The sequence below is a fragment of the Trachurus trachurus genome (assembly GCF_905171665.1).
Source record: "Trachurus trachurus genome assembly, chromosome: 5".
In the NCBI taxonomy this organism is placed as follows: Eukaryota; Metazoa; Chordata; class Actinopteri; order Carangiformes; family Carangidae; genus Trachurus; species Trachurus trachurus.
This window is the reverse complement of record NC_139896.1, coordinates 31,911,240-31,983,328: the sequence shown is the minus strand read 5'-3', so window position 1 is coordinate 31,983,328 and position 72,089 is coordinate 31,911,240. Positions and strand designations below refer to the sequence as shown.

Below are 72,089 nucleotides of genomic sequence, written 5' to 3'. Positions count from 1 at the left end.
AAACCTTGACAGACTAAGCTACAGTATGAGTGGGCAATCACTGAGAGGTTAGCAAACTCAATCAATTCAATCACAGGCCCTTTGTACCCACTGTTTCTTCATTTATTTGTCTTGTCCTTATTGTTTCTGCTCCACTTTCCTTTCACAGGCTGCAGTCAAACATATTAATTATGCAAGCGTTATGACTGCCAAGAAATCACCAAAGTACATCAATTAGTTCTGATGTCTGCACAGCATGAAAACGGCATTATTTCTCTGATCGAATCCCAGACTGGCAGAGTGTTGTCATAATATGTAGACTTGGACTCTACTGTCCCACTGACCTCTGCATGTCTGGATAATAACTGTCTGCTGTCTTGGTTGTGGAGTTTTATTGCAACACTTTTTTTTCATTTTTTTTTCACTTTTCAATGGGAAAAGAATGTCTAGGAATAGACAGTCTAGTCTTCTTAAAATTATGTTGCATTTATCTGCAACAAATATGTTTTGTAGAAAAATATTTCTATTGGAGAACAGTCTAAGTACAGAGTTCAGACAATAAATGTATTTTTGAAAGTTTAATGCTGGTACTCAGCTTCTAACCTTGGCTTATCCAGTGTTTCATATACATCCCTTGTTATGAAAACAAATTTTCAACATAGTGCACATTTTCCTGCTGCCCTCCACAGAGAGACCTCTATACGTCTGGGCTTGTGGTATCCTTTGGTCATCGGGGTGGAACTATGCAGTGCCCAGGTTGGTAAAAGTCTGGATTGTGAAGTGTTCACCTCATACAGACACTGAGAGCTTTTCAAGCAGCAGAGAACAGGCCTGTGTCAATACTGGGCAAGACAAGGTCCTGATTTATCCGGGGGTCTGACGCACTAGAATTAGCAGAATTACCACTTTCCAGGCCTATCTGAAATGCCCACTTTTCCAAGAATGACTTACAGTGAAACCAAAGAGGAGGTAGTTACTGCACAACATTTCCCTGCGTGTGATGTGTGAAGAGGAAGGTTCCAACTCAGAGCTCAGGTGTAATAAATAGTAAGGGTCTATGTTTCTCACGGGGCTCCCTTTATGATACCTGCAGCATTAATCAGTCCAGAGTATGTGAAGTAATGTTTTTTTGTTTTTTTTTACTTTTCCAGTGCAGCAGAGAGTAGTAGCGTTAAAAGGCTTCCAAACCAAATGGGGAAGCAGAGATCCTTGCCTGAGCAGTATACTGTAATGAGTTACTCTATGTGCTGTCACCGAGGTGCACGCACAATGTTACATTCATCCACCAATATCTCCACACATTTAGAGAAATGATAAAATCCCCTTGTAATTCCAGCCTTTGTTTTCTCTTATTTACTTTTTTCAATCCAAGAGTCTTTTCTTGTCAGTTTAAATACCAGCCTGCCAAAGAATAACTCCAGGTTGGCTGTAGTTTAAAGCACAGGACAATTTCTGAAAATTCCATTCATTGGTAAATCATTTAGTTTACCCCTCAAACTATTGTCTTGATTTGGGACCAGTGTTTTCATGGCATGGACACGATCAAGTTTCCTGGCAGCCGGCATGCATTCATCAACTCTCACAGTCTGCGACCAGCACAGTAGCAAGTGGTCCCTTTTTCAACATTGTAGATTAAGTTATTTATGATACAGTAATGCTTTCCGATGACCTGGCCTCTTTGTGCCTCTTTGTTCTCTTTCATCCTATTTGTTTGTTGTCCTTCCCATGTTCCCCCCCGTCCACATGGGACTAAGAACTTTGTGGATGAAACCATGATTAACAGAGCCTCATTTTCTTGGGTCTCCCCCTTCATCCTTTTATGATTCCACTCTTTGTGAACTGCACTGTTTCATCAGTCATTGCGTTATTGCGTAATATTACTTTGAGAGGTGGAGTCTGCAAGTTACATACTGTACAACGTGATGCAAAGGAATGACTGAGATGGTATGACTCCCTAAATATGATAAAGGGGAATGGGGGGGAGAATCAAGATACAGGGTTAGGGTGAGGGTGATATATATAAATATATATATATATATATATATATATATATATATATATATATATATATATATATATATATATATGGTAAAAATGCACAGGGCAGCTACCACAAGGAATGATAATATCTAGTGACATCTACCTGAGCTGTTGTAAAAGTAAAAGAAAAAGAGTCAGTGTGTGGAGATACCACATGGAGACAAGTGTGCAATTAAAATGAACATTACTGACAGTGGTTGTAATCAGCAGGCGGACATGAAGATGAAGCACACAAACTATTAAAGGGGAGGAAAAAACAACTCCTCTGACACACTCTCACGGCAGTCCGTGAAATGGTCACATGTACAATATCTCTGAGCGATGAGGCAAGTAAAGAATGAAAGCTTTCACTTACTTCAATATTGGATGAAGTGGCATGTTATTGAAGACTTCTCCCTTCCTGTCTAGGACAGTTACTTTGAATTAAATTAGATTTAACCAACAGATAAATATGCCACACTTGTTTTCATCCAAGATCATAAATCACTGTCATGTTGCGTGTTGTGCCTTTTGTACTCTGAGAGAGTGACAAATGAAATCGGCTGTAATCACGTCTGTTTGTATCTGTGTTTGTTGTTGCGTGGTCAGTGATTAGAAGCTTTCACAAAGTCCTATATGTTTTATTTAGAGAAAACTTTCACCCATCCCAGTTCAACACCTACAGCAGCTTGGATCATGTCCAGAATTTAATCAAGCATCTTCAGAGAGCTATAACCCACATGGCCCAGGCTGCAGCAGACGCTCAGACAAAACAAAACACCCTTGTTTCTCTTTGGACCATAAACAAAAGACACGGAGCTTGAGAGAGGAAACAAATTCTCCTTTATCTGTTGCCTCTCTGCATAAACTGAGCATGGTCTCCGTGTTGACTTTGGATGAACAGCAGAAAAAAGTTCTTACCCAGGAAGCCAGACATTTCCCATAATCCAGAAAGGGGGGCACGTCCTACAGGGAGAAAATCTAATCATGATTCTCTCCTACCCAATATTACAATATCAGTCAGTCCACAAGTCCCCGGTTCATATTTCGTGTAATGCAAATAGCAGAATGTCGTCTGTCTGTCCACTGTGCTGTGTTTATTTTTGGTGCAGTTGCCACGCTGGCAGCAATGGCTCTGCGGATGTTGGTCCACCACTTCTGTAAAGACATTCATGGTCCCCAGAGGACGACATCTGCTGACTGTGGTGGTCCACTGATCCTCACTCAAGACTCATTTGGGATTTTTTTTTGTGAAATGTCTAAATTTAGTAGTTCTATAGGGGATGTAGATGTTTAGAGGTGATCTAGTTTTTGAATGAATGAAGCCTGAAATAATTTTCAGCAGTCACCTATAGTTAGGGTTATTTTAGGGACATTTGGGGAAAAAATAGGGTGGATTAGGGTTGGAAAAAGAATATGTTGTTAACATTTAACTGATACATTCAGTATCAGCATCAACATCAACATATGTTGATAACTTAAAACACCAACACATCTCCTCATTGTGATCCAATCTTCATGATGTTAAGCACAAAATGTATTTCAAATAAGACAATTTCTGAAGGACAGGGTTGTCTGTTCAAGTCAGCACATTGAGAATCATCTTCTTATCAATGCTAATGTTAGAATCTGCAGTAAACTTGGATATTTATGGTGCCATGTTGGGTTAACCGTATCGTCAATGATGTGAGAAAATATAGAGGCTTCATAACCAACTGACCAACACAAGTTATTGCACCAACATATTCAGGATAGTTTGAAAGTGTCCCTTCACAGATCTCATCAAGGAAACCAAAACTGAGAGTGTAGAACAAAGTCAGCAAATCAAGAAGCTTTTTCTGCTTTCACTTCAGGGTGTATCAGCAAATCTCTCACTCTGGGAAAACTCATAGAGCAGCTCGATAAAATCCAGTGGACTCAAAGTAAACTCAGTCCAGTATAAATTTCTCTTGCCTTCTTTTGAGGGGCTTGGGAGAATAAAGCACAATAAACAGAAGCCCCCCCTCGAAAGGTCCACAACAAAAGCAAATAGCCCCAGCCTGGCTATGGCTTTATTAGCGGTCAGCTGGTTCCCATTAGAAAGGCTTTGTGAATTGCTATCTCCTCTCAAGAATCCCAAACAAACTGACCCTCGGCTCTGTTTGTCTCCCTCTAACCTCTCTCCACATCCGTCGTGCTTCTCCAAGCAATATCCCTGGATACCGCTGGCCCCCCCACAAACAGGGGTCAGGCTTGGTGACCCCTCTGACCACCGATGTGGTTACAAAGCCACTAAGGTGTATGTGGTGTTGAATGAGTTGTTAGACTTTTGTTTTTTATGTGTTTGTTTTTGGCATGAAAGCAATAGTTCCAATAGTTCAGATTCCTGCCTTGGACAATTTAACTTCACAATTTCTCTTCTATATTTTTATGATCATGAATCCCATGAAAAGGCCAAAAGAAACACTGAACTAATCTCTACTAGTCTGGAATTGATCTGATTTCTTTTTAATTTCTCCCTTTTTATTGGAAACCACATACCATGGCACTTTGTGACATGTTTTTCATTATGTTGAACATTGGCACAGTCTTTGGTTTTATAAATTAAAAGTTTTTTTTTTTAAAGATGAATGTCTTCTTTAATCTACACCTCTTAAAGCAGATATCAGCTTCACAGCCGTTTCGGCTAATGCTGCGTTCAAGGCAGGCTTTTGAAACCGTAAGTTACAGCTTCAAGTCACAACTACGACTTGGTAGCGTTCCAGGTAACCCGTAGCTCGTGTTTTTACCATCCTGTTGTCTGTGAAAGTTCCCTATAACGGCCACTCGTAACTTCCGACCCGTGAACTCGTACCAGATCGAACTGGTATGACTTCACAGGAAGGAAAAACACAAAGTACGAGTTTCTTTGAACGCACCATGAGTTAGCAGCCCCCGCCCTTGTCAGGCATCAATTGGTCCTCGTGCTACGTCACCACATTCACGCGCATCCCTTGGCTGCACACACAGCCCTTCATGCCGTTCTCTCTCCTCATTGGATAACACTTGTATCCCACAAGGAAAATTTTCTCCTCGGGTTACAGCAGAGCAGAGTGACGGAGAGACTCGTGTTTAGGCTGAAATACTTCATGTAAGTGATTGCTGACGGAAAATAGGACTATTTAGGACTTATATTAACAAAAACATTCCACTGATATCTGCTTTAAGAGAAATGTATAACTGAACTATAAAATGATGGGATGGTCAGTCACCATCTGCCTGTCTGTTGTATTTTCTACCTTGTGATGTGTGACTGTATGTAATGTAAACAAACAAACAGGAAAACTACAAAAGAAGAAGCTGTCTGAAGGTGTTTTGGATGGATTTGTATTTATGTTAAATCTCATCATTGTGACTACAGAGGGGCAAAGGTTGTGTAAAAATCATATGGGAGTTCTTTATAAAGAATGTGCTGAAGTTGACATATGGAAGATGGAATCAGAAACTCTTTTCCTTTTCTTCATCAAATGAAGTTGGTCAGGCCTGGAGGACTGAGCATCCTTTGTTGAGCCCTGGCTCTTGGGTCTTACTCATGCTCTCAGACGGCCCCATCTGGATCAAAGCTCCACCAGCCCTGCCCTGCACTTCTCACTTCCTGTGATCAAAAAAAGTAGGCTGAGAAAGATTGGTGAAAGGAAGGCCATAGATATAAATCTATTTATTAAATAACGGACAAATGAAGAGAACAACAGTAAGAGAGGGATAATTACAGTTTCAGTGCGATCTGGGGGGGTGTTGTGAGTGGACTCGAAGATCTGACCAAATTAACACCAAGACCAACCAACAAAGCTACCATTCATGTTCCTCTCCCAGTAATCGAAACGTTTCCTCTCTGACGCTGAAAAACAGAGCAAGGGGCAAATATGCAAAGACAACAGCCTGGGAGAGGTCCCTGCCGTGATGATCAGGATCTGCTTGCTGTGAGCCACATTCAGATCTCCACATGGGTGAAAGGAACCGAGCTTCTGCCCCACAGAGTGCAGGACCCGGACAAAATGAAAGGCCCTATCTTATTCCACAGTGGGCAGAGGGATGAAGCCTTGGAGGCCAGGGGGACCTGTTGTGGATCCTCGGCTTTTTCAGACTAGTCCTCATGACGCTGCTGTGTATAACTGAGCATCAGATTTGCTTCACCTTCCTCTAAATTGATTGTATCTCAAATCTGCTGTTTGAGTGTTGCCTTCTTTTCTCTATTCACCGATAGTGAACAATGTCTTGATTTGGTTTCTATTATCCTAACCCTAACCCCACTATATTCTTCAACTGAAGTTACCAAGTTAGCTCCAGCCTGGTTTGACTTTCTCGTCATTTTCCGATACCGAGTCACTGGGCCATCCAGTCTGCCCTGAAAAGTGTCATACAGTAGCTCAGAGGGTGTATTATAATCTCTTCCATCGTAAAACTGTGGCTAAAGGCCTTGGCAATACTCGTGAGTGAGGGCTGACAGGTCTAATGCTAATGTTGGTTATACAGCAATAGTAAAAGTGACAAATAGCTTTCTAAAACACAAAGACTAATGGAAAGATTTTGGTCAGTGTTATGCCCTGCACACTTCTATGTATTTTAACAAAGCATAGGCCCTCAATATATTATTATGCAAGTTTACATAAAGCCAGTTCAACTAGGAGCCAGCTTTGCATCTGAAAAAAAACTAAAGATGTAAATGAAGGGATGATCAAAAGGGCGAAACAGCTTTGGGTGGCCCCTGAGCTTCTGATTGCCCCGTATAGTGTTTTGGAAAAACTTTATTTTGTTTGGGGATCTCAGTCTTCAGAGAGCGCTAGTCTGAGTCGGGACATCCTGTTTCCTGAGGCGAAGATGTTTCTCTCTTTCCTTTTCTGTCCTGGGGCGCTGCCTACCGCGCTGAAGAAACTTGAAGGCCGTGACTGTTGATGTTTCTATGAAAAAGTGCGCGTGTTATTGTTGGATGTGAGATCAAAGTGCCCGAGACGCAGCGGCTAATTAGGTCAATGTATCTCAGAGTTGCCCTCAGCGTGTGAAATCCAGGAGTTAGTTGATGAGATAATTGATTTAAACTTTTCCCCCCCATGTGATACTGGCCATCACAACAGTTAAAAGATGTCCATCTGAAAGCAAATGACCCAAAAATGTACAGATACAGATTAGTATCACTTTACATTATACACAGCGAATGTTTGCCTTTTTTAGTGTCCTGTAGTTTTTCTTCTTTTTCCTTTTCTAAAGAAGCAATAATTCCAGTTTTTACCAAATTGGTCTTAATCTAAACATTTAGAAAGTGTTCCTCTGGCTGCCAAAACATCTTGCTGAGATTTGTGAAAACTACGACCAAGAAAAGAAACACACACAAGTTTTCACCAGATTTATCCATATATTTAAACCTCTTTAGTTTTAAGCAAATAACAAATGAGTGTTCCTGAAATGTTAGTGGGAAAAAAATGTGTGCCCTTAGGGCCCTCTCTGCCTTTTCCTTCTCGTGGACTCCTTTTTAGTGATAACCTGCCTGAGCTATCATGGTGAGTGTAATGATATCAAAACAAGGGTTGAGAAAAAGACAACTGAACCAGAGCAGGACAACATATGGCAGAAAGAGTCAATAAAAGAAAACAGAATTTTGATTTGATCCAGATTCCCAAACTAAACGACAAACTCATTCCTCTGCTCCGTCTGCAGCAAAAAAAAAGATGTGACCAGCTGCAGCCCCAGTGCTGTGTGCTGTAGTCTATTACAGCTCTGGACTGCGCTGCTGAACCTCCTCTGAAACAGTGGGTGCTGTGTGTCCTGCCTCTGTGCAGGTAATGTCTGTGCCTCACTCTAAAAGATGTCTCCTCAGGCTTCCTTTTCCTTCACTTTTAGACTGTAAAGAGCAGGTTAGGGCAAGAGGAATGTGGTAATTTGAGTTAATGGTGGTGGGGATGGAGGGGGCGAAGTGCTCCTGGGTTGGGTCTCAGGAATTACCTGTGGAATGACAGAACGTAGTTGTACACTCTCTCATGCTGAGAGAGGTTAATCTAGATATTTTCACTGTGTATAAAAGCAACAGTTAGGCTTTTATTGTTTATTAACTAAAATTGTATGAAGGCACATTTGTCTTTCCAAGGGTGTTTTCAGGGAAACTTAATTGCTTTCTGCAAATAGGTACAGTGTTTTCGCACCAAAGCTTGAGGCATAAAGGTGTATTTAACACAAGGCTGAGGGAGCTTTCATCTAGAGCCCTGTATAGGCTCAGCAACTTTAGCCCATAAGGACCCACGGTGACACGGGTGTCACACTGCCTTCAAGTGTCCTGGAAAGCCCCTTACACATATTTATGTTGAACTTTTAACTCATGAAGTCCCTAAGTGACATCTACTCAACATCCTGGTGCAGTCACATGACTCTCTGTGAATCTCTCTATCCATGACAACATTTCCAAGATGGTGGCCAGCAGAGTTGGCACATTTCACAGAGGCCGCTACTTTTAAAAAGCTTGCTTTCTGTCAATAAAATAAGCCACCACCCATTTCACAATGCAAATCCTTTTATAACATGTCCCTTGTTGTATTTAACCTGTTCTGACCTCATTTTTTGAAGAAACTCATATAAAACAACTTAAGAAAATATTGCTGTGACATATATGTCACATCGGGCCTTAGCCTTAAAAAAGTCAGGAAAAATACCATGTGACGCCTATGTCACAATGAGAAAAATGGGAAAGAACTACTCAATTAAATTAGGTGATTCAGGTATTTTGAATTAATATACTCTATGTTGTTCAATTTAAAACATAATTTAAAAATGTTAACATGAAAATAATGTCAAATTCAATCAATATTTAATAAAATGATATATCAGTCCGGAAATTGAACCACAGATTTAGCAGAGACACTCTTCTCAGTAAATGAACAAGATTTTAGTATCCCAAGCAGGTCCCATATTAATGTAATTATGCTTTTTTGCTGTATTTTTTGTAACAAAATAGGATACAGTGTTCAGGATGTAATGACGACCATCAGACGTGCAATAGATGTTGTATACAGAACAACAAATACAGCAAAGAAGAATGAGAGTTTACATAAGAAAATATTAGGAAACAAATAAGAAAAGTTAACACAGTCAAACAGTCATGAACCAGGTTTGAGACAAGGGTTCTGGACTGCTGTACTGATGGGAGAGAGGGTCCCATGTGGTGCATTGTGAGAGAAGGACGTTTTACCCAGCTCAGTTCTGACGAATGGAATATGAACCAACTATCAGTTCTGTGAGTGGGTACCAATGTTTTGTGATTTCATAGTTAACAGAGATGATAAATAAGGAGACAATAACTGTGACAGGGCTTTAAAAATGGATAAAAACCAATGCTGTTTTCCCCTTACTGTCAGAAATGACCAGCCGACATTTTGATAAAGAGTGCTGTGATGAGTATTATATGAATCATTGGAAATTAAATGTAAGGCTGAGTGGTAAACAGCATCCAGGGGAATCAAAGTGGAACTAGCAGCTCTTCCATAGATGTCATCTCCATACTCTAAAACAGAGAAAAAATAGTGTCTCCATTTTTTTTCCTGTGGTGAGTAGGGAAACGGTGCTTATTTCTGTATAGAAAGCCAAGTATTGTTCTTAGTTTAGCAATGAGGGTGGTGATATGGTGCTTAAAATTAAGACAACTGTCCATCCAGATGCCAAGGTATTTGTAGTTGGAAAGAAAATTGTGGTTGCACAGCTTTTAAGGCTTCAGTAACTGGTTAAAGCCTTCAATATGAGGCAATATTCGCATTTCTATAGTGTTTGCCCTTTTTTGTTGTGAAACTTGTCTTAAAAAGGTGTTAATAGTAACCAGCAAATTTGTAATTTTGATATATGTTATGGAAATGCAAATAAAAGGTCAAATTTGTGTTACAGAGCAAAAGAAAATGTTAAGCCCATTTATTTTCAAGTGAAAATTTAAGATACCAAAAACGCCCGATGTGACATATATGTAACATTCCAGATCTCTGACAATAGGTGGCGCTATTTTAAAAAAAACTTCAAAAATGTGTTCCATGCATTCCACTTGGTCTGTGTTTCACCCCACTTAATTTTCCTTCAAGGATAAATGGGTCTGGGTTCTTATGGGTTAGCAAAGACTATGATTTTGAAAAAATAAAGACACCTTATCCTGCTTCTAGCCAGTGTTGGTGTTAAATTACTTACAATGGCATAAAAGTGAATGTTCCTCCATAAACAAATGAATCAGTCAATGTTCAGTGGATCCTTAGCATAAAAAAACATCAGCATTTATGATCTTTGCAGCTTTGTCCATGTAAAATATTTTCTAATTATGTGGATAAAAAAACAACATAATTCTGGGACTGTAATGCCTCTGTCAAATCAGATTTGCTGTTGTAAATCAAAGGTAGATTATACATTTTAGGAGCCAGAGCTGGAAAATGTAGGAGATTAAAGATTATATTATTTAACAGTTGTTCTGAGAGCGAGTGGTAAGAATCATTTTGAAATGGACACTGTGATGTTTGTGTACAGCTTTTCCATTCGATTACATTAAGATACATTTCAAGAGACTTGAAACGGGGTAAGAGTGGTTCTTCATCTGGTGATGAAGACTGAGAGAAGCTCTGATTTCATGTTTCTTTCTTCTGCTCGTCACTAAAATGTGACATCTGAACATTACAGTAAAAGCCAATTTCAGGTCGTGTAGTTTTGACAACTGCCTGCTTGATGTGTGCTTCGCCGTGTGCTACCAAAGAGGCCCGAGAAGACACAAGTATAGATATCTCTGTCTGACAGACACAATTACCTTGTCGTTCGTCACCTCCCTCCTGCAGCAGCCTCATCAGCTGTTATCCCCCTGTGATGACAGCTTAAAACACACCTGGCGTGACCTCCAGCTCACTTGCTGCACCGCTGACTGTCACGAGTATGTTACCGTGGAAACAGAGAGGAGTACCCATCTCAGCTGTTCGTAATACATTGGAAAACTGCCAAATACCTGATGTAATTATTTGACAATATAGGACATAATAATGAACCAGAAAAATGTATGTGAAATCATTATTCATTATTCAATTCAATCATTATTAATAAGCTTATTTGTCTTGTTACTCATTTAAAGGACTTCATATTTTACAGTTTTATGGTCTGTAGCCTAGCTGCTTTGAACAGTTGGTTATGTGGGTAAGTGGCAGTGAATCACTGCAGGAGTTTGATGATGGGTCTATAAAGCTGCTGGGGTCAGTGGTTTGCTGTGATTAGGTACAGAGAGAGGGGTGACCAGAGGGAGATGGAAAAACGAAAAAAGAGAAGAGAGAGAGTGGTAAGGGGGGAGCCGAGCTGAGTTTTCAGCCAGCCGCTGATCTCTCATTCATGGGCAGTTAAACGTGAACACTGGCTACTCTGTGTCTGTGGAGGTGATGTCTACTGAGAGATGCTATCTTTACCTCGTCGATACAATGGCCTCATAGACACCAGACAGCAGGCCCAAGCCAAAGATCCCCATACTGCTCCAGCACACTGCCAGGAAGAGTGCGCCACCTACAGGTGCTGACAGGGAGTGAGACCATGGAGGCAAAGACAAGTGTTTTTCTTTTTTTTTGTTGGAGTGGGAGGAGAGGGGGGACTCTCCATTACTATTGTTTATTTGTTGTGCCAAGTGAGGATATCAAAAGAACGTCTCTGATATCAAATAGATTTTAAGTTTTTTTTATATTATGTTACTGACAAAGAAAAGAAAATATCACAAATCTAAATGACTGTTTATTTTTCAGTGCTTTGTGACTACAGTACCTACTGTTCCCACTGTACACAAATACACTACATATATATTACAAATGTACCATATTATAGACCCAGTTCTCTCTTCAAACAACTACAAACTTAGGAAAATATGGTCACAAGTCAAAAGGTGGAAGGAGACCGCAGAGAACAAAGAGAAACGCACACTGCCATCCTTTTGTAGACAGCTTTACTGCCATTTAGCCCAGTTTCATCATTTTTTTATTTGAAAGAAGGGAGCCTCACTGTGGCAGCTCTTAGCAGGTTTGGATGCAGGACTGTGAAACTATTTCCTTTTGGCGTATACCTTCAGCTCTCTTCTCATGACGAGACGTTCTGGCAGCCAGGAGGGAAGATGAGAAGAGAGGCAGGAGCAGAATGGAACTTTTTTTTTTTCGTTGCTTTTTTCTAAATGAACAAATGCCAGGTGTCACAAAAGATATAAGAAGGCAGAGACACACACAATACATTGTAAGTCCTTCCTCAGTCACTTGCTACATTCCATGTTTAGAGCATTTTGTCAGGAGGGAAACCCCACATCAGTGGAGGAATTTCTTGCCCACTCTCTTCACCTTCTCTTTTTTCCACTTTTGCCTCCTCCCTCTCACCTAGATTTTTTTCTCTTTCACTCTTTGCATTCCACTTTTCTCTTCTCTATTCCTTGCCCAATCATTTCTCTTTGTATTTTTTTTCCTCTAATTTTTTGAACTGCTCCCACGCCAATCATTGTCTGTCGTGCCAGATGTTGGATATCAGCTGTTTCTGAGAGACTCTTTAATCATTTTAAAAGGAGCGTCTGTCAGGAAGAAAAGATTCAGCAAAAATGTGCAAAAATATTGCACACAAAAAGTACTTCATTAGCAAAAAAGAAAAAAAGGTTTTATGACATCTTCATAGGTCCCCATGGTCAAGTCTGTGGTCAGTGCAGTCACTGGTGATAATAATTTACTCGTAATAACACTCGTGGAATGAGAGAAACCACAACCCACAAACACTATTCAACTCTGTTATACGCACAGACACATACACAAATAATAAATGATGCCCAGCGGGTCCAAGTATCTGCCTCGAACCATCCCTGAGTCAGAGCAGTGGTCACTGCAGTGGTGAAAAGAAAAAGGAAAATGAAACCACCTGTTATTTAATCTGCGCTACCAGCTGAGCGACTGGCAGACAGCTGACCAGCTTTCGGTGCGGATGCCAGACCGTCTGTGAGCAATTTGCATTCTTTTCACTGAGTGTTTGACCAATTTCAGCCACCTTGTTAATATAATAAGAGAAAATACATCAGCTCCAAAAGCAGCTGACCACTAACAGCGAGGTCAGGGGCTTTGCACTTTGACTGCTGGTTACAAAAGTGAACTTTACTGTCTATGAAACGTTTGAATCTTTTTCTTTAGGCATTCCACTGCTGTCGTTTCTCCCCGGAGTTTGAGTTGGCCCTGTTGCACTTTGCTGTTTGTGTAGTCGAGAGATAATCTCGCTCTCTAAACTGGGACTGCGGCGGAAAAATAAAAGGTGGGGATTGTTCTGAGTGGGAGAAACTGGGCCATTAATATAGCTCTAATTTGTCTTTGAAAAGTGCAATGTGCAGTGAAGGGACACACCCCGGCTAAATGAGCCCTGACAGGCTCTCAGAGACGCCAGAGCAGAGCAGGGTACAGAGAGGGAAAAAAAAGTCATGAGGGGAAATGGAAAACAAACCATGAGAAAAAAAAAAAAATCACCCAGAGCATTGCAGAGAATTTTGCACATCTTGTGCTTTGGTTTTCAAAGTCAGGTGAAATAGTTTGGGTGGAAAAGAAAGTAGGTTAAGCATTTTTCATTTTTTATCAAGGGAAAACGTTGCATGTGTGGTCCTTTTTTGTTGTTCTTTGATCATGCGTGTTTTGAATACTTTATCATACAGAAGGCTCGCATAGTCTGCAGCTGTATCAGATGACAGTTCTGCTTTATTTTGGAAAATCTCACCAGAGTGGATAGCTTTACCATCTGTATAGCAGCAGCAGCAGCAGCAGCAGCAGCAGAAGCAGCCATTAGGCAACTCCACACATTTCACAGCCTCTGTTATAAATATACTCCAACTATCAATTGTGATTCTTTTTTTTTTTTGCTGTTTAAATAAACGTCTTTTCCACTGGCATCTCTAATGGCTGTCTTTCATCTCTGAGTTGGAAATCAGACTTTACAGGTCACTTTCCCAGACAGACTCTCAAACAACCGGTTGGTAGCTGAACCCCCGGCCAGGTTAGAGGATTACTGTCTAACTCCATCCTTCAGAAGGCGCTGTACCACCACCCCCTCCCTTCAGTTCAGTCCCCTGACCTGCAGTTCAATCCCCTGTGTCTGATGTCTTTCTGTCACTGTGCCTGGTTCTGTCTCTCTCTGCCTCTCCTCCTCTCTGGCCCTGTGAAGGTTTGCCAGGTTATTGGATTTACAAGTCTGTGAATGCCGCTCTTGCATGGTTTTACTGGGGCTGCCCATTGGCACACCCTGTTAGTGTCAACTGTGTGTGTGTGCTTGCGTGCACCAATATGCCACGTTTCTTGCCCCTTACTTACAGAACCCTCCACATCATCTCAGTTCACTGTGTTTTCATCTGAAGAGGAAAGGCGGCCGGCTGTTATGGTGTCTTGCAGTCACACACCCCTTTAATCTGAGATAACACGCCTCGGGTCATTCAGGTCATTCGGTCACTCTATCCCTTTTTTTTTTTCTTTCTTCCCTTTTTCAGCTCTAGTTTTTCAGCTGTCTCACCTTGCCTCTTCCATCCGTGTTTGAATCCTCTCTCTCTCTCACCCCGCTGTCATCCAACCATAATGGTGTTTGTAAACCGCTGCATTCCAGTGTCAGTTTGAAATGCAAACCTAACTACTGACTCAGTGTGGACATGCCCCCTGATTAAGAGTCATAACATACAGGAGATCAGTTGACATTTGGTGCAGATTACAGTCAGTTTACATAAACACTATAATGTTGGTTATAAACTGGTTTTTGGAGTATCTCAGGGTTCCTACAGCTTAAGTCAAGTTAAATTTAAGACTTTTTAAGACTTTTTTAAAGCCACTTGAAATGAAATTTAAGACCGACTTCATAATAAACACAAATGCAGAAAAAGAAAAAAAAAACACCACACCAATTACATAGGGTTAGGGACAATCTTACCCACTTTCCTATGTGGTCCAAGGTAAAGTGACTGCTACATGAACATTGGATTGTGTCTCTTTCCAGCTGTCCTTTCAAAATAAATGCATAAAAAGTCCGGAAAAAAACAAAACACTGACTCGGGAGCTGGTGGCGGTGAGAAACTTAGCGTTGACGGCCGCCACTAACTTCTCTATGTCGGAATGTTACCAATTATTTTGAGATTTGAGACTAATTACAACTATAAAATACCACTTACCAAGTGTTAACATTTTGAAGACTTTTGAAAAATTGATTTAAGACATTTTAATGCCAATTAAGGCCTTGTTATTAGATTAATGAATTCAATGCCTTTTAAGACTTTTTAAGGATCCGTAAGAACCCTGTATCTATATATGACATACAGTACAGGTTGGAGTACTTACATCACATGGTCTCTGAGATGGTGTGAAATCATGACACATATGGGGAACATTTCTAAAGTTAGATCACTTTTATCTGTATCAGACTCTGAAAAATTGGTTCACACATTCATTTCTAGCTGTTAAGATTACTGCACTTTTCTCTGGATTAACAAATCAATCACTCAACAATCTCATTCAAAATGCTGCAGCCAGAATTCTAACAAAAACAATTAGGTACGAACACATCACTCCAGTTTTAAAGTCTCTCCAGTGGCTCCCAGTTAAATACAGAATTGATTTTAAGATTTTACTCGTTGTTTTTAAATCTCTTAATGGTGCTGCCCCTCCCTATGTTTCTGACATGCTCACTCAGTATACACCAGACAGATATCTCAGAGCTTCATGTAAATATCTCCTCAATACCATGCATACATTCAAAATCAGCTCAAGGTGCTTTTAGTTATTTGGAACTCTTTACCCATTGAACTCCGCTCATCTCTAACAATATCTTCTTTTAAGCGTAATCTTATCTGTTCTCACAAGCTTTTAATTAGTTTTTGTTTGTCTTAACATGTTGGCTTTTGTTTTAATATGTACTCACATCCTGAAGCACATTGAGTTTATGCTCGCCATATGAAATATGCTACATAAATAAAATTGACATTGACATATGCAGTCAGAATACAGAGATGATTTTACTGATATTGGTGTGATATAGGGCCTATGGCCTTATTTTATACACAAACCAATTATCTAGCCTGTCTCTCAATATTTCAACTTTCTCCACAATAACTTCAATTTTCAAAAAACAACTATTTATATCCACATACAATACAATATGAATAACTTTATTAATCCCCAAAGGGAAATTAATTTGTCTGGCAGCTCATCTACCATTTGCAGAAGAATTAAAAAGCCTGATGGCTGTAGGTATGAAGGATCTTCTGTATCTCTGCTGTTTCTTTGGTCCATCAAGGTGTGATGAAGTGGATGATCTGAGTTGTTCAGAAGGCTAATATCCACTAATACTTATCTTATCTCTTCATTTACATCGGACCGATTCAGACTACACTGCTTATTATGTTCATGTCCATGAATTAACACGTCACTCAGTGCAACATTTTAATGACTGTGTTTCATGTTACCGTTATCACATCTGTGCCTGTGAACTGAAACCTCTTGCTTAACATCAATAAATAATTACATCATTACCGTTATCACGATGACTGTAAACAAAATCACACCACTGCTGAGAGGCCTCGGTGGTCTGTGCCAGCCTCCACACTGCTTTTCACTTGGTTTGCCACAGGGTTGGTTATTTCGGGAAAGTTGGTCAGTCGTTTCACGGTACAAAACAATTAGAGCTGTGGGGTTTTTTTCAGCGTAAATGGGGTGAAAACTTCCTGACAATGGCAGATGCTGAAATGAGTGAAACAGTGCTGTATTTCTAAAGCAAGGCCCAAAATGAGCATTAGTTGCTAATGTAGAGGTCTCTGATGTCCTTGGACTATCTTTATTCACTTTTACTTCTGTTTTGGTATTTTAGATAGATAGATAGATAGATAGATAGATAGATAGATAGATAGATAGATAGATAGATAGATAGATAGATAGATATTTAATTGTCATTCACACCATGAAACAAAAAATCCATCTATCTATCCATCCATCCATCCATCTTTCACAGTAGAGTCAAATTAGTGCACTAACACAAAACACCACTGTGTTACAAAGTAGGCACTAGACTAAACCATATAACTTTTACCAGCTGACAACACACTTCAGTCTTCCTGGGGAGGGCGCATAAGGGCAGCAGAGATCTAGCATCCATGCAAAACAGCTGTTTCCTTGTAATTTATAAGTGAGTCTGATTTTGAAGTGATAATCATCACTCATATTTATTTGAACTTGAACGCTTGTTTCCTCACTCATCACGCACATTCCACGCCGCCTCTGAGCAGTAAAAGTGTGAAAGTTTAATGTATGTTGTTGCTGCCCGTCAGTTACATTTAGCTCTTTTCATCAGAGCTGTACATTACGCTGAGTGGCTCGTTTTTCCCTTTCTGTCTCTGTACCATGTCCCAACGTGCCAAGGAAGAATGCTGTCTCTTTTGCCTTCTCACTATGTTTAACCATTTAGATGTGTAATTACACACTGCGCAGGTTGTCTTAGCTGGGGGCCAAATTTACCCCAATTTTCTTGAAAGAGCAATGCCACATCCTTTGATATGTTAAAAGCTCAGAGGCTGAGAGAGTTGGGGGCGAAAGCTACGGGAGACCTACCTGCTCTGGTGAACATTGTGTTACTATAGCAACCACCACTGGTTCAGGTGAACAGCAGTTACAGGTTAACCTATTATTTTGTCAATACCAAGAAAATGTGAAACATCGTATTTGAAATACATGTGTATGAACATAATGTGTGAGTATTCTTTTTGTCACAGAAATTATGAAACTATTAATTTGTAAATTACGTAAATAGAATTTTGTTTCAGCTGCCGACAGTTACTCCTAACTCTCACCAACTAGGCTGTCTATGCCCATGTCATTCTTAAAGCAACACTACTATGTAGTTTTTTTTTTTTTTTTTTTAAAGCTCCTGCAAGGAACTTTTAACTGGATATGCAAAAGTCTCTCATTTCTGCTGATGTCTCTGTGTGACCTGCAACAGCAAATGAGCCCATCGGTATGAAGATAAGCTATGTAATACTACTAATAATTCTATTTAGCCTACTGTAATAGTGAAACTGGGAGGTAGTGGTTGGGTCGGACCACGGACAAAGCGGTTTACGGCACTCAGACCCGAGACGGCACGCGTGACAGGGCTCGAGACCACAAGTCCTCCCACGGACGTAAAATATGTATAGGATGATAATTAATAAAAAGGTTTTTTTTTCTTTTCACTGAAAATGCGCATCAGTGTCGCTACACAAACGGTGCACAACTTCTTGCAGCAGTCTTTACGACAATATGTGCTAGAGCTCATAGGAAATGCAGTCTTCATTCCGACAAAACGCTACCGCTTTTGTCCACAGGGACCGCCAAAATCAACAAATACTTAAAGTTCCTTGTAGGTGCTTTAAAATAATGTTTCTAAATTCATTGAAGTGGTAGAAAAACAGTTAATAGGATGACTTGTGCCGCCGCTGCAGCTTGAGTGGAGTCATGCCGGCTGAAACTGCACTCTGTAACTTCGCTGTTCAGGAAGAAACACAGTGCCACCGTGGTCCTGGTACACCGCAGTTCATGCTAAGCTCCGGAGACCGAGCTCAAGCCCAGTCTCCCTGCTCCTCCCACCCACACGTGCGCCCTGTGCTGGGCTGTTCAGCCAACCAGCCTCCTCTCCAGAGCTCCGACGACACATGAAAAACCCTCTTTGCTCTGCACCAGCACCAACCAGTACCAGCAACAACACTGGTACCGGCAATGGCAGCGGGATCAGTACCGGCACCTGCTCCGCCAACAATTTGGCGTGAACCTGCTCAGCCTGCAGTGGCACCGCACCATGATTTTTCTACGACTTCAATGGGTTTGAAACATTATTTTAAGGCCAATAACCTACATAGCGTTGCTTTAATTGTAATTGCAAGATGTCAAGTGACATAAAGACCTGTTATTCCAGGTCAGAAAGAGTTTACAAATGTACACAGATACATTACAAGTAGCCTAGGCCTACATAACACAATAGGAGTTTGGCTATTTTGTGTGGTAGGCTAACCATGAAATGATAATAAGGTCTACAGATTACATTATTGTAGTAGGCTATAATGTTGCTAAACTTTGTGCTAACTGTTAGCTGTGATTGTGATTGAGCTTCAGGTGGCTAATTGCACTCTCTATGGGTGAAATATTGCAGGTGGGACAGAAAATGGAACAGCAACTGTTGTATACTCTCAAGCTTGATCTTGCAAATAACATGAGCCCTCTCACTGTTATGTCTGTGATTGTTTTGTCATACCATACCTCAACTTGCTAATCATAGACTAAGCTATATGCAAGCACACCCTAAAGCTAACCATGCAAGGATGAAAACACTGAAATATTGGTGAAAATATTTGAAAATATATTCAAAGAGACTGCAGATTTAATATATGGGTAACACTCAGCACACAACACACATACACACACTTGCCTATCTTGTATTTATTAGACAGGCCCATGTGTTGTGCCGACTCTCTTCTGACATCTGGGCTGCAGCTGGGAGCACTTCCTCAAACCTTCTGCACTATCGTTACCATCACCTCCTCCTGCAGCCCTGCTCGCTGACTGCAGGGAATCCCAATATAGTCTCTTTATTTCCTCAGTTTCACTTCTTTGTGCAGTTTCACAGGACAGAAACCCCTGCAACTGGCTAATAGAAAGCTAATCGATGTTACTATCAGCCATGTTGAACTTTTTCTTTTAATTTTCTTAAGGAATACTGATACTATCTTGTTATTCAGTTAGTCATTATCTAGAGTCTGTTAACATGTACCCTGCAGTACTTTGGAGCCAGACCAACAGTCGCAGAAACAAAAATATTCAACATGCTTTTAATTTTGCTCAGTTGATAAAATATTTTTTACTTGCAGTCCTTTGTGTTAGGAGACGATTGGCTGCTGTCTCAGATATAACTGCTGCTGCCTTGGCTCCAGCTACAACTTCTGCTTGTGTAACAGCTCCCTGGTTTCTCAAATTAAAAGTTAGGAAACACACAGCTCTCTTTCATAATAAGCTAGGTAAAAATACAGATGTTTGGTTCATAGAGCATAAGAGGTTTATGAACTTTGTACCCCCTGTCCATCCCACCCCATCCCCTCTTCCTCCTCCTCCTCCCCCCACATCCACATCCTCCTGTCTGCTTTCCCAGACAGCTTTGTTAACATGTCTACCGCTCTCTGAGCCTCTGCCAGTGGGGAAATAATAAACAGATTATTTCTTCTGGTCCACTTAAGATCAATCACCGCTTTGCCTAGCACTGCACTTGCTGTGGTTGACTTTAGTGACTCATTAAGAAAATTACTCTCTCCAAGCTCTACAGTATACGTCACTCTGCACTCTTCAATTCACACTTAACTGAACCTGTTACAAAAATTCCAGGAGTTACTGGGGGTCCTGCGGGAAAAACAGAAAACGACACTTGGTTGCGGAATAACTGAGGTCCTGTTTAGTTTACGTGACAAAGTCTTTAGTCTGCTTAATTATGCCCAACCTGAGAAAGGTTAGATGTGAAAGTAATATTGCTGCCTTTCAGCTGGCAGAGGCTTCGATAACCATCAGCACACAAGAATATAAAGACTGGTTTCAATCATGCTGTTACTTTTGGACAAAATTGGTAGAGAGTCTAGAGAATTACAGTCCTTTGAATACTGGTAGAAGCAGTCAAGACAAAAGCAAGGAATGAAAAACAAACACTAATAGCAAAGAACTTACCATCTTTTGATTTGATTTGATCATAAGTCTAAAGACTACAATTATCACAATCCCCAAAATATAACAATCTCCATCCTACTGATGAAAAGCTTGACCTATCACCAGTAAAGCTTTGTTTTATTGCAAATGTGCACATGCACTCTTGGGTTTTGCTGTTAAAACTCACCGTGCAAATTAATTAATTAATTAATTAATTAATTTTTCTTTACATGTTTACCAGAGGACAAATAGAATGGAAATGGAATTGCTTCTGTATTTTATGATGCGACTGCAGAAACTGGAAGGAAACCAAACTGCCGAAACCCTCTCCAGGAACCATCTGTCTGAGCCGCGAAACATTATTATTGCACAAATATCTTATTTCATGTTGTACTGTTTTGTGTCTTTCAGGTTTGCTATGTGTATGAAGCCACTGTATGCCACCTGACATGTGTCAGTGAGTCTGTGGTATAATTCATCTTTCAGTCCTTCAGAGGGCATCGGTGGATAAATGCTGCCATCTTGTGGTGAAGTAAAGTATACATACTGTATGATTAATTATCTATAACATTATTATTATTTTACAGTCCAAAACCACATTACATTCAAAGCACTCATTTTAAATGGCATTAATGTTATTTGCCCCTTTCTGCTCTCGCTGTATGGGAAGTGGCTCAAACTGCTAAAAACAGAAGAGGCACTTAAAAAAGAGGAAACATGGCTTCACCATCATTTAAATAACGGCATATAAATAATTCACATTTTATCTCCAGTATCATATCACAGTGTTGAGTGATAAGACAACTTGAAAGGTTGTAATTTTTGTACTCCTATGTCAACTGTGCATTATTTTAGTTCAGTTTTTTTTTTTTTTTTTGTAATTTTACCACTCTTTGATGTCTTTTATTATTTCGCAAAAATTGTACACCCACTTTTATTTCATTTTTTTGCCATACAGATATTTTTTGGACGACTCTGACATTTAGCTTTACTCTTGACTCCACCCCCCTACCCATGAGCCCCATGTGACCTGGTAACAGGGTGAGGCTCTGGGTGCACTTGTCTCCAGGGTTCAACTGCTACACAGGTCCAGGAGGCCAAGGCTCAAACGGAGAGCGAGGTGCCATCCGCAGCCATGGACTACCAACAGAAACTTGGTGAAAAACTCTCTATCCTCACTGAGAGAGGGAATGGAGTGCTAATACGTATGAACTACATTAAAAAGGTAAGGCAGAAGCAGACGATTTAGACATGCGTGTAACGGAGACGAGACAAGAAATAAGGAACTTGACTTTTGTCTCCTACGCTTTTACTTGGTTATGTTTTCAAAATTTGTTTCTGCGTACAGTTAACTACAAAAGACACATCTAAGACTTAACATAACAGTAGATTGTTACTGACTCCTTAAAATAGATTGAAATTGAGCAGTATTTCTAACTGTATGCATTCATTTCTATTTTCACTTTCAAAACAGCTGTGAAGGAGAGCTTGACTGTACAGATTACAATCTACTTGTGTATCTTCAATACAAATGATTATATAAACCAAACACATCTCTTGTGTCTCATTATCTGTGCTGCCTGAGAGGACTACAGAGTCCTATAAGGATGCTAACCACAAATAAAAACAGAGAAGTATTTTTCAAAGGCATGTAAATCTCTGGGAGCTGGAACTCAAACATGAATAATCAGATAATGTGTTTATCACAGCTGTTTAGTGTTTATAAAAGTGCTTTGTCTGTACACAGAACAACAGCTTAGGGAGCAGTGTCCTCCAACTGCAAGCGAGTATTTTTTTCTCCAAAGAGGAAGTGCAAACAGGAAGTCAGTTTTAGCTGTCAGTCACGTCACCTCAGTTTTGTTCTGAACTGAACGCTGTTAAACTCACACAACAACAGAAGGCTACAGTATGGAGGACTACGACCACCTAATAATGTCACATTTACACCCATTATCAGTAGCAGAAACAGAGTTCTCGATTGGTTAAGATGATTTATTTTGATATGACAGATGTCTGGATGTGACAAGCAGGAAGTGACACTTTCCTCACGAGACAATAGAAAATACAGTATCTACTGTATACACATGCATACGGAACCAGACATCTACTTTTCCGCGCCATATGTTTGCATTTATTGAAGGTTTAAGGGTTTAGGTTTTTTTAACCTTATAAAAACCTTAACCATGCAGTGAAGATGTGCTAGATGTTCTGATTTTCAGTTTTGTAGATTTAGAAGTAGCTAGACCGTCTTCTACTGTCTGTCCCTAACAGCCCCACCAGAGCAGTTTGGTGTTAACTATACCCTGCTCCTCAAAGCACACCTTCAGGCTGGTTATCGAGGGTGGGAAGGAGAACAGTATTACTAACCCTGCCTGTATGCTCCTGATGTGTCTTCAAACCCAGACTGGGCTGGACACTGAGTTCAATCTTTTGCCTCTTTAACAGTATTTTAATACACCAATATAAAATAAACTTGATTTTCAAATCAAGCACTGAAAAGAGTTAAAGTTCGATGCAGCAGAGTTTCATTCACATTGCACCCGAGTTGTACACAAGGGCCCTACCACAGCACGACTAGTAGTACGCGACTAGTACAGGCCTGAAGTTCACAGAGGGGCCATGCACTCGCATCTAGATCTGGGTTATATGGTTAAGAGTAACAGGAGTTCAAATAAAGGGCAGTCAAATGTTAGAATGATATCACAGTAAGAGCTAAACATAGATTATATCATAAATGAAATACACACTTTTGATTATAATGGAGGGCCTACACATTCTACGTGTATATTCTCCTTATAAGCCTTCATACACAAATTTTACACTACACTCCATCCAGTCAGTGACTCTCTGCTGCCTGATTAGCCCATCATTGGCTGGATGCAGCTCACAATGTAAACACACACACCCACACACACACTGTGACTGCTGAAAACATATCAGACATGTTGTCATCATCTCTCCCTGACTCGTTACAGACCTGTGCAGACCCTAAGCAGAGGCCCTCCGTCCTGACAGAAAAAGCCTTGGAGTCCGCTGTCAAGTACATCAACAAGAAATTCCCCAACATCGACTTCAGAGGAAGCATTGTAAGTGTGAAGCACTGGAGCAGCCTTTATGCAAGCTATTTTCCTTACCTTGAGCGTTCACTTACTGTTCATTTTAACAATCATAGAAATATCATTTGACATATTTGCATAACAATCTTCGCTTCTTTGCATACTGTAGAGATGATTATTGTAAACTAGTTATATGTTTCGACAGTTATGCTATAGCCTTTCTGTTCCGTTTACAAAGTGATTGTCTTTTATATTTCAACACATTTTTGTTATCTTGAGCCCATAAAACACAAAAAGCAAAAAAACAAAGCAAAACGAAAAAAGATCATTATCCACGCACATCTATGCCATGATAATACATATTCAACTACCAGATTGCGTTATGGTGAAGACAGTATCTGTTGTTATTCTGCCAGTGCTGTGCTCATTTATTTAGAGTCTACTGTCAATAGGCTTTATGCACAGCTCCACTACTTCCTGAACTTTGGCCAGCTCCTTACATTATTGGACAAACGGATTAATCCAGGTGTGTCTGACCATTGTTGTGAGGTCAGACACACTAATCAGTTTGTCCAATAATGTAAGACAGGAAATAAAGGAGCTGGCTTATTTCCGGAAGTAGTGGAGCTGTGCATAAAGCCAATACCAACAGATCTTTCAACTGATCACTCCCATTTGATAAAATATGTCACCTCACACCTGAGCAGTAATGAGCCATTTCCTCTCTCTCCATTATTACAGCAAAATCTGACCGGCATCCAGCGACAGAAATCTGAAGTGTTGTCAGCCACGGCAAGCTACTATGACTCTTTCCTGGACGTCATAGAATTCAGGGTGATTACACATCTCTCCTCCTCATGTGATTTTTTGCTTTAGTCCACAAGCTCCTGCAGTATATATTGCTAAGCCCAACACAATAACAACCTTCATTAACACATTAATGACAATACTGAAAAACAGTGATGCATCACACATTAACACAAACCTGAAAATAGATCATAGTGCTGATTGACAGTGAATGGAAAGCTCTCTTTTTCTCCATTTCCTCCTCATTATGTTATTTTATCAGACATTTTGGTTTCCAGAGTGCATTTACATATAGAGTGGTTTGTTCAAATATAGGAAAATAATTTGATTTTATTCAAAATATCAGTTTGTTACACTGCCCTGCACATTTGCATATTTCTATGATGGAGGTCGCAGCCATGCCAAGGCATCGTCTGTGTTTGCAGGACTGAGACTAACCTCTCCATTATGTTATAGGAATATGCAAACGTAAAAAATGATTATAGGGATAGAGGAATATGACGATGATAATGTGTTTAGAAAACCATATCAGAGGCTTAACATGATTGAAATGTTGCTTTGTTGCTGTGCATGTGTGGTGTGTCTTCTAATCTCATCTTACCCTCTTCTTCATTCAGGATCATGTTTATGAGCTGCTCAACACCATAGATGCCTGCCAGTGCTTCTTTGATATCGTAAGTGTTTATTGTATCGTTATATAGTAAATGAAAGCGCTGAAGTCGCACACACCATCTGTGGCTAATATGACAAGCTCTCACTATCCTATCTTTTTAAATTCACTCTGCTGCTTCATGGTGTTTACTCCTGCAGCTACGCACTGCAGGATGTTTTTCCCTCCTCACAGCCCCAGCCTCCCCCTGTTCAGTCTGTCAGGTTTTTTTTATTATCATAATTAAAGTGGCATATCCTCTCTTTGCATTACATAGTATATCCTACCATTTATGTCACTGATCTCTGTCCCCTGTGATCTGATCTTCATAGAGAAAAGGGAATTTTACACATTCATGTGCATGGATTTATTTGGGTATAATCTCTCCGGGGCAAGACATTTTGTGCCAAATACAACTGTAGATCCATTTTGATCCAACACGCTTCTCACTGTAGGACACAAGTCTTATTATTTCAGTCGTAAGACATTATACATTAACCCCTCACACTTTATGAAAAACATTACCTAATTAAATTTTATTTGAAGCAGATAAATATATTGAAGCAATATTACTCCAGAATTATCAATCACAGTCTTTTTCATGGCAGGAGATGTGAAAATAAAAAGGATATGGTTTCCCCTTTCAGGGAGAAATTGGCTTTTACAGAAATGTAAAAAATGTATGGTACCGCAGACTCTCAGATTTAGTTAGTTTAGTAGGCTAGCAGTAGTTTAGTTAAGTTCCAAACTAGGGCTGTGTCACCATGTTTTCACAATATGATTGTCATGGCTAAGAATGAATGAGATAGTATTGGGATATAAATGTTGGTAATGATAATGATCAATGCTATCAGATTTTTTAAAACTATAGTGCGTATAATTTCTGTGACCCCTAGAGAGCAATTCTACATACCGGTAATCACAAAAACACTGTCGGCGCTTCCACGTTGTGTCTGGCAGTAGCCTACCATGGATGTATTATATTAGCCTACAGACTGCAGTCACATACTACTGCAATACCGGTAACTACATGCAATGTCCCGCCAGTGACCGCGGTCACTGTTCATTTCCTGTCATGCGAGTAAAGGGGTGAATAAACAAAAACCGCATTTTGACTTTGTATGGAGTCAACTGAAGGGTCGGCACGGTCGGCACCACCTCAGCCATAGTCCTAGGTGTGGTGAGTAGTGAGTTAGCTTAGCTTACCGGGCTAGCGAAGTTTACTCCAGCTGGACCGCCGCAGCTTCAGTGGTAACGCTACATCCATGGGTGCGACCGAACGTCTCTGGTGCGACACAGCCGTTCATGGCCCGTTGAGAAGCTCTACACAGCCCAGAGTAATTTAATTTTGTTGAGAAGAAAGCGAACCTTTGCTGGCGTGATTGTATGCACTGTTAGCACGTTTATTACACTCCTGCTGAAATGTTTTTTTTCATTGTAGTACAGTCCACTTTTGCACCTTGTCTTGGGCAGCCATGTTTCTACCTGTTGCTCGGAGACTCACTGCAACGTCATTTCCTGTGTGCAGCGCGGGAATGTTGCCGTTTGACACTGATCGGTTTAATCGGTGTTGTGCATTGTGTTATCTTATCTAGTAATGGCTTGTATGTAACTGACATGTAAAAGTTACGCACTACAGCTTTGATCTGGTTTTAATCTTGTACACACTAATTATTAGGAAAATGTAGCCTGACAAGCCAGACTATATCATTAAAATGTATACCACCTACGGAGCAAATATTTTTGCTGCCGCTAGGGTGCGTCTAGATTTCTAGGCTAATGTATATAACTATTTCTAGGTACTCTTAATGTACATAAGGAAAATGTACATTAAGAGTGTCTTATCCTTTCAGTATTGTTAGATTTTTTTTAACATCCTCAATGCTGGTATAACACATTTGTTCCACACACGAGTTAGGCCAATATGTGGCTAGAGAAAGTACTTTATTCCTATGGCTATGTCCACCCTCTGTTCTCTCCAGCTGTGGCTCTAACAAAGTCTGTCTTTGGCATTGGTTGTAGCTCTGTATGTTCTGGTGAGAGTGAGGTAGTCTGAGGGGCTTCTAACTTTAATGCCACTGACCACACTGGAATTTTGATTTCAGGCAGTCAACTTTGACTTCACCAAGAGCTACTTGGATCTGATCACCATCTACACCTCAGTGATCATAACACTGTCTCGAATTGATGACAAGAAGGCTCTGGTGGGCATGTTCAACTGTGCTCATGAGATGACCAATGGGAGCAGGTGAGAAAACATGAAATTGTTTATTTAATACTGAGGAGATGTCACATAAGAAATAAAAAGAAAAAAAGATGATGGATGGATAGCAACTGCAGACAGCATTAAATACCAATATTGTTCTAATCCTTATGATTGATTAGAATATGAATTGCCATGGACATCAACAGCCCATTATTAACCTTTTCCGAGAGTCCGTTTTACATGATATTTATTCACACACTCATTCTGTTAATATCTTTATTCATATAAAAATGCAAGATGCTTATCTTAGTGTGAGACGTGAGCAGCAAACACAAACAGATGCATTTAAATGTACATTTGCATTGAATGACACACAGCCACAGTAGTCTTGCAGCTTTACAGCTGCCTTAAAATGGAGCTGCATAAAATGATAATATTTATGAAATCCAAAGCAGTAAATTTCCTGAAGGTTATGTTAGAGTCTGGACTGATGCAGGTTTGCCAATGTTATTATAATGTCCTCCTCTTCCTCCTCCTTTCGCTTCTTCTCTTTTTTGCATTGAATAATTGAACACTGAAATGAATCCTGCAGTGACCCCTCTTACCCACGGCTTGGACAGATGTTTGTGGAGTATGAGCATCCTTGGAAGAAGCTGACTGAGGAGTTTGGTCCTCACACAAAGGTAAGCCCTGTCTCTCACTAAGTGCATATTGACTGAAACAGCTGGTGATTTACTTTAGCTGGAAGGAGCACAGAGGCACAGTGAAGGGCTCATCTGCTCCACTGCACATGTCAGTGTTCTTGTTTATCTTCACACACATTTGAACACAGAACATAAATGCTAAGATGATACACTGTTTATCTTGGTACACCACCATACCCGAGGGTGCATGTTTTTATATGGCCAAAAGTATATGGACACTCAAACTTTAAACACTCGTGGCTACACTACTGTTATCAGTTTGTCTACCAGTTTTTGTAGCCTGGCTACGGAGATTTGCCCCCATTCATCCACATGACCATTAGTGAGGTGGGGACTGATGTTGGGTGATAAGATTAGGCCTCGCAGCTGATGTTCCAACTCACCCCAGAGGTGTTGGATAAGATTCAGATCAGAGTTGTTTGCAGGCGTTTTCAAGTGATTTATTTATAGATGTGGATGTGTTTATGGGGCATTTGTAATCTCTAAACAGTTATTGCCACAAAGTTAGATGCACCATGTACGGTACTTTAAAGGGGATATATTATGGAACAGCACTTTTTGAAGACTCTTTGTTTGTCTTGCCTTCCAGCCCCCAAAATGTGAGAATTGACAAAAAAATCTGTAATTTTCAGGCTCCCTAGGTTGAAATCCATGTGGTTTTATGAGCTGTTCCCTTAGTTGTCTTCCAGTGATGTAACTAAATTAAGAATTTGCATAACCTCACCCCTACCTGGGACTGGTAGAAGGCGTGGAGTGGGGCAATCAGTGGTTCATTTGCATTTAAAGGGACAGGCACTGAAACCAGCTGTTCTGAACAGGGCTGTTTTGAGAGGATGAAAAGAGCTGTGATGTTTGATCCTTGGGGGATTTTGACCAAAGAATGTCACATACATAATTTGTGGAAAGGGGGCATAATATGTCTCCTTTAAAATTAAGACTTTCCTTAACTGAAACCAAGGAACCTCCCAATGAAAAATGATTTATCATTCAATTAACTCCTTTAACTCAAGCAATTGCATTGGTCTGAGTAGGTTTTTTTTTATTATTATTATTTATGTATCAAAGCTTTTGAGCCTTCAGCTTGTTTTGCTCTGACTTTCTCCCTTTGGTTGGCTTCCAGGTTGGAAGTGTTGCCATCTCTGCCTGCCATTTTGCCCCATCCTCGGTCTCTGCCTGTCCCCGGCATCCACACTCATTGTTTCCCTTTTTTGTCTTTTAGTCGGTGACGACGGCGTTGCTGTCTCTGAAGATGCTCTACCCACGCAGGAACCTTCCAGCAGAGCAGTGGCGCGGCGCCCAGCTCCTCAGCCTGCTCAGCAATCCTGCAAGCATGCTGGAGCCGGCCTGCAGCGGCACAGTGAGTCCTCCCTCCTCTCACCTCTTGTCCTGTACTTATTGTATCTCTGACAGAAGGACAAAGAGGGAGGAAGGGAGATTAGTGGTTAAAATGAAGTTTTCCTGGTGATGTCAGGTGTAGAAATGAGAGAAGGTGTCACAGCCAATAGATGCACCAGCAGTGTATGTATAGTGTTAAGGTCAGATGCGGTCTACTTGACATTAGCTCTGTGTCCCATTCTCCCTCTTGTCCCATTACGAGGCTACCATTTAGAAAATGATTTGTCTTATGGTCTCTTAACCTCTCTCTAGTCCCTGAACTTATATTTCTACCCATCCCCCCGTTTTCCGAACCATCCACATCTCTGTCATCCTCTCTGCCTCCCTCAAAGACAGCCATTACGGTCCGTGATGTAATGTTATGATCCCTGCTGCCTGTGGTTGCCTCATATAATAACCACTGGCCAAGAAACTGACCTCCAGGCAGCTATTGTTCTTGTGGAAAGGACACAATATCTGAAAACAAAATACATCTACTTGTTTAAAGTGTGTTGAGGAAAGTGATAGGTTTGATATTCAGCCACATTTGACTCTTTTCGTTAAATAAAAAGGACAACGAGGAGTTTGTATTTGATTATAAAAAAGTATCATATTAATGTGGATGAATCTACATTACCCACACTTGTTAATGGCTCAATTTTCGATAAATATATTGTTTTGTCTCTATCGTTATTTTGTTATTATTATTAGTGGTGGAAATGCTGGGCAAGCCGACCAGCGTTTCCTTACTTTCGGTTTCGCGGACGCTGCCCGGCGGGTCATGGGAATAATGACGCCGAATCACTGTTTATGGTCGGAACTACGACGGTATCTGATCGTCTTTGAACCTCTGACTTTCATTCTTGATGAATGAAAACATTCTTGGCAAGACGTCCGTCTTGCGCCGGTCCAAGAATTTCACCGTGCGTGCAAAGGCTCATGGGAAATGTAGTGTGAAAACACTTCGCTTTCCAAAACTCCTCGTTGTCAGTTTAACACATTTTGGAGGATTAGTGGCAATTTGGGTGGTTGAAATGTGTCATTGAATGGAGAAAGACTTAAAAGCTAACATATGCATGTTGTTTACTACTTTATCATAAGGTCAGTACATGAAAGACTGTTGTAAATTAACTTTCTGTCTCCAACAGATGGCATGTGAATACTTGCCTATGGAGAGGATGGAGCGATGGATCATTAGTAAGTATCCCATATCCTGACTGATAACTTCTCTGATCGTTATTCTTTATTATAGAATTATTTAGATTTTTTCAAGTGCTGATTCACACAGATTCATAAACAACCACTTAAAAATTCTCTGTATGTTGTGCTTTTAGAACTTCTCAAAATTTCCACATTAAATGAAGCGTGAAAAACAAAACTTTTAATGAACAGCATCAGAATCAGCGTGTTAGATCATGAGTTTTGCTAAATGTCCTTCTTGTAGTCGGCTTCCTGTTGTGCCACAGCAGCCTGAATAACAACCAGGCCTCCCAGGAGCTGTGGAAGATGGCTCTGCGGAGCGGCCTCTACCTAACCCTCACCAGGGACGAAGTCCTCAACATACACAAAGTCTCTGAGGACCTCTTCGACAGCATCAAAGGGTACGGAAGCTGCACTGCGGCAGTGTATTCTAGTCTAATCTCATTAATTAAATTTTAAAGAAGGAGATAATAGGCAAGTCTTTTCTACAACTCATGTCTCAGATACTTAACAAAGGAGAGGAGGTTTAATAATGTGCTCTACTGTAAGTGTCTCTCCAGATCACTGAATCTGAGGGTTTGAATTGTCGAGGCTCTCCTCTCTGCTCTCTTTGATTGCTCATTAAGGATTTAGGAAAGTATAATGTGTCTTCCCCTAAAATATTGAAAATGCAGCTGAAACTAGACCAATCTTACATCATCTCTCAACTATCTAAAAACAACAAAACAGACAAAAGGTTTGTGACTGTAGTGTGTTTGGAGAAGAAGGCCTGCAATTAAAAGTTAAAGAAGCGAAAATGTGACAATACAGTGCAGTATAAATTAGTCATTAAAGGTTTATTATTCAGCTTCCTATTGCATTACTACGGAAGCCCTAAAGGGCCAGGTCCGTATAAAATTTTTTATTACCGTTTTCTCGTGATAATGACTTATTATTTCGTTATCTCGAGATAACAAAGTCCGTTTTCTCGTGATAACGAATTAATTTATTTCGTTATCTCGAGATAACAAAGACCGTTTTCTCGTGATAACGAATTAATGTCATCTTGTTTTCTCGTGATAACGAAATAATCATAGAATGTGTTGTTGACATCGTTGCCTAGCAACATGTTTCCCCGGTGAAATCGCTTCTGCAGCTGGTTAATATAATACATCCATGGTAGCAGCCGCTGTATGTTCGTAGCAGGAGAAGTGAGTCTGTTGGAAACACTAACGTTACACATCTACAGATATAACGTAACAGAAGAGATGTTTTCGTGTGATAATTGCCCAGAACCCTGTGTAGAACTCAAATCAGTGAGCTGATTCATGTGATCACATCATCCTGATTTCAGCCTTCAAGAGCTGCCACTAACGTTAGTCTGCTCTGAGGAGCTGTCAACAATGAAGTACCGGTAAGCTATGCCCCGGTAAGTTACACTTAACGTTAGTTTGTTTACTGAGCTGGGCTACAGTTTAGCATAAACACATGAGAGTTGACTACGTTATGGCAGCTTCAGCTAAGGTAATGTTAGCTAGTTGCTGCTCAGATAAAGCTCATGAACACTATGAACACTGCTGTCAGTGGTCGCAGCCAACAGGTGTCTGTTGGTTCGAGATACCATAATGTTATGATAAAGTAAGGTTGTGATTTCTGACAGCAGCAGCCAGTAGCTAACGTTAGCTTAGCTGAAACAGGATAGATGGGACAGGTAGCCCCTTAAATAAACCCAGCACAGTGACGTTATACAAACTAACGTTAAGTGTAACTTACCGGTAAGTTGTTGACAGCTGGTGTGGACAATAATCACACCAGTGAGTAGGCTAGAGTAGACTAAAGTCAGAGCGATAGATATATCTATCGCTCTGACTAAAGTTAACTGCCCCATGCTCGAGCTGAACAGTAGCGTCCTGTTGCTAGGCAACCATGTCAACGACACATTCTATGATTATTTCGTTATCACGAGAAAACGGTCTTTGTTATCTCGAGATAACGAAATAAATTAATTCGTTATCACGAGAAAACGGACTTTGTTATCTCGAGATAACGAAATAATAAGTCGTTATCACGAGAAAACGGTTATAAAAAAAATTATACGGACCTGGCCCTTTAGGGCTTCCGTACATTACTTCTGTTGTTTTTCTTCATTTCTATCAGATACGGAAAGCGGGTCGCAGACATCAAGGAATGCCGTGAGCACGTCATAGTCAACTGGTGAGCCTGGCAGGAAACTGAGCTTTGTTTTTACCACTTAAATATTCAGTCGTGTGTATTTACTTTGAAATGAGCCATGAGAACCAAACTTTCGTGTTCATTTCCTGTGTTAATAACAGCGGGGCTATGCACAGAGAGAGGAGGCACTTTCTGAGAGGAGCGCTGAAGGAATTATTTAATGTTCTGGAGGATGAACCTGGACTCCTGGGACCAAAGGTAGAAGCCCAGTAATGAGTGTAACAGTGGCACTTGAGGAATTTAAATCATTCATTACTGCAAGTTATAACTCTGGTGTCTTTGATCCAGTTTCCTGCACACATACTGGACTCTGGGGAAGACAGGGGGGTTGGGGTTGGGGTGGTGGGACGGGTGCAGTCTTTAAATGACCCTGCATTTCATAGTTATTATCATTTATGGCTTTTACTAATCTTAGCAGATACGTTTTTCCTAACGCTCCTCTTTCGTCTCTGATGCATGTGCCAATCGAATCCCCAAGGCCCTGTTTGTCGTCATGGCTCTGTCGTTTTCCCGTGACGAGGTCCTGTGGCTCGTCAGACACTCTGAGAACATGCCAAAGATCAAGACGCCCGAGGACTACATTGACAAGTAGGTCTTAGGTACAGTGGAAGAGAACCATGGACTGCTGCAGCTGAAAGATCATGTTTGTGTACAGTTGTTCAGACGCCATCAACAGTGGAGAGCATGACCCGTAATCCCAAAGAAACTCTTTTGTATTCACTCACTGTTCATTCATGCATTCTTAATCCTGACCCCCCAAAAAAAGTAACAGCAGCGACAGTGTCGCTTTAGAAGTTCTCCTTCACTGCAGCTCCACTCTTAACATGGCTTTAAGGGGAAGTGCAACAGTGCAGCAGCTGTGTGTACATTGGCTTTTTATCGTGTACTTATCCTAAACTGTTCAGAAGAGACTTGCTTGGTGTTAATTAGCTTTGCTGTTTTTTTCCAGTCAGATGGCAGAGTTGCTGTTCTACATGGAGAAGCTAAAAGATCTCATGAGAAAGCACAACCGAGTAGTACAGCGCTACCACGTCCAGTACCTGGCACAGTTTGATGCTTTGGCTCTCAATGACACCATACAGGTACTGGCAGCATTTGGTTTGTACAGTATGAACTGTTTCAATTCTGTCGTTATTAAGGGATGCCACATGACAAGGTGGAAAATCATTTAATGAATGAATATGTAAGTCTCTGGCTGTTTTACACCAACACCAAACATTATGCACAAACAATATTGAACCCTTAAACATTTTGCTTCTGCAGACTATGTATGTGTGTCCAGAGGAGGAATCAGTCCTGTTGAGTTCATTTGTCTCAAGTCTGTCCGTGCTCTCAATCAAACAAGGTAATCACACGCAAAAGCAAGTTGTATTTATAGTTTTTTTTCTCTATTTACATTTTTTTGTACATAACAGTACATATTTTTGTTTCACATTTGTACATAGTGAATGTCTTTATATTTTTATTCTTTACTTTCTTTACTTGTCCTGTACTAATACACTACTGTTGCAAGTAACTTTGCCACAAGTGGGATCAATAAAAAGTATTTTGTCTTAAAGGGCACAGAAATATCACTTTTTGAAGGCTCTTATATACATATATGAGGCTTAGTGATTGGCTTGCCTTCCGGCCCCCAAAATGTGAGAATTGACAAACAAAATCTGTAATGTTCATGTTCAAGTCCATGTGGTTTTACGAGCTGTTCCCTCAGTTATCATCCAATGATGTCATTAGTTTTGGAATTTTCATAATACCACCCCTACCTGTGAGTCCTGGTACCGGTAGAGGGGGTGGGGCAGGGTGAGCAGTGGTTCATTTTCATTTAAAGGGACAGGCACTGAAACCAGCTGTTCTGAACAGGGCCGTATTGAGAGGATGAAAAGAGCAGTGATGTTTGATCCTTGGGGTATTTTGACTGAAGCGTGTCACAGACATGTCTTTAAGACACCTGGGAACAATTTTAATTTGTGGAAAAATGGCATAAAATGTCTCCTTTAAACATTGAGCATGACCTAAACAAAAACATACAGTGAATTACAATAATGACGAATGGCATTTTGTTTCACAGTTGAAAACAAAGAGGAAATAGATTTGAGAGCGCTCAGACTGGATTGGCTGAGATTACAGGTATGAAGGTTTATTGCCTCAGATTTCACCTGGAGTTCAGTAATGCATGTTAAACCTTTGTTTGAATTAGTCAAAAGAGACAAATAATAATTTATAGTATTCATCTCCCTTCATTTTAGGCCTACACAAGTGTGAACAAGGCTCCTCTTCCACTAAAGGATTACCCTGATGTACCAAAGATGATGAACATGATCCAGTTTCACACCAGGATGGTGGACAGTTTGGATGAGCTGCTGTGGGAGACATCTGATGTGTCCATACTCTGGTCAGTCTCCTCTCCTCTCCTCTCCTCTCCTCTCCTCTCCTCTCCTCTCCTCTCCTCTCCTCTCCTCTCCTCTCCTCTCCTCTCCTCTCCTCTCCTCTCCTCTCCTCTCCTCTCCTCTCTTTACCTTTCCTCCCCTCCCCTTCCTCACTGTTTGATTCTTTTTTTTCTCCCCAGTTTCTACCCACGTGTCTTTGAGAAGATGTTTAATCAGAGCGCCGAGGAGGTGACCATGAAGCGTTACCTCATGTCCTTCCCAACTACGTGTTCCCACTTCAGCCAGTGTGGACACTCTCTCTGCCCAGAAGAGGTCAGTGTTCAGTCATTTCTAACCTGTTAATCATCACATGAGCTGAACTGCACACTTACATATGCTGTTGTTTTTCCTCGTGTCCAGATAGAGGCAATGGAGAAGAGGACTCTGCGCCTGTGTGTGACCTTCCTGGAGCAAATAGCCAAACAGACCAGTGGCGTTGTGTTAGAGATATGTGCCGAGCAGTGCAACCTAAATGATCAGGTGAAATCTGACTCTTCTTCTGGAAAACTTATTATCTTGCACAGATTGATTCTGCCAAACTCCATATCAGAATTCAATTATTATCGTCACGGCTTGGCACCAGTGGATGTAGCTGGAGGCCGAGGACAGACTTGAGAATTTGAATAAAGAGATAAGACAGGTCTCTAACTCTGGAGTTGATTAATGCAGCGCTGTCTCTCCAATCCCATGAGCAAAATATGACAAAAGTGTTTACATTTTGACTGAGCTGCTGCCATGTGAACACAAAACTCCCATGTTTATCTTTGAGCATGTTACCCAATATTTTCTTAACTGAATTCTTCTTCCCCCTCTCCATTTTTCCCTCTCTCCTTCTCTGCCTCCATCTCTTTCCACTCGATAACCCCTTAGCTGCTGCCCAAGCACTGTGCCGAGAGCATCAGCGCCGCTCGCCACAGAAAGCAAAAGAAGTCCATGCCAAAGAAAGGAGAGGTCCAGAAAGAGAAACCAGGCGCTGAAAGCCTGAGGAAAGACCGGACCGTTGTCACCAAGTCAGTCTTTTCTCTTTGTTTCCCTGATTGTCTCCATCTACTCCTCTTCTTATCTCACTCCACCATGTCCCTTCATAATTTTCCTGCTTTCTGTGAACGTTCAACATTATCACCAGTCGAAGAGCAGCTGCATAATAAACGTGTTTGATCCTAGTTCTGCAAAAGTTAGGGTTAGGCTACTGCAGTTCTTCAATCTTTTGTCTGCAGATTCATTTCCCCTCACCCTTTGACACATTTCTTGCCTTTGACCAACAGGATGGGCTAAAGGCTGTATGTGGTATTGAACTTTATTACCCTTCTTAGGTTAGTCAGTCACCGTTGACAGGTACTGAATCAAGCTGTTAAAAAAACACTTCAGCCTATTAGAGAAACACATTTACTGGCAGCACACTTTATGTTGGCCTATTCGTTGTTTGGTAATATTCTGTATATATAGCTGCAGCTCCAAAACTCCTTAATTAAATCTGAAGAGTTGTAATTCTGTCTCTCTCCCTCCTCTCAGCTTTCCCCTCCTCTGCCTCAGTTTGGAGGGGTTTTACAGTTTTCTAACGTGTTTATTACCTTATTTGTCTGAGGGGAGCACATCCATACCACCGTCATTGTCAAAATATTTGACCTAAAGACTTGCGTCCTCCCTTCTCTCTTTCTCTGTCCTCCAGTGTTGACAAGATGCATCTGACGCTGACAGAGCTCTGCTCCACCTACGGTCTCTGCAGTGACTTTATTGTCTTCGACCACATCGTCGTCCCTGCAGAGTTCCTCCTCTCTCATCTGGAGTTACGCCTCTCTGAGTACGCTGAGTGGGGACGGGGGGGATTATTATATTTGTCTAAACAAATGCTGATGGTATAATGAGTCATGATGGTGCATAAAACCTCCCTGGGGTGATATTTTAGCATGTTTTTCCTTCTTCTAAATGTCTCCGCTCTCACTGAAAGCTATCAAGTCCAGAGGCTTTGGCTTTTTTTGAAATATTTTCTGACAACACTGCAACGTCTCTATAAACAATTTCTGCCAGAAACATGCTAATTACGAACATTAGCACCTGCTTTTATTGCGAAAGAAACATGATGTCTGTGTAATGTTGTTTCCCCTGTCAGTGCATTAATGAGCAGCTGTTAGCTCTATGTCCAAACTCATGTGTTGAATACCCACATACAGCGGCATGCAGAAGTTTGGGCACCCCTGGTCAACATTTCTGTTTATCTGAACAGTTAAGCAAGTGGAAGATGAAATGCTCTTCAAAAGGCATAAAGTTACAGATAACACATTCCCTTTACATTTCAAACAATATATACATTTACATATATATATTTCACATACATCTTTTACATTTTCAAAATGACAGAAAAGGAAAAGGGCCCACAGCAAAGGTTTGGGCACCCTGCATAGTTAGTACCTAGCACCCCCCCCCCAACCCCCTCCCACCCTTTGGAAACTATCACAGCGTGTTAATAGTAAAGAGCTTGTCTGATACCTTGGCCAAAGTTATCTAAGTCTCCTGGGTTTCTCATTCTTTTGCAGAGTGCTGCTTTGTTTCCCTTTTTCACTCTAAAATTGTAGGAAACAAACGTAATACACTGACATTGCTTAAAGGAGAATTCCGGTCATTTTCTAAGTAATGCTCTACAGCTCTAGGTCCCCGAGTGTGACCATAGGAATAATTCAGAGAAAAATATGTGCAGACCGGACCTAGCTCTCCTCCTGCTAGCTGCGCTACACTGCAGTTAAACAGTGAAGTAATGGGGGCAGTTCTTCTAATCGCAACTGTGGCCTCTATATAATATAATGCTCAAAATATCACTACAAATGCTTTGCAACATCCACCAGCCCTTTACCACACAACACTGAGTGTGCATAAGAATGATTTTGGATAGGGGAAAAAGCATCAATATGAATATAACTGCTTTTTTCCCCCATGCAAAATATTTTTTCCCCCCTCCTAAATCCATGTTTTCCACGCATTTTTGTCTTTGTTGATGGAAACTGTCCCGAGCTTGACAGTCAACTAGTAAGGTCTACCCTAGAAGGTACGTGCGAGTTATGCACACGTGTTGTATGGTAAGGAACTGGTGGATGTTGCAAAGCACGTGTAGTGATATTTTGAGCATTATATAGAGGCCAAAGTTGCGGTTAGAAGAACTGCCCCCATTGCTTCTCTGTTTAACTGCAGTGTAGAGCAGCTAGCAGGAGGAGAGCTAGGTCCGGGCTGCACATATTTGTCTCAGATTTTTTCCTATGGTCGCACTCGGGGACCTAGAGCTGTAGAGCGTTACTTAGAAAATGACCAGAATTCTCCTTTAAAATATTGTAAAAGAGTGTTTCATGTCATGCCTTTATGCCTTTTGGAGATCATTTCATCTTCCACTTCTGCCCACACTTTTGCATGCCCCTGTACATATAGAACTGTCCACTAGGGCCGACCTCTATTCAGAACAGAGGCTGAAGCCACTGAAACAGAACATCAGGGTAACATCCCACCAGCATGACTAGATACAGCTCATCTTCAGCATACAGTCCCCCTGTCCACCTGTGTCTCCATCACAGCGATGGACCCTTCTTTACTATCTGATTCCTGTCAGGTGGAGGTGCGCCCACTTAAAAATCAGAGAAGACATCCATCATGTCACTCCCCTGCTCTGTGTCATTTCAGTGCTAACTGTTATTTAGATTAGGGCTTGGTACCGGGGCAACCTGATGTTTCTGTGTTTATGTTCTGCTTAGTCTCTCTGTCTTAGCTGATGATTATCTCCCCTGTCACCCTAAAATTAGCACCCTCGAGTATAGCGGCGTGCTCACAGTGATTGGCCTTTCCATAGCTCAAAATCGTAAATACGGTCTAGTCAGGGGAGAGACGGACCCTAAAGAAAAAAATAAATAATGTTGCGGTGAAGCCCTGGAGCGCCGAATGTGCTGAGCTAATGAGAGTGGTGCCATGTCAGCATGGCTCGTTTAACCTGCTTCAAGGTCCCATCTGAGTCCGCTCCATGCACGGTGATAAGTGACGTTGGTTAAACACTGTTTCTCCAGGATCATCGTGAGAATGGCTAATTACAACCAGACCACCCAGGAGATAGCCCGTCCCTCAGACCTCCTGGCAATGATAAGAGTCTACACAGCCACCCTGCACACCCTCTCCAGCTACATCAGCGTGGACATCACCCGGCTGGTGAGGAGCGTCCTGCTGCAGCAAACACAACCGCTGGACTCCCACGGAGGGAAGACCATTACCACCATCTACACAAACTGGTGTGTGATATATAGGTTTATCTTCACCGTGCAAATGTATCCAAATATATATCAACTCAACTGACACACGCACACACAGTATAACCGTCATACAAAGAAATGCACAGGAAGCATGATCACACATGCAGCTCAGCAAGCAGTGCAGAATACATCCTGTTGGTTTTCTCTCTGCTCTTTTTTTTTTGTTCTTTGCTCTTCACAAGAGGTGTTGCTTGTCGTGCCCAGGTTCCTGGAGAGTCTCTTGCGTCAGGCCAGCAACTCCCTCATTGTCCACTGCCCCACCATGTTCTGCTTTGTCAACCAAACCACTGACAACGAGCCGGTTTTCAGAGCAGAGGAGTTCTCAGATATTACAGGTCAGCCCCTGAACTTGTCACAGTCATTCTATTTTCAGCATATTGTGAGATGATGTGTTAATTTGATTTTTTTTTTTTAAAGACATAAAACAGTGCTCATATTTTCAAATTGTTTGAAAAAGACAGAAAGAAAAAAAAAACCCATCCCTCCCCAACATCTCACCCTCCAGTTTCTGGGAAACAAACATAACCTAAAAAAGTTGACACTAAACACAAAGAACCATACACTGAGAGAAAAAGAAAAAGACTTCCTTTACCCACTGACTGTAAGTTAATTTGAACTTAATTTGAAAAATCGGGATGCATCAAAATTGTACATGTCTTTTCACAGCAACAGTACCAAGCAGCACTCATTTAGCAGCAGTGATGATGTGTTTTAGAAATATGCTTTCTCACTGACAGCAAAGCGAGTACACGAGCCGCAGCCACAACTAAAACAAGGTTGTCAAGAGATGACTCACTGGTTTGACAAGACACAAAGTGCAGATCTCTTTCACTCCTGCGACGCCACATGCAGGGGGAGCGATGTTGCACAAGAGGATGTGGAGCCTGTTGCCGTGGTGGTGTGTGTGGTGTTCTCTTTCACACCGCCTGTCATGCAGTTTATTCTGACACCGCCTGGCTAATGTGAACTTCGGTATTGCTTATCATCTCCCCCGCTCTTCCGTCCCTGCCACATAACTATTCCTGCGTCGCTCGTTTTCTCCTCCACACAGCCTCCCGCCGTGCCTCCACTCTACGTCGTAGGGAGCGGTGGACCCCTCCTCATGGCTGTGTTACGGCTGTTTTCAATCCACTACAGACCTTGGCTCATGCACACACACACACACACAAGCAAACCGTAGGCTTTAAACACACACCTACCCTCGGAGATGCATTCATGAAGCACGCACACAGACACGGTTCCTTGGAGACCACTGCACTTCATCATCATCGTGATCTAAATCCACTCTTACTGTACTGTATCTGCCCGCCTCAGTTGTGACTCACTCCCCCGTCCATTAACCACCTCCAATTTCAACCACACACGTCGTCATCCGTCCATAATCAGGCAGAGATGTCGGGCTGAGGGAAAGGTTCGCTTCCTCTCTCATTGATTCGGCTTCACGCACGAACCACGTGGAATCCGTGTCCGTAATGTCTCTGTTAGAGGTTTAGACTTTGTATCAGATCCCTGTAAAAACGCCTCAAGGAAATAAATACATAATACACCTCCAGGCAGCTGAGCCTGGTTCTCAGCTGGTTTGTGGCTTGGTATCAACATTAATTTAAGCCTTTGTTGATCTTTCACTGCCCTCCAATCTTCACGATCTGTTAAATGATTCATCTAACCCTCTGAACAGAGCTACGGGCCCTGGCCGACCTAATTGGTCCATATGGCTTGAAGTTTCTTGGTGAGAACCTGATGTGGCACATCACCTCCCAAGTCTCTGAGCTGAAGGTACAGTACAATGCTGATTTCAAGAACATACATCTCTGAGCTGCTGAGTTATAAGATGAATTACCCTGAGGAAAACAACTACATTTCCAATAGGAAAAGACTATATATAAATATATATATAGTATTATATAATAATATTTTATGATGTTTAGGCTTACACTCAATAATTTCAGATCAAGACATTTGGAAAAATGCTAAAGCTAGTTTAATCAAACCAGATTAATTTCATTCTGAATTCATTACATGGAACTTGTGCTGGTCATTCATGTTTGTGATGATCAACATTTCTCATTTGACATGACAGTTAGACAAAAGTCTTGTTTTGCTTCAAGCTCTGTCTTTCTCTTGTTTTGTGTTCTTGTTTGTCCTGTTTTGTTGCAAACACAAATTTAAAAGGCTATTTTGTATATTCCCATGGAATAATCTTTTTAAAGAGAGGTCTGAAGTGACTTTTGTCAAAACATGTTATTACTGCATTTCAAAGGTCTCAGTTATAGGTATAGATTTAGATTTATAGATGTATGGAAGTATTTGACAATTTCCTTCAAGATATATTCTGGAGAAGACAAGAAATTAAGATGAATTTGGGAAAATGAACAGCCCGTGCTTTAATGTCGCTCTATATTTTGTCAGACTCATGTATCTCTTTTAAAAGAGCAGCTCCCCACATACAAGAAATCACTCTGAGCTGCTGTGCTGTGTCAGGCTCCCCACCTTGACACCTATGATTGAAGCGAGGAGCTGCAGTGCCGCAGCTCTGACACCGCTCTGACCTCTCTCCACTTTAACTCCCGCTTGAAGGTGGATTAATCCCTCCCCCACTCTCACCTCTTTTTCCCCTCTGTCAGAAACTGGTGATTGAGAACATGGACATCCTGGTGCAGATGAGGAACAACTTTGATAAGCCAGAGGAAATGGCCGTTCTTAAAAAAAGGCTGACAGGTGAGAAGTAGAGAGAGGAACGCGGGGGCAGAGATGTGAAGAAAGAGATAGCGGGTCGAAAGAAATGAAGAGAAAGAGTGGGAGGAGGGCTGGTAGTGAGCAAAGTACAAAGTGGAGGACAAGGCACTGTATGTGATGTCAGGAAGAAGAGGAGAAACTATAACAAGAGGTGAAGGATGAGTACTACAGATGAATCACTGAGCAGGAGCTATCATCATGTCTGCACTCTCTCAATACATCTCCCATTCAAGTCAGGCCAACCTGATATTATATAACTGAGCCTGGAATAACAGGCAGGGAAAGTTTTGAATGGAGACAAGCATTTAATTGAGTTAACACATCTGCCAGGACAATCTGATGCAGAACAGGGAGCGAACACCAGCACTTGCAGGGAGTGTGGCCAGGTGCAAGACAAACAAGTCGAGAACATAATTTAAAAAGTGGTAATAATGAGCTGAGCTGCTCTCTTCAGATTCTTTATAGAGCTACCAGGCATGGCTTGAGTTGAATGTAGGGCAGGCACTCATTAATTTTCCTCTTAGATTTTTTTTCCTTTTATTAAATCATTTGAAACAACGTGCGAGGACACCAAGGAATGTCTGTTGCTAATGATTCAACAAAAAGAAAGATATAAGAGGAAAATCTGAGAGCAGCCTACTTGAATGGAAGTATTATCTTCCTTATGTGACTGTAATCCCCAGTTCGGTAGCAATTATACCATTTTTATCCCCATTCTCTTAAAAAGTCAACAAAATATAAATTATAAAGTGTACTTGACGAGCACAGGCCCTGATCAGTTTCATGTGCACTTGTAGGTGGAGACAACGTGCTGAAGAGGATGACCATCATCGGGGTGATCCTGTCCTTCAAGTCAATGGCACAGGACTCTCTGCAAGATGTAATGTCCAACAATATTATGATGTAAAACTCTTGCTATGACAATCCAGGTGTAACAGACAGGGAATGTGATAGTCACTCTGTTTTTTTTCTCTAAAGCCTTAAATTGGCCCTGCTGTCATTTGCAGTGTTGTGCAACTTCACAAAAGCTCAAAGTTCAGTTCACACAGATTGAAATGAACAAATTCACATTCCTCTCCTTTGTTTAAATGAGCTACTCTGATGTATTATTCTTTAAGCAGTGTGGATGATATAAAGCAGGGCAAATTCACTGCAACTCTTCAAAACTTTTTTTTGGTAACACTTTATTTGACGCCTTATAACGCATTATAACCATACTTATAATGAGTTATAATGCAGTTATAGCACGGTATAACAGTCATAAACACTCATAAAAGATCATAAGACTTTATAACAATAAGCATAACACATCATAGAGCATTTTATAATGACGTATAAGGTCAAGTATTATAATAGAGTTATAATGCTCTATGATGTGTTATGGTTATTGTTATAAAGCCTTATGATAATTATGAGTGTTTATAATGATAATTATACACGTTTATAAGCCAATTATAACACATTATAACTATATTTATAATGCATTATTGATGTGGGCATTGTTAGTGAGTTACTAACAATTATAACGTATTATATGCTATCATATGCTTTATAGTGTGTTATGATTATTGTTATAAAGCATTATGCTCATTTATGAGTGTTTATAACTATAGTTATACAGTGCTATAACTGCATTATAACTCATTATAAGTATGGTTATAATGCATTATAGAGATAAGCGTCAAATAAAGTGTTACCCTTTTTTTTAGAAAGTAAAAAGGAGGTGGATTATGTCTATAACCCATTTTTATTTAATAATAAAAACTGACTGTTGCTTCAAACCATAAAAGTTTGATCAGTGCTATTGTTTCATATAATTCTATAATCTAGGTCCTGCACAAGCATTGCCCGTATCTGATGGCGCCCATCAAGTGCCTGAGGGACTTCATCAACCCTGAAGCTGACATCAAGGTAGAGCCCTGCTTTTATAACACAGTTCCCACAGAGGAATGAAGTGCAATAATCAGGTTTTCACTGTGCATGAATCATCCCATCACAGTTTATCAACAGTATATTAACAGTTTATTTTTACAGGGTCGACCTATTGTGGGAGAATTTATGTTTAAGGCGTATTATTGTATTAACATTTGTCCAAATGTATATTTACATTTGAGACTGCAGGGAGGTGACGGATCACCATCAGAGGTTAAGAATGCAGGCTATACTGTGGCACAGTGTCAAGCTGAATATAATTTATTTAAATAATAGACAGCGAGCAACAGTTGAGCTGAGTCGGAGAGTTGCAGAGAGCCATTTCTTTTTTGTACTCTTTAGTACCAACCAAATTAAATTCCTTATCTCCCCCTGGAGCAATCTGTGTGACTGTGCCTCATGAACTCCCACTCCCTTTACTTACGTCTGGGCTCTGAGTGAGGCATAACAGCCGTGCCACAGCCCGGGCCAGGATAACCCCAAAGACGTCAGCAGCCCCCTCATGCCTCCGTGAGAGAGACTCTGATCGCTGCTGCAGCTCTGCACTCTAAACCACATCAGTGGAAACATTCTGCCCAGACAGGCCAGTCATCCATGCAACCAGAAATAGGGCGAGATCAAAACCTGTGTCAAGACAAAGACACCCACTAGTGATTTAGTATCACTATATACCGCATGTCACTTTTTATGGCTGCTGTGCAAAAATACAAATCATGGATTAGCTTCGCGTTGGCCGTGTTTTTGTGGTGTGGCAATTGGGCAGTAAAATGCAATAAAATGATTAACATTTAAATGGTCCATTAAATTCAATCCAAACCTCAGTGGGCCTGTCTTTGCACACTCATGCAGCTAAACACACACAACTTCGATTTGAATTCTAGTCAAAGTTTCTAAAAGATGCCAAATATTTCAATCTGAAAAGGTGCATAATATGCAGAGGTGATATTTAACTATGTTTATGCATATTGTCTTTGTAGAATTATACTTGTGGGACTTGAGGGAAATTGTACTTTAACTTAAATTAATAAGAAACGTTTTGGATGCACATTTAGCAAGATAGATAGATAGCAAATGAATAAAATTAAATAAAATCTGTCTTTCATATTATCACACAATTCATAATATGATGAACAAGACACATAGAATATTACCTGAAAAGTGGGTTTGCAGGTTTGAATGTTTCACTATAAAAACATCACAGAGTTTCAGTGAAGACGTGGAACAAAACAAGAATACAGAATGTAAATATGTTCATGCTACACATGCTAACAAAGGGTTAAACTGCACTTGCATGACAGCAGTTCCTTACCACAGAAACTGTAGGTGGATGTTTTAGCGGAACCCCCTTTAACGTTTATGGCCTTCCAGGTAACCCTGAGTGTTTTCGAGCTGGCGTCTGCTGCAGGACTGCCGTGTGACGTCGACCCCGCCCTCGTCACAGCTATCGGCAACATGCAGACAGGTACTGTAACATGGAAACCATTAGTGCGGTTCCTGTGGACACCACGGGGAGGAAAAGAGTGTCCTTTCACTTTCTTTCATCTTTTTGTGTCATCTGTAAAAAAAAAAAAAAAAAAAAAAAACCTGCAGATAACACGTCCATTGATGAAGAGTACAAGCTGTCCTGCTTGCTGCTCGTCTACATCGCCGTGTCCCTGCCCACCTTGGCCCTGGACCCCAACTCTTCCTACAGCCGGGAGCATGGAGGTGCATATTCATTCACTCATTTTCATCTGATGCAAACTGCTTGACAGTAATTAGTCTCCAGACAGCCCTCAACAACTATGACTCCTTCCTCCAGCCATTACTCACCAGCTGCTACGGTTGCCACATGGTGATGCAAAGATTTTTTTCTGAGAATCCAAAATACACTTTTCATGTCTTAATTATCAAGGGTAACAAAAATAACAAAAACCAACTCTTTGACTTACAATTAGTATTTCAGAGAGGACAGAATGTTATGCAGCTAAACATGACATCATTTGTAGGACATTGAGGACATGATGTGTATGGAAACACAGGACACATCATTCCTCCTACTGATTCAATACATGATACTGTACATGGATGCATTTTATATTCAAATATGGACTGATCCTGTATAAATGGGACTGGTGGCAACTCTACTAGCTGCTGACAGTGGATAACAAAAGCCACTCCACCCTGAAACACTAAGCTTATTAGCATCTCTGTGTATCATACTTTCCAGCCTGACTGATGTGGTCTGAGGCAAAGTATGTCGGTTAATGAGAAACACGTTTCTGTTGAGAGACTTTTGTTTACAGATAACTCTGGCTGACGTGCATCGATACAGTTACTCTTGGCACGTGGCCCCGCTGTTGACCCTAACTCCTTGGCTCCCAGCCTGGACTGCAGCATTAAGAGCAGCAAATAGCCCAGATTTCTATCAAAGCACAGGGTGGCGTTTGTCTCTGATTGTTTTCTTTGTCTCTATTTTCCATTGGCATGTTTGAAATAGATTTACCATGTGGCCCTGGGGAGATATGCTCAGCATGCTTCCTCTTAAGTGTTACAGATCATTAAGTACATTTCTCTAATTATTGCTAGAAAAACATCCTCTCGCTGGGCTGAAGTGGCAGGACGTGCTATTCCATTCTCTCTATTCATCTGCAAATTTTCAGTTTGTTTGTTTTTTAATCTTCTCAGGCCACAACAACAACATCCACTGTTTAGCCAAGGCCATCAACCACCTGGCTGCTGCCATGTTCACTGTTCAGAACAAGAACATTGAGCAGCACCTCAAAGAGTTTCTCCTGGTGAGTGGCAAAGATGATATACAGTTTCTTCTCATTTAAAGTGATGTGTTGTATAATTCAGAATCTAAAAATATGTGAAATGCTGTATATTTGGGGGGTCTCTAGACCTCTATGAATTATTCAAATGAAGGAAGAGGTGATTATTATTATTCATGCTTCATAGTGAAAGGTCAAAAGCACCGATCTAATAGTTTCACAGCAGGTTGCAAAAAATTACAACAAAAAGTAGAGCCATTAGATATAATGGGGATAAATGGTTTCACATTGCGTTCTCAAGACACTGCCGGTCTTTTTCCCCAATTGAAGTCACATCTAGCAGTAAAAAATAAAAAGTTGCTCCAGTTGTTTGATGTAAGTCTGTCTAATTTTGTGTCGCTCCACAGATGGCCTCCTCCACTCTGCTTCAGCTGGGACAAAATGTGGAGAGAGTGGAGGTCAAAAACCGAGAATCCATCTACCTGCTCCTGTACATGGTAGGCTTTCCAGTTCAATACTAGTCATGTATTTTAAAATTTACAATTAACCATAAATGAGTTTACAATATGACTAATGGAAAATTCTGTGACTCAGTAATTGAGTTTTTTCCCCCCCCTTTACAATAGCCCATCAAGACTGCAGGGCCTTCCAGAAAGGCTTATTTCTTATCTCTAAAGCACTAATAAATGAATGATTAACATTAAAGTCATTAGTGAAGTCGTTATAAAACATTTGTAGTAAGTTTGCATATTTTAAAGTGGTGCTGACATTTAAGATGGATGGAGAGGGTCTTTTTTATATTATGAATACATATGAAAAAGTGAGTTTTCATAACTACAAAATCCACAACATAATTAGTCATTTTATGCTGTGGAAAATCAGTTTTTTATTTAAGAAATAACACTGTTTTATTTTATATTTTTTCATTGGCAACAAAGTCTATAAAGATACCATAACTCGCAAAATAAAATTTAAAAAATCCCATTAACAAGTATCTCCTGATCCAGTCTGATATACTGTAGTGCCTACATCTGTGCCATGGAGCTGTACTGTCCAAGAATTCATGAAAACACGTGAATGAACCATACAGATGTTACTGGTTCAAATTTGCGGGGTTTGTCCTGCACTGCAGGATCGCGTGATCGCGTGACTTTTCACCACAACTGTTTTCCTCTAGGTGGCAGCACCGTACTAAATACTGCTCAGACGTTTTGGGGACAATGCTGACAGCCTGATAGCCGCGATTAGGAGTGGCGCTGTTCATGATACAGAATACAAGAGGATGGAAGGAGAACTAGCTGCAGACAGTAAATAATATAGTAGCCTAGTTTTTCAATGACAAAATGTAACGACGGCAGCTACAGTAGACTATAGCCCACGTCTCACTCTCTTTTTTCGGTCATCTGTCTCGTCATCTCCAAAATGTGTTTTTAAAATGAGCCAACTACAGTACTGTGCAGTAGTGCCGCAGATTTCTCACTCCGCACCTTGTTTGAGAGTGCAGCTGGATGATTTCTTGTGAATGAACGGGTCTGTGTCACTTTGGGGCTGGGCGATAAAACATAGGATAAATAACTTTCCCTCGATAGAAGACGCGGCCGATACAAAGTGACACCGTCAGCCATGCAGCCGGCCTGGACTTTTTATTTTTAATTATGAAGGATCATCTGCGCAAGGCAAAGATGATAGCATCAACAAAACACGGCGTAACACACGCGGCTGTATGGGACAGGCTTTTATTTAATTCAGAACAAACCGCTTAGCAAAAATGGAAAATATAGTCTATAATAATTAATTGATCTGTTGTTTGGCCACTGTTTGAAAATAACCCGAATTGTGAGCAAATAATCTGATCCAGAACAGCAGTCATAATCAGACTTCTTCTAAATAAACCTAAACATTAAATAACTGGGTCAGGTCGGACCATGGGGTTATTTTTTCTCTTCTTCTTCACAGGAGAAGAGGAGGCTATGTGCAAAGTACCACATTAACATCTCTATTCATATAACGCCCATCGAAACAGCTGATTTACATGTCGGCCGTTAAGGCAAGGCAAGGCAAGGCAATTTTATTTGTATAGCCCGTTTTTACAAACAGTTTGTCTCAAAGGGCTTCACATGGCATCGTAGCAACATCCTCTGTCCTTAGACCCTCACATCGACTGAGGAAAAACTCCATAGAAAACCCTTTTAACAGGGAAAAACAGGAGAAACCTCAGGGTGAGCAACAGAGGAGGGATCCCTCACCCAGGACGGACAGACGTGCAATAGATGTTGTTACAGACAAGAAAACAGTTTACAGTTTGTCACAGAATGTGCGGAATATGGAAATGTTAACACATGGCGATTGGCCATTCACGCGGCTTTGTTCTTGGTTTCGGCCAATCAGCTTATAAGCACATGGCTAATTATCAGCTTTCAACCAATCGCACTGTTTTAATGTGTGTGTGTGAAAGTTATTTTCTTTAGTTCATTTTCGTTTCTTTTGGATTTTTTTTTACAACAATGTATCAATATAATATTGTTTTCGTTTCATTTCGTTATAAAAATCAATCCCTTTTCTTTGAAACAATGAGATTGAGCAGCTAAAACTCAATAAACTCAACCATGGCTTGTCTTATTGTTAATCTGAACGCACATGTATAAAGGGCAGAGTCAAGGCAGCAGATAAATCACAAAACATCAACGCGTCCGTGAGCGCAGCGCACCTCCTCTTCTCCTGTGAAGAAGAAGAGAAAAAATAACCCCATGGTCCGACCTGACCCAGTTATTTAATGTTTAGGTTTATTTAGAAGAAGTCTGATTATGACTGCTGTTCTGGATCAGATTATTTGCTCATAATTCGGGTTATTTTCAAACAGTGGCCAAACAACAGATCAATTAATTATTATAGACTATATTTTCCATTTTTGCTAAGCGGTTTGTTCTGAATTAAATAAAAGCCTGTCCCATACAGCCGCGTGTGTTACGCCGTGTTTTGTTGATGCTATCATCTTTGCCTTGCGCAGATGATCCTTCATAATTAAAAATAAAAAGTCCAGGCCGGCTGCATGGCTGACGGTGTCACTTTGTATCGGCCGCGTCTTCTATCGAGGGAAAGTTATTTATCCTATGTTTTATCGCCCAGCCCCAAAGTGACACAGACCCGTTCATTCACAAGAAATCATCCAGCTGCACTCTCAAACAAGGTGCGGAGTGAGAAATCTGCGGCACTACTGCACAGTACTGTAGTTGGCTCATTTTAAAAACACATTTTGGAGATGACGAGACAGATGACCGAAAAAAGAGAGTGAGACGTGGGCTATAGTCTACTGTAGCTGCCGTCGTTACATTTTGTCATTGAAAAACTAGGCTACTATATTATTTACTGTCTGCAGCTAGTTCTCCTTTCATCCTCTTGTATTCTGTATCATGAACAGCGCCACTCCTAATCGCGGCGATATGTGATACATAATCATCAAGTCATAAAGCAAGACAGGCTTTATCATATTACAATAGTTTCTGTGATTTAGGCAGTGTATACAGTAGTTAGTTCTAGTTTAATAGCCTAGAGTTTAAGCTGTGGATTACTGCACAGATCACTGAGTCATCCGCCTGTCGTCCTCCGTTCTCACAGATGCCACCTGGCGGTTGTTTTGGCACATTGAGGCTTTTCATTAAAACCTCTTGTCTCGCCAAAGAAAAAAAATGCATGAGTCTTGTGCCGTCTCGCGTGGACCACGCGTGAAGTCCGCAAATTTGAACCAGTAACATCTGTACAACTGTTCCTTTATTACAGTAAACACAAACTGCAGTCACTAAAACACTAGTGCACCAGATACTTCACCTCTGAAAATAATCCCCACCAAATGCACTTTTCCCCAGTCCCCGGTTTTACCTGCTATAGGACATTTTAAAAAATGTAGCTATTTATGTCTTAAATTTGAGCAAATGGGCTCAGGGGCCTGAAAAATGTTGGTCTTTTAGTGGGCTAGTAATAGAAAAAATAAGAAATATATGAAATGACTTGAGTTGTAACATTTTAAATACTGATTCTTAGATCGTGGAGGAGTCCCCGTACTTGAGCCAGGACATGCTGGAGAGCTGCTTCCCGTATGTTCTGCTCCGAAATGCATACAGAGAGGTGTACAGGTCCTTCATCATCACCCTGGGCTGAAGACTATGTCAAATATTTTTATTTAACCTTTATTTATCCACGAAGAGTAATTTAATGTGCATCCATATTGTGTTTCCGTCATTCTGACTCGTACAAGTCTGCACAATCACAGCAGCCCTGCCACTGCCTTTGACATTTTGATCACATTAGTGCTGATAATGTCCCGTGAGTCAGCACTCTTCATGTACTGTACTCACATTAAAAATATCCCTCCTCATTTTACGAGCTCTAGATTTGCTTTTACAGCTCTTATCCACCAGAATGATGGTGTAGATTTAGGACTACTGCAGTATTACTAATATCAGCTTGAATCCTTCAAATGTAAATCAGGACATTCTCTAACCTCTGTTTTATACTTTACTTATCAGCTCCAGACACAATGAGTTCCATGTCTTAAAGGAAATGTGTTTTTAAATGTATTTAGATTGTATCCACATTTATTCAGATTTTTAATAGATTATTATTTTAATAGTTGATGCACAACTTTATTTCTGACAAATTTTCCAGGAATAAAGATTACATTTACAAGCTGTTTATTTTCTTTTTGGTCTATATTCAACATGTGCTCCTTGTCTATTTCTAGCCTGTTCTCCACCCTCGTTCTCCTCCCATCTTTCCTCCCAGGGTGAGAGTCTTGTCCTCCTCATATCTCATGTACAATTTAAATGATGCACTCCAGTTATCAAAATTGCTTGTTGCTAATTTTAGATTGGCCTTGAGTGATTTTTATTTTGCAACCAGCACTGTTCCTCCTTTCTTCTGTTTTTTTCCCTCTCTCTTCTGTCTCTTCCCTTCTCACCTCATGCTGCAGCTATATCTGTATGGTTGCCTCACTGGAGATATGAATACTCATATCCGTTTGTGTGTGTGTGTGTAAGTTGCATGTAGGGTCTCAGCAACCAAAGCTGAGGGACCCAGCCTTGTCACAAGAGCACAAAAGGTTCAATTCCCACTACAGGCAACACTGACGTGAATACACAGATGAATAATGAATAAACATGGCAGATCCTGAAAGCAGCACATTATCAAGTCCGTATAGAATTAAACAGGAGTGTGTTTGTGTACATGAAGGGTTAAAGAAAAAAAAACAGATGAGAAAAAAAAATGAAAAAGTGACATTGAAGGGAAAATTAATAGAATTACAGTCGGTAATCAAAGATATAAAAATAAGACCAAGTTTGTATGAAAGCTTCATTTTTCTGTCATTTCCTTTTAAGCGCTGAGGGAACAGCCAGATATTGTGGAGTTGCTCATTCTTATTTAATCATATTTCACACCAGGCACCTTCCAGCTTCATATGATGTTCCCTTTTTGTGATTTTAACATTTCACATTTCCTTTTTTCTACTCTCTCTGATGTAGAGGAGTCTGTTTCTTCATCACTAGGGCTTGATATGATATATCCAATCCAATCTAATCCTTTTTATTTATAATGCACAATTTAAAATAAACACAAAGTTTCCAAAGTGCTGTACAATAAAATACAAATCATAAAACATACTAAAAAGGAAAAATACTAAAGATTATAGACACAATAAAATTAAATAAATAAATAGACTGTCCAATATATGATATATTACACATTTTACTCCGCCTCTTCAGCTTTTTTAAGCAGTGTGTAAATAATTTATCAGCGGTTAAGAGATTATAATGTAATTGCAAGCACATGGAAGTTATTTATTTATTTATTTATTATTGCTCAATGTGTCAGAAATAATGCGGTGGTCATGTGTGTTCCTGCTGATTCAAGTTTTGCATGCAAATGAGCTATTCCCTTGCAGCCCCACAGTTTATCCTGTTCCAAGACTCTGAGGACAGTTAATGGTGGAAACTCTGGTCCTGATATAAAGACTCTACTGATTGTGTTTATGACGCAGAGCCACCCCTGCTGACTTGTGCAACACTGATTACACACACACACACACACACACACACACACACACACACACACACACACACACACACACACACACACACACACACACACACACACACACACACAAATGCATGAAAATACCGTACACACTCTGCAAATACAGTATACATTAAGAGAGGGAAGGACTACATGTATTGGAGTGTAATCAGAGAAGCTATAGATACACACAGACACACACATTCAAACAGAAGACAATCACACATGCTGGATTTACAGCAGCACACAGAGGCATACGATACAAACTATGACAAACACACACATGGTCTGCAGCAGCATTCAGAGCCAGAGGTCATGACACCGACTTGTAAAATACACAGAGCAGATGATAGACATCTCAGCCTGGTGACATGGAGGACCACACTGGAACGGTAGGACAATGCTTCCAATGTTTTTTCTTGCTTTTACTTTACACCTTTTGCATACAACTTTATTTACAGCCACATTCCCTGGTGTTAGAAGCTGTAGAGTCACAGAGGGGTTAGATTTGCTCATTAAGTGCACGGTGTTGTGCAGTGAGATGGCACTGAATTTTCTCTGACACACAGGCGTAGTTTGTATGCTTCTTATCACATCTACAGTAATCCGATAGCCTATTGCATGTGAGTTCACCCAACTCAGCCCACTCATTTAGCCTCAGCAATGCATTTTTCCGGTTTATCTCCTTGAGGTGCTACTGTAACACTGCCTCCATGCCACTAAAATGGAAATATATAGATTGTGTTGCTGACAGCTTTGAAAAATTGCTAAAAATGACTGAAAGCACAGTCAATGACTGAAACAAGAGTCTTTGAGTTCTCATCCATGCTAGCAGTTCTCTGAAGCTGTGATAAATGGTGCACACACAACTCATGTTCACAATGAGAACAGCAAGCAGAAAATGTTTAGCAGGTACAAGTTTTGCCATTATCTGGGTGTCGTATAGCTCACTGGTTGAGCAGGTGCCCCATGCTGAGGGTGTAGTCAGCTGCAGCCTGCAAGCCGGCCCTGGTTTGATTCCCCCCCTCTCTGCCTCTATATTTCCTATCTGTCCTATCAATTAAAGGCAAAAAGGCCCAAAAAAAAAAGCTTAATAAAAGTTTTGTCATTATAGTGTAAAGCACTTTGTGCTACATTTTATCTGTATGAAAAGTGCTCTATAAATAAAGTCTGATTGATTGATTATCACCAGCATCATCATACTTTAGCATCATGCTAACATTTGCTAATTACACAAAGCATAGGAGAAGCTGACAGAGCCAAAAAAAAAAAGGTGTAAATTTAAATGATTGGAGTGTGATCACAAATCATCCAGAGGGAGCCATATACAGTACATTTGAGTATAAGTGAATAAAGACATTTCACTAAAATAATTAACATTATCTAAGCTGTGAGAGCCTCAAACAACATAGCCTACCATCCCCCTCAGTGTTTAAGGGTGGAGACAGAAAACTGAAAATACACCCAAAACTCTCTGCGTGCTTTCATACCACAGGAGGTAGCCTACAGCTAAGTGGGGAAACATGATTTTTGTGATTTGGATGCACCAGCCTTTAATCAAACCCAGATGGTTGATTGGGTGTGAAATTCATCCCAGAGAACAGGGAAGCTTTAGTGGGAGATGTTCAACTTTTGACCACTGTGCTCAGTCAAATACCTTTTGATTTGGGTGAAATATGCATGATTTACTGTTGTAAAAAAAAAAAAAAAAAAAATGGCTGCCCCTCAGCAGCCTCAGTACATTTTATTCCCATGGAGCCACACGAAACATTTCGATGTGATTGATAGTGCCACTAAGTCAGATTTCTCTCTCTGAAGTGTAGAGGCTATGAGTAATAATTGAGCCAAGTCACAGGGTGGACGGAGGGAGATCAGAGGGTGTATGTTCGTCATCATCACAGGGAGGCCGAGAAGATGATGGACGAATGGTGGTGGGCGTAGGGAAGGGGGGGGGGGATAAAAAGCAATAGTGTAAGGAAAAAGTTTGGCAACCACACAATGGGAAATGACTGAGTTTAGATGTTTTTAAGTGGCTGACACTGACACTGAATGAGTAGGCTTAGCTACTGCTAATTGACAGTTTTTAATGGACATTACAGTGTGAATGAGTCTGTTGATTCTCTGTCTTCACAACATTAGTTATTTATTTTCTTTTGGCGCGAGAAAAGCAGCCATGGTGACACATGAGATGGAGAATCATATGTCGTGATGTTGCTTCTCCTCATCTCTGCAATACGTCGCGCCATGTCAAAGAGCATGGGAGCATGAGAGTCAGCCTGACCCAGCAGTCAAGGCAGGACAAGCAAGGAGGGAGAACGACAGCAGGCAGGGGGGGTTTTCCCAAGCCATGTCGTAGCACAGCTCTCACAATGCTCCAGAAATAAAGACCAGTAGTGGATTTAGGACATGCATCTGTAAAAGTGTGTAGGGACGACTCTCATTGTCTTGTCTCTGCATGTTGAAGATTTGTGTGCTGTCCTTTTTTGGACACAAAGATGTTTGTGTTTGTGTTTTTTTCATTCTTTCTTTCTTTTTTGGTCAGACATTAAAAAAACACTCGGTTGACATTTATTGATGAGGCATGTCAGTGAAGAAGTTTGGGCTCTACAGTTAAAATAAATGACTGAAATAATTTAAATTATGATTCCAGCCTCTGTGCCATGGCTGTTTTATGCAGTAATTTCATCTTCTTTACATGTTAAATCATTTTCTTTATGCATTACAACTTTTGTAGAAAGTCAGGGCTATCAAAAAAAAAAAAAAAAAATTAAAGTGTCCATTCCCTCCCTGCACAGCAGTACTGAGAACAGTAGTTAACCTATCTGGCTGTTGTGGGTGGTTTTCGAGGACAAGCTTTGTTTATGTTTCTTGGTTCGGGTGACTGGTGGGTTTCAGTGAAAGACAGTCTCTGTGTAGTTCCCTGATTTGCGGCTGCGGTGGAAAATTCTCATTTGGGATTTGAGTACACACGGCTTGAAAGACTCGCAGTCAACACTTCATCAGTGAGCCAGGTCAACTAACTCACTTCACACAACGGATGTACACATATACACAAACACTCACTCACTGACAAAGACACGCACACACACCAAGCACTCTCTCTCTCCCTCCCTCTCTCTCTCTCTCTCTCTCTCTCTCTCACTCACTCATACACACACATACTGACACAGTCTGGACCTGCCTAACCAATCAGAGTGAAGTGGAGTAGGTCCCCCAGAAGTGGGTGGGAGAGCTGTTGAAACAGAAGTCTGTCTCAGGACACACAAAGTTTGCGTTGGTGGTTTGGAGAACTTTTATGCTTACTACTTTGCAATTATTTTCATTTTTCATCCTCCTGTTGTTGTTTTTTTGTTTTGTTTTTTAATTTTTTTTTATTGAACTCTGGGGTCCATTAGGGCACAGCTTGAGTGTGGAATGACTGAACTGGTGCGAATCCGTAAGAAACGGCTGCAGATCCCCATCTCTAGGTAAGACAGAGGGGGCTAAGATTAGTACAGATAATACCATATTCAGCTATCTACATGTTCAGCCTCTCTGTTAGTGCATAAATAAGGCTGGGGATCTTTATCAAACATGCTACATCTTTATACTTAACACAGTTATAAAGTGTTTGGTTCAGATAGGCAGTGTCTGTATCTTTCTGATAGTCTAGTTTTCTTATTTTGCAGCAATGGAAAGATGTGACAAAAAAAAAAACCACCAGCAGTGAACAGTGATGATTGATATGCATCCCACCACATAGCTGTTTTGTTGACCCAATTCATATATATTTACAGTATAGACACACCTTCAGGAAATGTAGAGCAAAAGATGAGAAGGCTATTCTTACCTTAAAAAGTAACGTTTTACAAAGATGGCTACCCTTCTTTTCAAAGATTTCCTGCTGAGTTCATCAAGATTGTCTCCAAATATAGCTATTCTTTTGCAGCATCTGAACATACTTGTTGCTCCTATAGTTGTGCGAACACACATCATACTCATGCGCTTGCGTGGGAGGGAAATGTGCTGCAGAGGTGATGGGTCATGTGGTTTTGTTTTGGTTAACACACTGATGTATTGGTGTCTACAGGTTTTACAGCTTCAAAAGCTGCTGATTGTTATCCGGTCATTTATAGGGTTATTTTTTGACAGAAATTCACACATTTCTTTTCACCATGTTTGTCAGTATTAATGTGTGAAATCTAACAAAAGTGTAAAAGGCAATTGGGGATATAATCTGGGTTTTTATGTCTTTGTATTTTTTAAGAAATTCATTTGAAGATTTGTGCTGACCGAGCTGATACCACTCAGACACCTCTACAGTATACTGTGCTGATGCACACTCAGAAAGAATGACACTATGCAGTGTGTAGATTCAAACACAAAGTCTGAGCCAAAGGGAGATTTGTCTCTATAAACAAAGTTTCCCAAGTGCACTTGACGAGTAATTTCCTGTAAACGTCCTGTCAGGGGCTCTTCTACGGCGAAGAGTTGGAACAAAAAAGACTGTGTTATCACAAAAGATTACTTTAGATTGAAAGTGAGCGGTGGTATTCAGATGCATGCTATTTTTATGACTCAACAGCTTTTGAAAGCCCGTGCCAGCGTGATAAACACTTGAAAAGCTGTGAGCGTCTCATCCCCAGGAGCTGGCTCCACAGCGTGGCCTGGCGCAGTTTGAATACAATCGTTCTGGTCACGGCACCATACGGGCAGTCCACCAAAATGCTTAAGAGGAATTATCCGTGGCACAAATGTGTTATCATATCAAATAAACCTCTCTTTCAAATGGCCATGGAGAATATGAAATCCTATTAAAGTCTAAAGGTTCCAGTTGTGTAAACTGAGAGTGAGATTCCTCATCAGATGCTGTATTATCTACTCAAGCTTTTGGATGTATCACTGAGATAAGATTACATTAATATACTGCAGGCGGGTCACCGGTCACACTCGAGGTGACATCTACTCCAAGCATTTGCTTTTTATTATCCTGCAGTAGATTAATGCTTTTCCATCAGTTCTCTTTTCTAATTTGATTAAAAGTTTTTAAAACCATGTGAGCAGCATGTTCTCAGATGGGATCAGAATGTGGCCAACACTTAAAAACTCAAAAACATGATTCTTCTCGGAGCCCACTTTGACAAAATGTGGGTTACATAAGACCCTGACCATGGGAAGTTTTCCTCTCATGGAAAATTTGGCACTAACGATGCCCTTTTGCCACTGGCTTTCTTTGGACAGCTTGGCATTTAAATCGCTTCCAAATAAACTCTTTCCGCTCACTAGGAAATATCTCAACCTGTTGTTAAGGGACTCCTCGGACCTTGTTTCTGTCGCTCAGGACAACGGCAAGTGCTGTCAATTCGTAGACCAATTCACAGAGCCGTGTTTAGGAAGCTTCTATCACACAAAGCCATTTTGTTCAGACCTTTCTCCTGTAGCTAAAACTTTTATTGCTGAACCCAATGTGATTTAATGTGAAGACTTTGATGCCAAACTGCTGTAAGATCCAACCATTTTCACACAGTGCCTGGCAGTGATTGCTGTTTTGAGAGGTGAAACAGCATCTTACTGACAAAAAGGGCATCTTTCATTTTATTTTATTTTTTTGAACACATGATTATATTTCCTTTCAGGCTGAGGAGCATGCTGAAACAGCTGGAGGAGAAAGATGTCGACTTTGAAGAGATCAAAAAGAATCTGGATTTCACAGCGTCGTTACTAGAGGCAGTTTACCTTGATGGATCAAGGTAGACTACAATAAGACAAAATCCTTCTGAAAACCAAAGCTAATTAATTGACATTTTCATTATCGATCATGTATCTTGGTCTACACCTGATGCTTATAATATTCCCCATTTAAAGCAGCCATTTATTATCTTCCACAAAGCAATGACAGATTAGTTCCAAGCTCAATAGGCTGCAAAAACAAAAGATTGGAACATTACTTTTGATATTTTACATATGGATGCACAATTTTGTTGTTTAACAAAGTGCTGTGAGCTTACCTACTGCTTGACAGCAGTAACTTTCTCATCAATATGTATGCAAAAACCCAAGTTAACCGTTTACCCCAGTTTCCAGTCTTTGTGCTAAGCTAAACTAAGATGAGCGACGATAAACTAAGCTAAACCAAGCTTAATGTGGCTTTATGTGACCTTTACTGGACTTATCAAACTGTCAGCGTTTATAAGCTTGTTAAATTTTAATGTTACTGAATTTAGAAATGCTTGAGCCATTGTTACATTTACAAGATGAGAGGTTATGCTGAACTTGCAATATTTTTCTAGACTAGTTAGCAATAGCATAACTGCATTTTTACTTTCCTTGGGTCAAAGTACTAATTACTGTAAAGCAATAACAGAGATTTGCTGAAATTGTATATATTTTTATAATTTTTTATTTATTTTTAACAACATGTAACTTTTAAAGGTTACCAGGAATATCACTGCTATGTGGAAAAGTTTTATATTGCCAAAATTGCCATTGTGGTATCCTTCCACTGAAGAATAAATGTATCATTTTGTCCTGCCATTTGCTATTGACTCTATGACTTTGTATCAACAGTTTGTGTGTGTGTGTGTCTGTTGTCTCTCTTAGGCAGTGTTTGGATTCTGAAGACGATCTCCAGCAGCTGCAGTCAGACGGGGTTCCTTCGGAGGTCACCGACTGGCTGGCATCCACCTTCACCCAGAGGGTTCGACGGCCTGTGCGACGCTCGGATGAGAAGCCCAAGTTCCGCAGCATCGTCCATGCAGTGCAGGCTGGGATATTTGTGGAGAGGTATGACAATATATTTGCTCAATTTATAATTTTTCAGCGTCATTAAAAGGTTAATGTTGTAATAGTTGTGATTTTAGGTTAATCCATACACTGTATATCACTTTGCAGGAAAGATACAGAAGCAGGCATACAGCTATAGTTGTATGACACATAAATACAATAATATAAGGACATGATCTTCTTATACCATAAAACTCACATAGTAAATGACTGATTTCCATATCTGTACTATAACTCTAATATAAGCTTATGCAGTGTTGGTACAGCTACAGAAAATACAGACAGCTGCACTGCACTGTGAAACATTAACCTCCTTTTCTCTTTAAAACATCCTTCCAAAGAGGACAGGGACTTTAGAGGATTTATATAAACAGCTCCTGAGTCTAGTTCACTGCACAGTGTCAACATCTGAACTTTAACTGAACTCAACATAAACATTGCATTATTCCAGGATGTTCAAGAGGGCCTACACTGCAGCCATGCCAGACCAACCTGCTGTGGTTATAAACTGCCTCAGGGTAAGCCCCCACTATTCATAAATCTCAAAGTGGGTTGTGTGTTTTTGTAATAAATCGGGCATTACAAAAAAGATAGCAGGCTATACACAGCACACAAGTATGCATCAATAATGCAGTCACTCTCCTCTCGTTCCCCTCAGGATGTCGACCGCTGGAGCTTCGACGTGTTTGCTCTGAATTCGGCCAGCTCTGATCACGCACTGCGAACTCTTTTCTTTGAGCTGATCACCAGATATGAGCTCAACAGCCGTTTCAAGGTCTTTGAGTTTGAGATTGAAACTTTCCATGCATGTTTTAAAATTAGAGATATGCAAGAGTATCAGTGCTCTGGATGAAAAACAGTTAATATCGTCACCACGGCCCATGTAGCCTCCACTTCTGTGGAAAACTTGTGTTGTAATTTGCAGATATAATCAGGCATATGGGTTTTATTAACAGTTTGTAGTGTTTGAAGAAGCAGTGGGCTGCCAGATTATGAGCACAAATTGACACAAACCCTTGAACCTTGGATTTTTAAACACAGTTGTAATGATTATGTAATGTATTTTGCAGATCCCCATCTCGTGCCTGACAGAATTCCTGTCTGCACTGGAGAGAGGATACTGCAAACACAACAACCCCTACCACAGCCACGTTCACGCTGCTGATGTGACTCAGACACTACACTGCCTGCTGCTGCGCTCAGGACTTGTGGTACGCTGGACTCACCTGAATACTCACTTATTTAGTGTTAATTAATACTTTTTAGAATATTTTGTTGTAATGATTGTTAATGTTCTTTTCATTGTGCTTTTCCTTTTTTTCCTCAATATCAGCAAAAACTATGAAAAAGTCAAAACCAACAATATACTGTTTCCCAATAGTTTCCTCAATACTTATTTATAACATTATGCTAACGTTATAGTGATACATTACCATGACAACTAACATCTTCCTGTCAAAAAGAAGCAGATTTTTATGTTGCTGTTTTTGGTAACACTTTACTTGACGCCTATCTCTATAACACAGTATAACCCTACTTATAATGAGTTATAATGCAGTTATAGCACTGTATAACTACAGTATAGTTATAAACACTCATAAATTATCATAATGCTTTATAAAAATAAGCACACTATAAAGCATCTTATCATGACTTATAAGGTCAGGTATTATAATAGGTTATAATTGTTAGTAACTCACTGACAATGACCACATCGATAATTTATTATTAATATAGTTATAATGTGTTATAATTGTCTTATAAACGTGTATAACTATCATTATGAACACTCATTAATTATCATAAGGCTTTATAACAATAAGCACAAGACATTAGTATTATAATAGAGTTATAATGCTCTATAATATGTTATGCTTATTGTTATAAAGTCTTATGTGATTTATGAGTGTTTATAATGATAGTTATACATTATTACATACCTTATAAGTCATGATAAAATGCTTTATAGTGTGTTATGATTATTGTTATAAAGCATTATGATCATTTATGAGTGTTTATAACTATAGTTATACAGTGTTATAACTGCATTATAACTCATTATAAATATGGTTATAATGTGTTATAGAGATAGGCGTCAAGTAAAGTGTTACCCTGTTTTTTTTGTTTTGTTTCATCTCTGTCTATGAAGCACTGGCTGACGGAGCTTGAGGTGATGGCGTCGTTGTTTGCTGCAGCCATCCACGACTACGAACACACGGGAACCACAAACAACTTTCATATCCACACAAAGTAAGCACCTTTTTCTGGAACACGTTTTATTAACCCTGTCCTATAAAGCGCCAACTATATTTACGCCACATCCTGTTGTGAAACTGTAGAATAGTGGGGGATGTCAGGGAATGTAGAAACAGTAGGGTAGAACGACTTTGTGCAGTTTTAGGAGGGCACTCTAAAACACAAACACATCTTTGTGGAGGGAACACAGTATTTTTAGATGTTGATTTTCCACATAGGAGGGCTGAAGAACGCAGTCTCCTGGCACCCATCATCATCATCATGCTTTATCTTGGGAAAAAAGGACAAAGATGCGTGTCCACAATAAGAGAAAATATCTTAGTTACAGTATCTAAACAGCCTCTGTCTGAAAGTCAGCTTCAAACACTATCAAATGCTCATCTCCTTTACTGACTGATACAACTTTGTTGAGTAAACAATATGATACAAAAAAAGGGAACTGATGGTTGACTATAAATGCAGACAGATGTTTTTTTTTTGACCATGTAATTTAATTATAATTATTGGAAAAAACAGAAAAGACAGTGTTTCATCTGTCCATTTTTGATTTACTCGGTAATTACAATGAATTGCTTCCTGACATCATAGTATGACATACATCACAGCTGCAATCAGTGCACAGCAGCTGAGCTCGACAATTTTCAAGACAAGAAGGCAAAAGGAAAAGAAAATAAGAAAATGAAAAAAAGATGAAAATACAAAACTAAATGACTAATGATGTATTCATTTTAAATTAAATGCAGTGGTACTTTCAAGGACATCCCGCTGAGGAAATCAAAAACTCTGCAAGACATTTACAATGGAGCTGGATTTGCTAGAGATGAGATCTGGAACCCACAGTTCATCCTACTATATTAAGGTTTTGTTCTTCCCCGCAGCCCAGCAGAAAGTCTGCAGGCATCTGTGGTTCATAGACAAACAACCAAAATCAACTAAACCAGTCAACCAATGTGGGGCCTGGCCTGGGGATGTAGTTGTGATGTAGCCGAACAAAACTCTGGTCATCAGTGCAAAGGAGGTCATGTCGGGTCCTGGTGAAAAGCTTGCATTGCCATAATCCCTATAGTCATAGCAGTCGGTTCGTTACCTTTATTGTCGGTGCAAGCTATTTTTAGAACAGCTGAGCCGCGCCGCGAGCTGCTCAGAGCTACACTACAGAGGCTAATGGGATTTCTTGGTTTCCCTCATCAAACTCATCAAATACACAATCCAACAACTCCAAAATGGAACGTTATGAGACAGTTGTTTTTGAGGTAAATTCATGCAAAACAGCTGATGTGCATTCACTTCGGGGGCAGTTTTTCGCAAGCAGTCTTTGCATTTGCCTCAAAAATAGCGTGGTGGTGAATGTGCAGGTCACAACTTGTCCATGAGAGCATTTTTGGAGTTGTTGGATTGTGTATTTGATGAGTTTGATGAGGGAAACCAAGAAATCCCATTAGCCTCTGTAGCGTAGCTCTGAGCAGCTCACGGCTCTGCTCCGCTGCTCTAAAAACAGCTTGCACCGACAAATAATGGTAACGAACCCTAAAACTATAGGGATTATGGCAATGGGCCAATTTACCAAAATGTTGAACTATCCCTTTAAGGCTGATCTAGACTGCTTGGCCCACAGAGTTTCAAGCCTTGTCGTTGTATATTCTTTGCAGCACTACATCTCTGTTAGGTCACTACCTTGATGACCATGATGAGTGTACAGCTGCTGGAACACTTCTCCCCTCAGGCTCTTTAGAGGCACAAACTGGTACACACACTCTCCGCCATCGGGCCGTTGGTAGGTTTTGTACAGAAGTCCTTTCCTCAAAGTGAGAAGGTCCCAATGGCATTACAGGCCCAGTGCCGCAGGACTGAATCTCTGTCTCTCTACATGGCCGGCTGGCACTCAACAGTGCTGGCACAAGGGAAGGACAGCACTAACGACAGGGTCAGCTCCCTGAAGTGCTATTAAGTCATCAGTGGATCACTCTGGAGAAGCAGAGATAGCATGCTGGACAGTCGACCCTACATCTGCAGCTGCTCCCTGTACAGAGTCTTGGCACAGGAGTTAAAGAGGAGAATCAAACCAACTACTACTTTGCCCTGAGATGGATCCTGCCTGGACAAAGCATCTGCACTTTACTGGGCCTGACCTTGGTATCATCTTGCTTCTGGGACACCACTGCCCCCAGACAATCATGGCTAGCATCCACCTCTCAAATGAAAGACAGTGTGAAATTAGCTAATGCAGGCGTAAACACTAACCTCGCCTTGAATTCTGTGGGAAAGCTGTGTTTCACACTGGGGGAGGGGGTCCAGAGCAGACATCCCTTCTGGGTAACCTCCTAGCCTGCATGGTGTTAGATCAGCAACGCCCTCACAGAGAGGTGCAGTAAGATTGGCATAGCTCGCCGCTCCATTTCAGCCTCCAGCTGTTGGATCAAGTCCTCCAATCCTGCCGACCGAGGCTAAAACAAGGTAGACTCAGTCAGAACAGGCAGAGTTTATAGGAGCTCTTCAACATCTGCTGTTATGTTTAAACCATAAAAAGAACAAAACAAATTCTAGTCAAAGCAAAAAAAAAAAAAAAAACTAATCTTTTTCTCATAAGTCCCTCTAAACCCTCTAAACTGTGTCCGAATAAATAACTCCAGAGTACATGTTTTTTTTCCACTGTCACCATTAGAAATCAATGAAAACAACATAGAGTCCAGCTGTGACCGCCGGTGCCACTCAGACTACAAACGATTTCAGCTCTGACTTAGAAGCATTTTTACAAGAGTTGTATTCATTGTGTGGTTTAACTGCATTGGCAGAGGCTTCAAAACTGGAAGACTTTTCATGGTGCACTTTTAAACAGTCTAATAAAGAAGATTATGCAAATGAGTCAGTGGACAAGAAATGCCTGATTGAGAAATTAGTTAATTAACTTGCCAGACTCAGTCATTAATACCTACATGTGCCAATTTTTATCGCATCCTACTCTCCAGGCACTTCTGAATCCACCATTACAGACCTGCAGTCATTGTGCTTTAATGACTCCCTCAGGACTCTGCTTTTATCCCACTCTTCTCCGCCCCATACTTCTACAGTTTTACACACTTATATTCTTCAACTTAGCGATCAATTTGTGTCTTGTTCTACTTTGTCCTCCTCTCCACCTCTCATGCCTCCTCATTCTTTTACAGGTCTGAGTTTGCATTGATCTACAACGATCGGTCGGTACAAGAAAGCCATCACCTGAGTGCAGCGTTTCGACTGCTGCAGGACGACCAAATGAACATCTTCACTAATTTGACGAGGGAGGAATGGATGTAAGATGGCAACTTTCTTATACCTGAGAGTGTCTTAGTTATTCACCTAGAAAGGACGTTTGTTTCCATATTTACAGAGAATACAGTAGCTAAGAAAAGATCAAAATGCTGGAATGATAATTTATCTGATTACTGTTGATATTACCAGTAAACACCAGGCAAAGAGAATACAGTAGACTTCTGTATTGTATTTTTTCACCAGTGATCAATTAATCACAGTGAGATAGAGGCAGAGTTTTTTTTTTAAACTAAGTTTTCACCGAATAGAAAGAGATTAGAACATTTCAAAGGGTGTGTGCACACACCACACCACACACAACACAAACAACCAATATTTTTTTAATCAAAGTTTTCAAAGCTAGCTAATTGCTAATTAAGTTTGACGTGTCAGTAACATCCTCTCTGTGGGCACTTTAGTTTTAGTAACACACACACACACACACACACACACACACACACACACACACACACACACACACACACACACACACACACACACACACACACACACACACACACACACACACACACACACACACACACACACACACACACACACCATAGTGTAAAACTTGATATGCATTAGCCTGCAGCTAAAAATAGTCCCCAACAGATTAACTATGTATTTCTGTTTGAGTAGCGTTTGCTAAAGCCTACAGTGCCCAACATTTAGCCTTAAAAAGTGTAATAATAACCCTGTTAAATTATGCTTCAAGAAGAAAGGTGGAGTTTAAGGCGGGTGACAGACAAGGTAGTGAAGCCAGAACTGATTGAAACACTCAGATGAATTCTTCATGACAACAGCTGGGGTGACATATTGGCAGTGATGGGGGCAAAATCCCATGAGGGGATTTGTCCTTCAATAAGACTTTCCATAGCGGCTGCTCTAGCCTCCCCTCAACTTTGACCTCCTAAGATAAAATTTCTCTATTATGAATCAATAAAGCATCGCATTACTATCACTATAGCAACTCATTCACTAATCGACAGTGGGACAGTGGAGGAGAAAATATTCATACTGTATATAGTTTATATATTCATGGAGTCTGAAGCTTCATGTATCATAGATTTAGTGTGGGACTGTGTTATTCATGGAAGAGCTCTGCAGATATCAGCTAAGATAAACACCAGCACTATACCCTGATGGGCTTTTCTAGCCGCCAGTGTAACCATGGGAACAAGAAAATCCATCAGGGAAACTTAAAAGGTTACAACCCGACGAGTCGCCTTGCCTGCCTTTTTTTTTTTTTTTAAACTCTATACAGCTCCTAACCGTCACACAAGGTCAACTAATAAAACGTGTGTGTTTGTTTGTGTGTGTGTGTTTGTTTAGGGAGCTGCGATCACTGGTTATAGAGATGGTGTTGTCCACAGACATGTCCTCCCACCTACTGCAAGTCAAAGCCATGAAATCCTGTCTACAACAACAAGAGCGGTAACATTAATGGACTGGGCTGTAGTTTCCACTGTGTTGTGTAATCACAAGGTCACAAAGTCAATGTTCACTGTAGATTCTTATTTGAAAAATATTCTACAGGCAAATAATTACTGTCACTGGCTGGTGTCATATCTGTGGGGCACGACGGCACAGTAACAAAAACAAGAGTTGCATTATGCTTTCTCCATCAGGATTGACAAGCCCAAAGCACTGTCTCTGTTACTTCACACGGCTGACATAAGCCATCCGTCCAAGCCCTGGGCTCTGCACTCTCGCTGGACCAAAGCCCTGATGGAGGAGTTTTTCAGGCAGGTAGGAACTCTAATAGACCTGAACTGTCAATGTGAATGGTTCATCACTTCATCTTTTCTTTACTTGCACAATCATTTATCCGGGTTGATGGAATAATTCAACATTTTAGGAAATACCTACTTAGTCACTTTCTTGCAGTGAGTTACATAATAAGACTGATGTCACTATAATAAGCACCTGTAATTGGGATCTGCTTAGCATAAACACTGGGAGTAAGGGGAAGCAACACTAGAATCCACCTGCCAGCATCTCAAAAAATCATTAACTGATACATTGTGTTGTTTAATTTGTATACATTGTAACTAATTATAATTGAGATATTTATTCTGAAAGGCTCCTTGGGTTGGATCTCAAGTGCTGTGAAAGCCCTCAGCCAAATGTGCATAAAAGAAAGAGAAGCATGATTTAGGTGCATGAATTGAAAAGAGAATATAAATAAATACAGAAGACAAAAGATAGAAGGCAATTAGGCTTCTAGCTACTGTATTGTTTTTGCTTGTGCTTGTGTCAGTGCTGTCCGGTCTCGTGTTAAGCATGGACATGAGATTTTAAGTGCAGTAGTGTAGTTTAAGTGTTGTAAAGAGAGCGTTCTCTCTTCTATTCAGATACAGTGTTCACATCATTTCTCAGGAACCACCTACTCCTGATCTCCTCTGACTTGTTTGATCTCTTATTATCTCGGAAATGATTGATGAGTCAAAAGGTTGGACGCCTAATAGCAGCTTTGTAAATGACTCACCGTCTCTCACCGACAGTCTGAAAGCAGGAGAGGGAAACGTTCAAAGAGGCTTCTTACGTCGTAGCTAAAGAAAACAACATAAATACCACTTTAGGTATGTTGGAGAGACAGTCAGAGTCAGGAAGGCCTCTTTGAAAAGTGAACTGATCACTTTGATTGATTTGATGTGATTCAAGATTTAAGTCCAGAAACTATCTATGCAGAGAATCGTGCAGATATGATACATTCGAAATGATGACGTTGCCTCACAAACCTCATGAAAAACTGGAAGTTTGCTCTTGATCTTTGTGGGGTTATGTAACAACGTTATCTAATCCATAAGGTGAAAAATAGAGCCAGTGATCGAAGTTAAACTGAGGTGATGAAAGGCAGGTACGCCTGCTGCTAGTTACACTCATGTAGGTTGTTGGTGACAACAGGGACAAAAGACCATAATGGTTGTTCCAGGCTGGAGGACTCATTGTGAAAACTGTCAGTCATCATTCTTACAACCTGCCTCAAAGGCCATTTTCAAGTAAAAGCTTTGGCAAAAAGCAGTGAAAAAATTGGCAGGCATTGTGAGATTGGTACTTTTAACTGAGTGGGTTTCCTGTAAATGCGGAAATAACTTGTATACTGTCATCTCTCTCTCGCTCTCTGTGTCCTCTATTTTCTGGATTTGAAAAATAACTTATAAAAGATGATGTGCTGAGGAGCCCGGCTCGCTTTGAAAATAAGATGTGAGAAACCTCCTTCTGAAAAGCCTCTTACTGTAAATGTTTACTGTGTTTCTTTTTTTTTTTTTAAACAAAAGGGTTTGCATTGTTTTCTTTGAATGAGGTGTCAGGTTACTGGTACTGGAATCAAACAACCTTTAAAGAGTTATTTTCAGGCTGTGTGTGGGATGCCCTTTAAGATATCTTCTCTCTCTCTTTCTATCTTTGTGAGGGTGATAGAGAGGCGGAGCTCGGCCTGCCCTTCTCTCCCCTGTGTGATCGAAAAAGCACCCTGGTAGCCGAGTCCCAGATTGGTACGTCTTAAAAAAACACACACCTTTCAAAAAACAATTTCTTCCTGTGAAGATATGAACTGCAGCTAAATATATTGTACTGCAGCTTAAACTCACCTTTCATAATTGCACTTTCTCTTTGAATGAAATAAGCCTCTCAGTGTCAAGCTTAATGCTGATTTATGTTCAGTGCTGCATGATATGGCTTTTCACACCACTGCTAATATTACAGGACCACATTTGAAATTGAATGAGAAAAATACATTTTCATGGCTCTGTGAAAGCAGACTGTCACATTCTGGTGTTCCTACAATTAATCTTGCAGGTTTTATAGACTTCATTGTGTATCCCACATTCTCTCTGCTGACGGACATGGCTGAAAAGATTGTTATTCCCCTTGTGGAGGAGAATCCAGGTCCACCAGACCCCTGTAACAGACACAGGTATGCACACAGAGAGGACATGTACCGAAGGGCACACCTGCAGGAGTCACTAAAGCAAGCAGCCAGTTAGCTTAGCATGGCGGCTAAAAAACAAGGGGGGAGTTGTGGGTTCTACAAGTGAAGACCACTTCCGCGTTCAAAAAGCTGCAGTACCCCGGCGGCCTCTGGGGGCTGGCTCCAGAAGGGAGCAACTCCAATTGAGCCCCATGTTAAAATAGCCGACTTTACAGCTTAAAAAAACATATTTACAGCCTGGTACATTTTATTTTTTTGGTCTCTACCGATAGTTTCTACCCCCGCACACACTCTGAGGGGGGAGAATTTTTTTTTAACTCTACCATTTTACTATTATTAGGTTTAAAATTAGGGCGCAGAAACGTTGAGTGACAGGTCCGGAGACCGCTGCTTCGAGGCCGTTCGAGGCCAGTGGGCGGGTTCTCGGCCGGTAAATCCAACATGGCACTGTTCAGGCCGCCATATTTGAGTCACAAAAACGACTCCCCAAAACCAGTGGGTGACGTCACGGATGCTACGTCCATATTTTTTACAGTCTATGCTAAAAGACGTTTGTCCGACTACTTATTTCTCCGACTTCCCATTTCTCCAACCATACATTTCTTTATTTTTGCGTCCATTAGTCTGACCTCCCATTTCTCTGACCCTAACCCTAAACCTAGATGTAATACTGTAGAATAACTCGGATTAATGGGTAGTTGGAGAAATGAGCGGTCAGCGGCATATTACTTACATATAAATAGACATACAGTTAGAACAAGGATAACAACAACAAGAAAGAAAATGGACATCACGGTAAAGATTCAAGAATGGCACACATATTGTTTTGATGGGTCAGATACAGTATAGTGCAAGTATAAGGAGCAATACAATACAATGCTTTGTCAAAAGACAAAAAAATCTGCCCTCAAGTATATGCAAAGATCTTTAATTAACTTGTATCTGTACATTTTTCTTTATACCTGTTACGACAACATTAAGTGTGGTGTCATAGTAGTAGGTGCTGGTATGAATTTTGCTATCATAAGACAGTCAGAAGAGTTGTTTCCCCTGTTTCCTGCTGAGCTAACTAACTCCTGGCTGCAGCTTCATATTCATCAAACAGATATGAGAAGTGATATCAATCTTTTAATCCAACTCTTGGCAAGAAAGCGGATAATTGAATTTCCCAAATGTCAAAGTATTCCTTTAAGAGACATTTAAATCTTCCAATAAAGACAAGAATGTTATAGAGGGCCTTATCTAAACGTTACTGAGAACAAATGAGTAAGAAAACAAAGAAAGATGAAGAAAAAAAGGGTGAAAAGGGGAAAGAAAAAAAAGAAAGAAAAATGTTTTGGTTTGACGGCAATTTGTAATTTCTCAATAGTAATCTTTGGAAGGAGAGCTCCAGAGGGCTGCAGTGGAGCCTCGCTCACATCACAGCTGAGCTGGTGAGTTTCCGCTCCACATGGACACGACACACTGAAGACAACAAGCTGAAATGGAAGGAAAGTGGCTCCAATGGTACGTGACACAGTGGTGTCTTCACATACAGTCCCTCACCACCGACCAAAACTCATTTTGTTGATGTTGTGCTCAAGATTTATTGGCCGTCACTAATTGAAGAAATTCCTATAACATAACAACCTTGTCATTTTTCGTGCAGCTTTATTATTTTCTGATCACCTATGAAATGTTTGACAACCTCTGCTCATACAGAATAAAAGTACCTTTTTTATTTTGAGATAAGTAACTGGTTTGGCAGGAACAAAACCACTTAACTCCATAAATGTGCTCAGTTTCCTTGATTTGATTTGTTATTTTACATTCATTTCAAAGTGATCTCATGAGCAGATTAACAGATACAGATATTGTTTCCCTCTCAGCTTAATAAAATTTTCCAATGCCTTTTCCAATATTCTTTATCCCCCAGGATTTTCAGACCCCAGACTGACAAAAGAACAGAGGGCCAGACAAGAGGAGCTGTCAGAAAAATCTCTGCAAGACCCCGACGCGGATACAAACCAGTAGACAGGGCTACATTTGTGATATGTGCTTTTTAACATTAAGTCACTGAGAGAAAACCACAATGCCTTCTTATATTATGATAGAGATACAGAGGTGGAGTGGGGGCGGGGCGGGGCGGGGCGGGGGAGGGGGAGGGGGTTAATGTTCAGATCATCTTCCCAAGGTAAGATGCCACGTAATCACAGAAGTGTCCTCATGTCTTATTTCAAGTGTAGTATACTATGCTAATTTAAATGCAAAGTGTACATGCTGGCCATGTTATACAGTGTAGTCCATGTAATTAATTTAATTTGCCACCAACACTTTTATAGTTTGAACTGTACACAAATCATTTAACCCTGCAATAAACCTTGGAAAATGTTTGTTGCTTTGTGTTGCTTTGCATGGATTCATTATATTTTATTATAAGGCTGGCTTAATTATGGTGAGAAGATCATGTTATATAGTTTTTCACTGAAACACGCAAAGGATTCACGTTCCTTATTGTGAGCTGGTAACTTGAGTTCCAATGTGACTTGTGCCTTTTTATGTCTCTTCGTCCGTGGTAGCCTGTTTGACTCCTATTCTTGTTGACACAATTTCTCAATGATAGAATGTCTTCTAATTCGTCACAAATACTCACCAGGACTTAAAGCAGAAGTACGTCGCCCCTACGTCACCACATTCACAGGCATCCCTTGGCTGCACACACACAGAGAGGACCGCACCTTTATGCCGTTCTCTCTCCTCATTGGATAAAGGTTGTAGGATAC

General features: G+C 40.5%; 2 protein-coding genes across 2 annotated transcripts; both read left to right on the top strand.

Annotated features, from left to right (window-relative positions):
- The first annotated feature begins 21,755 nt into the window (after positions 1–21,755).
- Positions 21,756–51,648, top strand: nckap1l (NCK associated protein 1 like). Its single transcript, XM_083971156.1, has 31 exons — positions 21,756–21,909; positions 23,660–23,770; positions 24,482–24,574; positions 25,165–25,221; positions 27,302–27,444; positions 27,995–28,085; positions 29,326–29,463; positions 30,629–30,677; positions 30,925–31,081; positions 32,817–32,873; positions 32,993–33,089; positions 33,370–33,479; positions 33,841–33,973; positions 34,155–34,236; positions 34,960–35,018; positions 35,138–35,283; positions 35,458–35,590; positions 35,678–35,797; positions 36,188–36,327; positions 36,987–37,118; positions 39,358–39,576; positions 39,802–39,932; positions 41,276–41,373; positions 42,222–42,315; positions 43,131–43,213; positions 44,164–44,244; positions 45,634–45,727; positions 45,856–45,972; positions 46,933–47,042; positions 47,426–47,515; positions 51,057–51,648. Exons 1-31 carry the CDS (start codon positions 21,820–21,822, stop codon positions 51,171–51,173), a joined length of 3,372 nt encoding a protein of 1,123 aa, XP_083827282.1. The 5' UTR covers positions 21,756–21,819; the 3' UTR covers positions 51,174–51,648.
- A 4,703-nt stretch (positions 51,649–56,351) lies between these two features.
- On the top strand, positions 56,352–71,399 carry LOC310986518 (dual specificity calcium/calmodulin-dependent 3',5'-cyclic nucleotide phosphodiesterase 1B-like). The gene is made up of 14 exons (XM_083972454.1): positions 56,352–56,551; positions 58,700–58,813; positions 59,664–59,846; positions 60,298–60,364; positions 60,505–60,621; positions 60,917–61,057; positions 61,996–62,096; positions 65,267–65,392; positions 66,726–66,827; positions 67,022–67,142; positions 68,809–68,890; positions 69,195–69,312; positions 70,697–70,833; positions 71,243–71,399. Exons 1-14 carry the CDS (start codon positions 56,499–56,501, stop codon positions 71,338–71,340), a joined length of 1,560 nt encoding a protein of 519 aa, XP_083828580.1. The 5' UTR covers positions 56,352–56,498; the 3' UTR covers positions 71,341–71,399.
- Positions 71,400–72,089: the final 690 nt, after the last annotated feature.

Excerpts from the sequence above, each read along its gene's own strand:
- nckap1l (XM_083971156.1), top strand. The coding sequence starts at position 21,820 with ATGGACTACCAACAGAAACTTGGTGAAAAACTCTCTATCCTCACTGAG. Across the intron at positions 33,480-33,840 it reads CCCGAGGACTACATTGACAA|TCAGATGGCAGAGTTGCTGT; the intron begins GTAGGTCTTAGG and ends GTTTTTTTCCAG. Across the intron at positions 36,328-36,986 it reads GACCGGACCGTTGTCACCAA|TGTTGACAAGATGCATCTGA; the intron begins GTCAGTCTTTTC and ends TCTGTCCTCCAG.
- LOC310986518 (XM_083972454.1), top strand. The coding sequence starts at position 56,499 with ATGACTGAACTGGTGCGAATCCGTAAGAAACGGCTGCAGATCCCCATC. Across the intron at positions 58,814-59,663 it reads GTTTACCTTGATGGATCAAG|GCAGTGTTTGGATTCTGAAG; the intron begins GTAGACTACAAT and ends TGTCTCTCTTAG. Across the intron at positions 66,828-67,021 it reads TGTCTACAACAACAAGAGCG|GATTGACAAGCCCAAAGCAC; the intron begins GTAACATTAATG and ends TTTCTCCATCAG.